Source organism: Apus apus, chromosome Z (assembly GCF_020740795.1).
Source record: "Apus apus isolate bApuApu2 chromosome Z, bApuApu2.pri.cur, whole genome shotgun sequence".
Taxonomy (NCBI): domain Eukaryota; kingdom Metazoa; phylum Chordata; class Aves; order Apodiformes; family Apodidae; genus Apus; species Apus apus.
In genome coordinates, this window is record NC_067312.1 from 63,934,714 (window position 1) to 64,006,802 (window position 72,089).

At 40.4% G+C, this 72,089-nt stretch overlaps 2 protein-coding genes across 6 annotated transcripts in view; one reads left to right on the forward strand and one right to left on the reverse strand.

Annotated features, from left to right (window-relative positions):
• Positions 1-6,416: 6,416 nt before the first annotated feature.
• On the forward strand, positions 6,417-50,275 carry GRAMD2B (GRAM domain containing 2B). 5 transcript variants are annotated; one of them, XM_051643483.1, is made up of 15 exons: positions 6,565-6,607; positions 7,841-7,887; positions 28,191-28,313; positions 30,348-30,435; positions 30,748-30,814; positions 31,746-31,849; positions 36,062-36,157; positions 37,141-37,212; positions 37,334-37,414; positions 38,106-38,217; positions 39,847-39,969; positions 40,140-40,227; positions 40,698-40,799; positions 42,307-42,400; positions 46,583-50,275. In XM_051643483.1, exons 4-15 carry the CDS (start codon positions 30,382-30,384, stop codon positions 46,622-46,624), a joined length of 1,035 nt encoding a protein of 344 aa, XP_051499443.1. In that variant the 5' UTR covers positions 6,565-6,607; positions 7,841-7,887; positions 28,191-28,313; positions 30,348-30,381; the 3' UTR covers positions 46,625-50,275. The 5 variants fall into 5 exon arrangements, 4 of the variants coding, with proteins under 4 accessions (XP_051499440.1, XP_051499443.1, XP_051499441.1 ...); XM_051643480.1 differs by lacking the exon at positions 7,841-7,887 and having other exon boundaries at positions 6,417-6,607; XM_051643481.1 differs by lacking the exons at positions 6,565-6,607; positions 7,841-7,887 and adding an exon at positions 13,084-13,194.
• Positions 50,276-66,361: 16,086 nt separating this feature from the next.
• The window catches only part of ALDH7A1 (aldehyde dehydrogenase 7 family member A1), a 16,549-nt gene continuing 10,821 nt past the window's right edge, over positions 66,362-72,089 (reverse strand). Inside the window, exons 11-18 of the mRNA XM_051643478.1 lie at positions 71,535-71,629; positions 70,688-70,772; positions 70,289-70,395; positions 69,415-69,531; positions 68,894-68,991; positions 68,656-68,729; positions 67,639-67,714; positions 66,362-66,883 (exon numbers count right to left, since the gene is read on the reverse strand). Coding sequence (XP_051499438.1) covers positions 66,829-66,883; positions 67,639-67,714; positions 68,656-68,729; positions 68,894-68,991; positions 69,415-69,531; positions 70,289-70,395; positions 70,688-70,772; positions 71,535-71,629 — 707 coding nt within the window. The 3' untranslated portion in view covers positions 66,362-66,828. The remainder of the gene's footprint in view (positions 66,884-67,638; positions 67,715-68,655; positions 68,730-68,893; positions 68,992-69,414; positions 69,532-70,288; positions 70,396-70,687; positions 70,773-71,534; positions 71,630-72,089) is intronic.

Sequence of the window (72,089 nt, forward strand, 5' to 3'; positions counted from 1 at the left end):
CTTGGTTATATATCATGAGATATTGCCATTTCTCATTCTTAGCAACATTTCACTGTAGTCCTGACTGTTACCACAGAGAAGTCTGAAAATATAAAATCATAGAGTGTCTTGGGTTGAAAGGGACCTCTAAAGGTCATCTAGGCTAACCCCCTTACAATAAGAAGGGATATCTCACACTACAACAGATTCCTCAGAGCTCCATCAAGCCTGATTCTGAACGTCTCCAGGAATGGGGCCCCCACCACTTCTCTAGGCAACCTGTTCCAGTGATCCACCACCGTCACATTAAAGAACTTTTTCCTAGTCTCCAACCTAAATCTACCCTCTTTTAGCTTTAAACCATTACCCTTTACATGCCCTAATGAACAGGTCTTCCCCAGCCTTCTTACAGGCTCCTTTCAGGTACTGGAAGGTCACTATGAGTTACTCCCAGAGTCTTCTTCAGACTGAACAACCCCAGCTCCCTCAGCCTGTCTTCATAAGAGAGGTGCTCCAGCCCTTGGATCATTTTCATTGTCCTCCTCTGGACACGCTCCAACACACTTCTTCTTGTGCTGGGGGCTCCAAACTCAACAAATTCAAATACATAAATAAGACATGTTGGGTTTGTTAATTTGTCACGTTTTATATCACTTGGACTGAGTACTGCAAGCCTCTAGACCTGACTTCAAAAATGAGAAATACAACCATTTACAAAGCTGAAGTATTATACCTTTTTTAACTATATTCTGCAAACATCAATAAGGCAAAGAATGGGCCATTCACTCAAAAAAATTAGCACCTTGTAAAACCAGATGCTGGTAGACTATTTGCTTCCCATGCCTACATTCGCTTGTTTACTGCCACAGAGTCTACACTCTCATTCTCACCCAAGCCACTCAGGGCAGTCATTATTAATAGCAGGAGTCCTCCAATTAACAAGAAGATGTATTTTTTGTTGCTATTAACAAACCCAAATCTCTCACTCACACAAGGTAACAAACTGAGACACTTTTTATATTTCTTTATCAGCCTCTGGTGCTCAAGCACTAAAGCGGTATGTACACGAAATTTTTATAGACTTTAGAGTTTCCTACTGTTAAAAGAATCTTCCAAGTTAGAGCTGCCTTTCATAACTCCTACCACACGAGACTTTCTTTTCCACTCCAGTGGCTTTCTTCCAAGTTCACTAGGTGTGTGTTTTAAAGAACTCATTCCTGACTCGAAGTAAAGACTCCCCAACATAGGTAAGCCCAGATACTCCAAGTGACTAAGTCTCATATAAGTGGCTCCAGAAGCTGAGCATAAGGTTGCTCCAGGGCAGGAAAGTGAGCATTCCATAGACTGGAGTTAGCACAATTGCATCTACTGAGACCATCATACCACAGAGCAAAAAGGACATAATTTTAAGGACACTTTCATACAAGACTACTGAAGAGAAAAACAGTTACTAGCCTTCACAAGTACAGACAAAACACCATTCAGTTAATTCTTGTATATGTCTAGGTGTCATTCTTCTATGCTACATTTTCATCTACCTATCTCACTTTAACTGCACCAGAGCAGTTAAAGTTTTTTGCCTCCTTGCTCCATAAATGTGTTTGTGATTCTACCAGTTCTTGTTTCATCCAGCATTCAGAGCAGCACAGGAGCCACAGCAGTCCTAGGTATCTGCCTGTAGCATCCCACATATCCAATAAAGTACTGGTGTAAAATTAAGCAGAAAAAGGCACAACTCAAAACTCACTGCATACAAACTGAGGGTATCTCACTGGTGCAGATTAAGCATAGAGTGGAACAGATCAAACACAAGTTCAAAGAAAAACCAAGGAGTCTAAGATTAGAAAGAGGCACAGAACACGGCAACCTAGATATAACTTACCTAAAAATGTCCATAAAAATTGTACAGCTAACTAGATCTGAACTGTATTTCATTCTGGATTTATCTGTGGAAAGGCACACTTTTCAAATGTATAATTCTAAGTAAAAACTACTCACTTTTGCACTGGTTTGGTAGAGGCAGCAAAAAAGAAAACAAAACTGGAGGCATTCCTAACCATGAAGGACACTGCTCTGAATCAGAGCAGCTGCTTCTTAACATACCACAGAAAACAAAAATTATGGCAAACCTATAAAGCAAGAACTCTGAGCCTTAGGCTACTAGTTAAATGTTGTTTCCCTCAGCCCCACGCCCCCACCCCCAATTATTCTAAGGTTCATAACAGACTATGCACATTCTTACTCCCATTTACAGACCTGTAAATTCTGAAACTCTGAACACACTCATGAAACACCCACTCATCTATTCCCCTGCTCTTTATTGTAAAATCTATAAGGTTTTGTGGTAGCACTCCAGCCAAGTTATAAAATCTAAGACTGTACACAAAAACATTCGCTACCATCTCAGTATGACATCCTGCCACAGGTACAACAGCTAATTTTTTGCTGAATTGGTTAATTCTTGAATGCTAATAAAACTGAATGTTTCTTCAGAATATATTTCCAGCCATCTCTTCACCTTTTTTGTTTAACTACATCTCCCTTTATCATAACTGCAATTTGTAAGCTTTATGCAGTTTCTTAGCAGTTACCTGTCACAAGACACAAAGGCTTTCCTAGGATAAGTGAAAGCTGTCACTCTGAATATCTGTAATTCATCACTTTTCTTCTATCTGATGACACAAAATAATTTCATAAAGACACAGAGACTTAAAATAGGTGTAACACAATTGGCATCACTAATATAGTTCCCAGCATCTCTTTCATAAGAAACACTTCAGGAATTGAGAAAGCAAAAATAAACTTTTCCTGGAGTAACTCACACTAAAAAAAAATTCACAGCAGTCATGAGGATAACAGAAGAAAATTACAAATTTTCAGGACAAATTCTAGCATTCCAGTGATGGTCACTGCAGACTAAGAACATAATTTTATGAGGTTCAAGGACACCAACAACTATATTTTTTTTTCCCCTTTGGTCGCCTATCAGAAATAATTGCAACAGTGCTAGACTCCACAAGATATAGTCTAGCAGGTAAGTGATAACAGAGTGTCAGTGACAAAGGTCAGAACTAGAGGGCATAGTTTGATAATTGATAAAAATAAGACTTCACTTGGCCAAATATGCATATGGAGTTGAAGAAAAGTAGATTACAGGAAAAGAAACAAGAAACAAAGGGGAAAAGCTGTTTTCATTATATGAGACAGCAAGAGACAGTCAAAAATGTATTCAAGCTTACAAGCCAGTGAGCCAGCTATCTCTTCAGACCATGAAGAACAATTCTCCGGGGAGAAGTTCCTGTACAGCAGATAGCCACATCATCAGGTGTATCAACTTCTCCCCACACCTGATCCATTGCATCAGAGAGAGACTAGATATTGGTGTCTGTTAACTAGTGCTAAGAGATCTGAAGCAACAGCTAAGAAAAGTAAGTACTTATCTGCCACATGCCTCTATAGTTGAAATTGTGGTATCTAAAGCTTCCTTGGAGAATTTTATGGATACCAGGAATCAGAGAGACAGGGACTGATTGATTGCTTTAAAAATTTGCATGGTGATTATAAACTTTTGCATATTCTTGCATCAAAATGAGGCAATCCTGAAGTAGATCATACAGTTTAGACCCCCTTCCAATAAAAACAGCATGAAATGAAGTCGGATCTTTTATAAAGGCACTATCAAATCAGCCCTCTTGGGCTCCTAACTGTGCAAACTACCATCTCCTTTTCCTGTGCCACAACTATTTCCAAAACATCTCAAGATCACAGTTGTGCAGGGGAACTAAAAATCAATAGGTAAAAAGCAGCTTGCCTGAGCCTGATAATAAGGAAAGATGCATCCCTTGGGCATATAATGCCATCACTGAAACCACTGAACCTCTCTGCTTCCACCACAAATGCACCTGTCAGGCCTGCTCCTCTTCCCTCCATCAATCTGGTCAGTTACAGATGCAGCACTCAAGAAAGGTAAGCTCTCTGAATAAACAGCAGCAGTAAGAGGCTCAGGGCACTCTCACACAAGCTTGTTTTGCTTCAAATGGCCGTACAAAAAACACCAGTGTCACTGCACTGACGTTCATGTGGTGGACTTGGCAGTGTTAGGTTTACAGTTGGGTTTGATCATCTTAAAGGTCTTTTCCCACCTAATTGATTCTATGCTTCTATGTAGTCAGGCCTCAGCTAATCCTAAACTAGCTCAGTAATACCAGATGTGTAGCCACAAGAGAATTTAACTCACCAGCTAAGTACCTGACCAGGTGTGGGAAAACTGTTCTTTTCTTCCCCACATAAGTCTAAACAAAATGCCTTTTAAGCCAGCGAAGGCCTCTCCCGATTATCCCCAGCTAATGAACTAAAATAGACTTGCTTCTCAAGGACAACTGCTTGCAACACCAGGTTAGTACAGCAGTAGCATGGGAAGCCTAGAAGCCCTTCAGCACAGGCATGTGACATGGTCATGTATTTGCAGGCTGAAAAGCACAGACTTACCATGTGGTAGTGCATGATGGAATATCATAATTTAGAGGGAGGCACAGCACTCTGTAAGCGAAATTAGCTGTTTTGTGGACAACAGCAAAGATGCATAAACTTGAAGGAAGGAATCATGTTATGGTTGCTCCCTGCTAAAAAAGTTCCTGCAATTATCCGTTCGGGGAGGAATTAAATTGCCCTCTCTCTGTACTTGCTCTTTATAATACAGAAGGTACATAGCTGCCACTCTGACTTTTCATGATGGGTTTTCATTACATTTTACTGTACAAATAGATCGTTTTCAAAGATAAATATTTCATATTAATGATTTACGAGCTTGCCATGTCACTTAAGTTTCCTAATCAGTTTTAAGGTTGTTTGTTCCTTTAAAAAGAATGAAGACATACAATCCTAAGCGGATAGATGTGAACAACACAACAGAGCCAAGGCCAATCCTCCTTGTGAGTAGAGGAAGAAAATAGCTTCTGTTTACTGTATTTGTTGACGGTTATATCACTTGTTTCATGGAGAAGGAATAAAGTACAGAGAGTGTGCCTAGCTAGCCAGCCCTGTGTTTCTATTCTATGATCACACAGGATCAAACAGAATCAAGAGTAACAAAAAGGCCAAGATACCAATAAAGCAAAGATGTGTAGCATAGCTACTGAAGGAGATTTAACTCAGGTAAATACAAGTCCAACTCAATTATTTCCAAGCAGCTTAAATACTCCTCCTAAATATAAGTGTTCAATTTTTTCCACTTCATGGTGCATATCTAAGATCTCAAATAGTGTGTATTTCATTCCTTTTCTGCCCTTTTTCTTTCAGGACTTCTCACATTTATTTGGAATTTTCAGTTTCAAAGAAATTGCTGTTTCATCTATTTTTTCTTCTTAGCTACTGTGTTAATCCTCTATTTTAACAGCTACAGATTTCAGTACAGTTTGCTAAATACTAATCACAAAATAAATTTTATATTTAAAAAAGCAAAGACCAGGTATTTGGTCATTCAAATAAATCAGAAACCAAGGGGAAAACAAAAAAAAAAAAACATAACATATTAAGAAAGACATCACAGTTTGACTGGATGTCTTTGAGCTTACAAGTAAAACCTGGGAACAGTCCAAAATGCATTTGTATTGTTTCACAATCTATTTATAGATGCTAAGAATAGAGAGAGCTACATTCCACATGTTTGTTCAGTCTCATAGACAAAACCTTATTACCATGCAGGCCCTAAATTAAGTTTAACAGAATTTCTGGAGACCTTAGGGTGATAATTAGGTACTGTAAGAGGACTTGAAATCTAAAGAAACATCATTTATCATTTCTTAGACTAATGTAATCATTATAGTAATCTTTAACAAACAGAAAACTGTGTAAGTTTGTAGTTAATGTTTGCCAATTCCTATGGAAAAAATGGTTAGGCAAACTGGTTTTGTTCAGCTGGGCTTTGGTACATTGAGAGATAAAAGATTACCTGTATTTAAGCTGAAATTACTTGACTTACAGCAGCTACATGCACGCATGTGCACCAGTTTGTCATTGGAGAAGTGCAATGTAGTAATTTTGACATGTCAGGATGGGTGGATAAAGTCACTTTTGAAAGATAAGTTATATTATGTAATGAATGGCAGGTAGACAATTTACAAAGTAGAATTTATGGCAGAACATGTCACAGGTTTTGGTATAAACCTGCAATGAAACATCATTTGAATTAGAGTTCTTGTTCTACATTCTTTCGTTCTCTTAATTCATCAAAACAAGTTATTGCTATTAACAATGACTTTCCAAAGACACAGTGCACCTTGATTTCCTTATTTTCATTTCCAAGTAAACCTACAAAGTGTTGCAGATAAAAAAGAAAACCACCTTATGATGTCACGTCAATATGTTACTCATTAACTGATTTGAAAAACTAGCCTGAGCTGGAGTCATATTAAGCCCACACTTCCTAGAGCAGTGAAAGGCTGTGCATTTGAAGGATCACTCTGGAACTGAACTTCACTAACTCTGCAGTTAACTCCATTAAAACAATGAGAAAAAGGAATTCTTTAGAGGACTCAGTTTTTAATTTTGAAAGTCAGAACAGCTTCCGAAAATCAAGCAATGGCACCCCAGTCAGCCCTACAGAGAGTGTCGGATCAGTGTTTGTAAGGTAAATACCAATGTGTTTGAGTGTCCTGTATGTACTCAGTGCTGGGGGGGAGCAACACAGCAGGGTAGTGGGACAAACAGAGCAGTAAAAATAGCCTGAAGAGGAAGCTTAATATGAGAAGGCAATGCATGCAGAAATGATAATATCACTAGTGTTACTGTAAAAGTTACACAACTGTAAAAGAGGACAGGAGGGTGTTCTCTCTTTCCTTATCTATTACACAGAAGAAAGGCTTTGAATGTGCATAGCACATCTTAAGATGACCTCTGCAAGGTCATCCAATAATATCTATGATATTTGAGTCCGTCTCCATATAAAATAAAACTAAGCTTTGTTAAAACAGGGAATTTAACAAAATCTTTTTATGAGTGCATACAGGAAACTTAATGTCTATTAAATTATGCTTCAGAAGAAATGCTACCATAATCACAAGGAGTATTGATGGCAGTTGAATGCTTGCATGAACAGTGTAAAAGGGTTTGTTGACAGAACAACCACAAGCCATTTTTAAGGTGAAATCTGTTTTCTTACTTCGGGAGGGTGGACTTCTTGAGATTGTGGACTGTGGTGGAATTCAATGTAATGAAGAGTTATGGATAAATCATGCACACTTAAGCATAGATTAATGAAGGAATGCAGCCTCAGAGGGTTACTGGCACTTACCATTTACCCTTTACACCTATTGCAAGAGAGAGACAAGTACACATCAGTAGTATTTATATCAAAAAACTATGAAAAAAACTAGCTTTAAAAAGCTATTCATAGGAGCTTTAAATATTTATTAGTTCTTAACTAATCTGAAAATTATTTACCAAGAATTCTCCTTAGTATCTGCTCAGTGTCCAGCCACCCTGAAGTGATTTGAGGAAATACATTCTTTGTGTGACTGAATTGTGTTTCTTTGTAGCTGCAAACAAATTCTTTATATGGGGTGACAGCTCGTATCACTAATTGGGTCATAAGTATAAATAAGTCTGCTGGCCTCATTTTTCCTCTTTTAAAATGTTATGCGGGTTTTTTAATATTATATGTGCATACTGTCCTTGTTCTAATTCAAATGTCAAAGAGATAAATGTCCAATAGTTTGAACAGAGATTAAGGAATCACAAATTTTATGTTTTAATTAGAGCTCTCAAAGGCTCTTATCTAGAAGTAATCACTTACAGTCTGTTTTTTTAAAACAACATCCACATATGTTTTTGTATGCCTGTCTTGATCTCATTTTCCAATTAGGCATGGGAGAGAAGTACATAGAGTGGTACATGGAGGATTCAATACAAGTAGGTGATGTTTAACAGCTTATAACTTCGGCAACAGAAAGTTTGCCCTCTTCTCTCTGTCCAGCCAAGAGCACTGGGCAGACAGTCTTACCTACTTCTTTATTTAACACTAGATAACCAGTACACAAAAAGAAGTATCATATATGCTCGAAAAGCAATGTGATCAGCCCTTACAAAGAACAGAGTCCTCTGCCTCAGATTTCTCAATAATCAATCTGCCTGCCAAGTAGCAAGAGACAGGGCAGGCCTTCTAGAAATCCACTTTACCAAGTTGATTATGCAGCCCTACCATGAAACTATTCCTTTATTAGTAGCAATGATGGAATAGCAGGCTGCAAATACTAGACAATCTAGTAAGACAAATGCATGATTGCACTCAATGAGCTAAAAGCTGGACCAAGCTCTCACCAAACTTGCTTTCCATGTGTTTATCACACCCACAATAGCCTTATCCAAAAAGAGCCACATGAAAAATAAATGAAAATGCTTTTCAGAAAAAGAAATGCAGGCTCTGCATTTTTAAGTACTATTTTCAATACAGTCCTACTTAGAGCATATTTCCCACATATTAAGACCTATGCACAAAGAAAATGTATTATATTCATGATTGCTCTTATTTATCCTACTTAATAATGCCTGAGGACAAAAACTGTCTATATGGCTAAGTTTTATTTACCTTTGTTTTCACCTCCCTGTAATTGGCTTCATGTGGATGAGCACAAACTTGCCAGAGTCCAGGGGGTTATTAACATTTCAGACAGGAGAAGTGAGTTTATCCCCATGGCAGCATGTTTTTCCTTATGCAGGGTGGAACTGATTTCAGAAGCAAATTAAGACTCTGGAGCCATAGCTGAGGTGTTAGTCATGCCTTACAGATGAGAGATTTGTAGTCATAAAAGTATTGGCCACATGTATATGCAGCATTTTATCAGCACAAATGTATAGAGCTTCCTAACACTAGAACAAAACATTTTCCAGTAGTCCATATCAAAATGTTGGCAAAAACAAGAGATCCCAACCTCTGCTTTGGAGCTTATCCCTATAATGTGAATCAACACCCTACACCCAGATCTCATACACTTTAGAAAAATTTCAAGCCTGTGGTTTTCACTAATCTTCAGAATTACCCTGAAAAAAATATATTTACTATAAGAGAATTAGATTTTTAAGCAAATTATTAAGCAATTTAGACCAGGACTACTGACCACCTGCTCTGTGAATGCCACACTGCTATGTATGTTAACATCAACCCTAGCAATAATCAGATGTGGTTGTATGTCAAATAAAATATTAAAAAGTGAAGATTGATCATTTGCCAGTAGCACTGATATTAGATAAAAAATACATTTTTTAAAAAGGCAGGAAAAAAAGTACAGTATGGAGAGGTATGCAAACTCATGGGAATGGAAGTCAAAAGGGTCCTTGGTTCTAATCCTGGCTTGGCAGCTCATTTCATGCATTACATTGCATAAATCAATTAAATACAATACTTGTGCTTTCTATCCGTGATCTGGTATTAATATTTCTCTATATTTTGCATATAGCAAAATGACAGAAAAAAACTGTTACAACTTGTTACATACTGTGAAGATTGTTCTGTGCAGCTGGGTTTTTGTTTGGACACAAGAAAGGAGCCATGAATTCAGGTTTTCTCTCTGAAGATTTTTTGATGGAAATGTGAACTTATTTAAAGGAAATTCACTTCTGCATTGAAATTATATCCCTCGGAAACATTCAATGCAATGTTCTAAGCCTGAGGCTTAGTTCAGATTAATACAAGCACGCATGTTAAAAGAGACAAGCACATACCCACCATCTCCCAAAAGGTTTATTGTCTTCACAGCTCAGTTATGAGCACCCAAAACACTAGCTGCCAGTTTACTGCTCAAAGGCTTGCACCTGCGTTTAGGCATTCACCCTGTGAGGCCTTGTTATGCAAGACATGTCTACATTGTTGCTTTCCTCAAGTAATATAGCTTCTAGTTCTAAATAAGACAAAGCAGTAAGTCTATCCAGCTCAGTAGAATAGCTTATTATTCACAACCCCATCTGATGTAAAGACTGTTAGAAAACTGATACCATGATTCATGCTTTCACATTATCTGGTGTCCCTCACTTTAACCTTCCCTCCACAGAATACGAGCAATCCTTTACTAAGCTCCTGGAAGGTCTGGGCACTGCTTTTTTTGGTGGAAGATTCAATTTATCTCCAAAGAAGTTGTGCTAACTTTCACTTTCTTACATACTTAACATACTATACTGCTGCTCTTCAGACACTGCTAGATGAGTAACGGCTTCTCTCAACAAAATTATCACCATATTTAGATATATCATGAATATCTGGATGCATGCATGCATATCTGATTCAAAGAGGTATCCACGTATATTTCTTTTTGATACACAGATCCAACATTTACGTACATGCATGCATATTATTCATCAGATGCACATAATCTGTTTGATGTCTTAAACATAGTGGAGCACTTGGATTGAAATTTTTGTCCATGTAATCCGTATACAGAGATGTCACACTTGGATGTCACCCAGGACTTCCTTTGTACCTCTATGCAGAGGACGACAAATCAAGCTAAGCTGATCCACCAGGATAGAACAAGCTATATTTGTATTTATCGCTTCCTGCCTAGCTGGCAGATATATTAAAAGAAGATTATATATGCAGAAAAATTGGTATCACTGCCATGGGATTTGGTACAGTCCAGATTTTCACATAACAGTGGGTCTCTGTTGGTGGCAGCTTGGTCTTCACATACTTCCCTTACTGTATCTGTACACATGAGCAATTGTAACTGTGCAGTAAAAGGTCTTTTATGCTTTTTTTGCATAAATGACTTGCCACAGCATATAAAATTAAAAGCATAATATTTTCGAGCACATTCCATCCACTTATGCAGCCATATATAAGACACTCTTCATTCATATTACTGAGAATCCTGGCATTCAGGAATTTAATCACTCAGGAGCATGTCCTCTTACTCTGGAATTGCTGCAACATACAATTCGACAGAGCATGGAAAGAGAGTTTATTTTCCAAATTCTCAAAAAAACACAAGCTATAATAATTGGTTATTACTTCCACTGTCACTTAGAGATAATAATAAAACACACTAAAGAGGCATGTATGGAAAATTTGCCAGAACTAAGATACCATGTTATGGAACAAAGTATTTTAGTGTCTAGGCTGCAGGCATCCCTTTATTTTGAAGGCCAGTTTCTTCTACAGTACATACCTTGACTACTGAAAACAGAGACTGAGCTCCCAGAACCAAGCAGCTCCTTTCCAGTTCTTGCACCACCGTGGCAGAAGCAGGAACCTCTGGAGATGAGTGAACAAAACAGTCAGTAATAACATGTGGCTGAATCTGCCAGAGACTGAAAATCTAAACACTGAAAAAGCAGCTGATTCTGTTTGTTCAAATATCTTAAAGTCAGACTTTCTCACATTCTTGTTCTGCTGTAGTGGGCAGAGCTACATGAGTTACCCAACCACAAGTCTGCCTTCAGCCTCAAAATTAGGACCAAAACACCAACTTCCTAGTGCAATGGAAGGCCTCCAAAAAAGGGGCAAAAGGGTAGGCAGTTGCTTTTTTTATTGATTCCAGACATACCGTGCATGCTGATACGAGAACAATCCCCAGGGAATCCAAAACCTCACCCTGATTCCCGAACCCCAGCAAAGTGTGCTGGGTCCAAACAGATGCAGGCTGCCAACCCTACCCTCCCAACTCTTTCAGTTTCAGCTCTACTAACCGCCCAGACAGCTGCGATGGGCCTGTTTTGTTATCCCTTGGATAACAAAGTTTGCATCTGGCATATGGGGTGGGAGAGGCTCTGCAATGCAGTGCTAAACCTGATGAGGGGCTTCACAGCAGAGCAGAAGGCAGCAAAGTCTCACAGGTGCAGGACCTAACATTTCTGAAGAACCTTTCTTGCAATTTACATCTCACATATTTTAATCTGAAATGTACATAAACACTCATCTCCTATCCTGATGTCCTCTAACAGAGGCCAATCGCCTGTATGCATTCTCTCCTCACCAACTGTGAACAGTCCCACAGTTAGGAAGAAAGCTTATTACATTTTGTTATTAATTTTATTAATATATTCTAACATATTAAATAATTAAAATAGACATTTTTCTAGAGGTGTTACTTTGAACTCTCATCCAAAGGTTGGCATTCTTAAGATTTAGATTCTTTGGACAATTACAGCCGCAGCCTCCGTCTTTCCTTCGCGAAAATATTAGTTCACCAAACTGAACCACAACTCGGGTATTAACCAGGTAATGAAAAAAATTCTTCATACACACCTCGACAGTCTGTGTCTGCCACGCAAAACGAGCTGTGCCGAATGCTGCCGTGTAACAACATTTCTGAGGGGACAACCGCGCGGACAGCCCCGCTCTCACAGGCCGGGGCAGGGCTCGGCTGGCTGCTCTTCGCACACCACCGGGCCGTGCCCTGGGCAGACGGGCAGCCTGGGCTGCTGGCGAAGGGGAAGAAACAAAAAACCACCTGAGGCAGTCACGGATGGAAATACCAGCTAATCACCACCGAAGTTCATGTTAGTACAGCTGCCTGGAGGCCCAGCGCCAGTGTTTGGCCTACCGCCTGCTTCAGAGAGACAGCAGGGAAACGCCGACACGAGCAGCTGCGGGAGGCCGCTCCGGCGGGTCCTGTCCCAGGCTGGCCCGGGCAGCCCCGCGGCCCGGCTGCCCTCACCTCGCGGCCCCGGCCCCCGACAACATCGCTCTTCAGACCGTGACACAGCATCTCCTGCCCCCCAGAACAGAACATTACGGACACCTTTTGTTCGAGGCAGCGGGAGGCGGCGTCTCACGCCACAACTCCCCGACTGAATAATTTAAGGCGCGTAACAGACCGGCCAGGCGGGGAGCGCAGGCTCCCGGCGCTAGAGCCGGGGCCGCGTTAGTCACTGCGCGGGACCGACCTCCCCGCCGCAACCCGCGGCATCTGCCACCCCCGTAACGGACCGGCGGAACCGGTTTGTAACAGCTTCCCGCCGCCAACCCGCGCTCCGGCTCCCGCCAGCCCAGGCCGGCAGCGGCGGGGCCGGCCCCGGGGCGGGGCGGCAGGGCCGGGGCGGGGCGGCCCGCAGCGAGGCGCGCCACCGGTTGCCTGTCGTGCGGCAGCGGCGGGCGGTGCCGGGCCGGGCCGGGCCGGGCCGAGCCGGGCCGATGGTTCTCATGACGGAGCAGCAGTGCGATGCGGAGGAGCAGAAGGATACGCGGGCCGCCGGCAGGCGGGAAAACAGGGGCGCCTTGCGGCTGTGAGTACTGCCCGAGGCGGGGGGCGGCTGCGAGCCCGCCCGCCTGCCGGGACCCCGCGCAGTCCTGTGGGCACCGCGGCTCCTGCCCGAGCCGCCCCACACGGGAAGGGCGGCCGCGGTGAGTTACTCGACGAAGTCCCGGCGGTGGCCGGGCCCTGTCAGGCGGCGGCGGGGGAAGCTCCCAGGGCGACGGGCTCGGCGAGGATTTCGCTGCTCTGGGCCTTGGATGGGGCTTGAAGTTCGTAGGGAAGGCTAGCCAAGGCGTCTCCGCGTACAGGCTGAAGTTGTAAGCACGAACATCTCCCCTCAGCCGAGATAGGCGCTCTGCAGGAGGCTGCTCCGAGCACCGCGTTGATCTCTCGTGTCGCACTTCCAGAGGCAAGGCGCACAAATGTTGCTTCTACTGATTTCGTGCAACAGCATGGAAATCCTGCTCTGCCGTTGCACAGGAATCCAGTAGCTGTGCTTTATCGCTTACTGTGCTGTGCATGTGCTTCAGTGAGAAGCTGTGATCCTCTTCTCTGGCTGCCAGGAAAACACAGAACTTTATTGAAAGTTCACAAACTTTGGTGCAGGCAAGATGCAGTGAAATAGGAGTTCCGTCTGACTTCTGTCCTAGGCAGAGAGGGAACAAGCCTCTCTGCCAAAGCCGTGGGCACTTGCCTGCCTTGGCGTGGTTCCCCACCATGCTTCTTGCCTGGCTTGGCCATACCAATATGCAGCCTCCGTCTGCTTTTAACTTGAGAGGTACTGTAAAAATTGACCAGGTGAGGAGACTGGAAATGCTTACTATTTGGGGGGAGGAAGAGGAGGACTTGCCACCTGATAAAGGCTGTTTAGGCTAACTGATGGAAGGGAGAGAGAGAGAAGGGCTTCTGGTTCCATGAGCGGCAGAAGTCCCTGAGTTCGTCTGAGGCCACTAGAGCTTCCCAGCCTCTGATGGTGGCTGAGAGTGTCAAGGGTTAAAGTCTGTATCTTCGGCAGTGGTCTTTGGCTTCCTGTGGAGGTCTCAAGTTGTTTGGGTGCTTGTATGCCATGGTAATAACCTTCACATGAAAGTCTTGGAATCGAGCAGCTGCCCAGTTCCATAGTGGGCTGCCAATTCATGTGGGACTTGGCAGTCCAAGGGTTCTCTTTAAGAAGTTAAGCATCTGTGAAAGAAGAACCTAAAATATACGGGGCTTTCTCCTCAAAAGAAAAGAAAAACATTTTCTGCTATGCTGTGATTCCCCTCCCTGAAGAACTTTCCATTGCAAAGGTTTAACCTTAAACAGCATCCAGGAGAAAGGAGAACAGGTTATCAGCAACTAGCTCTTTCTGTGGAAAGGAACTCACAAGGTCTGGGGAGTCATTTTTTCCCAAGTGTTCTATCCCTGATTGCTAAGTGGGTATATTCCCAAGGTATGTATCACAGTGAAATCTGTTGCCAGAAATAGCTTGCTTGTTAGGGAGCACTGGGATTCAGAATGTCTTCTAAGTGTCCTTTATCCTGTATGGTGTAGTCACATCAGTGACTTCACACTACAAATGAGACATAATTCCCCGACCTTCTCTAGAGCCTTCTAACTTCAAGCCTTGGGTCCTGTTCCCCTGCGCAGAGGTATGCGAATGAACTTAATGAAGTTCTTCAGGTACGCAAGATCCATATCTGATTTTTCCCTTCAGAATGGGACTACAAGCCCTAGACAGTGTATGGAAAGCTTGATGTCAGAGACATTGTTTATGCGCCAACTAGCTGACCTTCTGTTTTGTCCCCAGGTGTTTAATCTTTCAGGCTGAATCGGGTAAAGTTGTAAAAGTGAGGTCAGTCTTAACCAGTGCAATAAATTGAGAAGTCTCACTCACTGTGACTCTCCATTTTTTAGCTGTCATTTGTTGCTGTTCAGGAGAAGGTCGGTGTCATGCAGCAGAAACCTAGGCAGTCTGTTATGCTACAAGCTACAGTGTTCAGTACTAGTCTGAGCAGCAGGAGGGTGAAAGAAGTGCTTTCTCTTAAACTAGAATAATTGTTTAAGCTTTTGTTGGCTGGAAACAAAGTTTGAATTTATTTACCAATCCTATTTGATTGGTAGCTCAATCATTCTGAGAAATCATTGTGTTAATTTAACTGTGAGTTAAGTACAGAAACCAAGTAACTTAGGTTTAACTAGCACGAAGCTACAGGGGGTATTGTGCAGCTGAAGAAGAAGAACAGAATATTGGTTTTGATTCTGTTAGAAGGGGACTTGCTAAAAGTTACATCACTGATGATTTATTTTTAGAAAATTTTGTAAATGAATTTGTGTGATTATGGTGGAGTTTCATTCCCTTCCTGTACTTCCAGGGAGCAATATGCAACCAGCAGAACTCATGCTTACCACTACTTGAAAAAATCCTAACAAGAGTTAGAGAGGCTCAGGGAATATTTTTATGTGTTCCAAAGCTCAGGGGAGAAAGATTTATGCTAGTATTGTAATCCGTTTTTCCTGGAGAGATGCTTAAAACATTCAGCTTAGAGTTGGACTGCGTAGCTCAGTGTGTTTCTGCTGCTGCTGTAAAGGTGTCACTGGGGAATAAGTGCCTCTGAAGGATTGAAGTTGTAGAAGTTTTGGGGTTTCTTTTGTTGCATTGTTTTTTTTTTTTAATTATTTCAATATTAGATCTGAGAAGATTATACTTGCCTGCCAGCAATTCAATAAACTTTATACAGAAAGAGTTAATTACGGTTCATACAGATTTATAAAATGGGGTTCTCTGGCATGTTTAGCAATAGTTATATATTTGCAAAGTTTGCAGTAGATCTCTTCTCTGTGGGTTGTACAACCCCAGATATAATATTCTGTGGAAGATGGGCTCTGTTATGCAGACCCAAATGAGTGATGTGCCAGAAGTTGGTCAGTGTGAGGAGTTCCTCCCAAGCAAATTGAAAATTCATGGACAGAAAATACATTTGAGTGGTGTCCACTGACCCGTAACATCCTGATACTGCCTTAGAACAAAAATAAATTAACCCTTGCATTGTATTTAGAGGATATTTATATTTTTTACTTGGAAGTGGAGTGTGTTATGTTTGTGGTGGCACTGGACCTGCCTCAAACCTGTCAGCCCCGCTACTGAGACAGCTGGTGGAACAGTTGTTCTATTGCTGAAAACAGCGTCACACATGAAGGAGAAATGGCAGAGGTGTGCTAGCAAGCAGTTCATGTTCCATGTAGGCATTCTTCTGCTTTCACACACATTTGCTACTGTTGAAGTCAGTATACCATTTTCAGGTTTCTACAGGTAGTATTTAGCCTAGTACTATTCAATCTGTCTATCTTAGAGCAACGGGTTGAGCTACCTTACCGTAAGACACCAGTAACATTAAGTGGCACATTCTGTCCCCTTACAGTTACGGCATAAGATAATGTCCAGTTACTGAATGTAACCTAAAGAAATGAGGAGGCTGGAACTTAAGACTCCAAAGGATATGGAAAGCTTTAGATTTGAATATTTTTTTTAGCAAAAATACGTTGCAGATACTGGAGAAGATACACTACTGAAAGCAGTGGAAAATGCTTGCAGGCAAATTATGTAATTCTGGGGAAAAGAGGGAATGTAATTTTTATGGTTTATTTGTCTGACGTATGTGGTGCCATAACAGGTGTTTCCTAATAACTGTTTATCAGCTGGTAAGTTAAAAGGCAAATCAATTGACTGACCTTTGCATGATCACAACTCACTGACCTTTTTTCCTAAACTCTTACTTGAGAGAAATACAAAATGCAGATAAAAAAGGAGATATTATTACAAAATGAAAGTTTGATTTCAGCTTTGATCCAGATTAACTCCTTTGCAGCAGGCAATCTTCTACTGATCTTTTTGTGAATGAAAAAAGATGTACGTATGTGCCTGTACTTTCAGTGTTTGAAGATAACACTAACTCATACTGACTATCATATTTTTTAATTCTTCACTGGTAGATCTTCCTTATTTTTATAGAGGAAGTTATAATGCTTGATCTGAAAAAAAGGATAGGCTTGCAAAGTGAAATGTTTAAATTTGAGGTGTGACACAAAACAGGTTTACAATCCTGGATTACCTGCCTTTGTTCATGATGATGTTTTTTAATTGTTTCTATTTTTTTCTGTCATTCTTACTTTATTCACTGTATACACATGCTTAAATTACAAAAGCAGCTTTTAAAAAATAATTGTGCCATGTACAAACAGACACCATGAATCTGGGCATCCTTTTCTTTGTACAAAAGCGCCTCATTGGCTTACCTGAAATATTTCCACTGCGCTGCCTTTTAGTGGTTATACACAGTCTGTGAGAAACGCTTGTTAGGAAACATAATACTACAGATAAGCTTTGGGCAGCAGGATTTTTTGCTGGCATTTGACAGGTGATGCATAGACATAATATCAAAGTATTGTCTTCTTACCACCATCTCCATAAATGTGGCAGTCATGTGGTTAGAAATTATGTGCTTATCTAATGATATCGCTGCTGCAACTAATGATCTTCATGCCCTGCACGTAGCTGTTGCCAAGCCCATATATATCCTTTCCAGTTAACCTTATTATACATGGGTTACTTTTATGCCAAAGAGATCTTGTGTTTGGTCCACCAGTCTTTACAGACTTCTTTTGTAGTACTTACATTAACTAAAATTCATGGGTAGCTGACTAGACCAGCTAGGCAAAAGTTAGCAAAAGTGTCCTCAAATATTGTCATCACAGAGCAAGTAATTTCTCTACAGATAATAGGAATACATCAGGACAAGCTGTCTTCTTCGTTTCTCTGCTTTTACTTGAAAAGAAAGTTCTTGCTTTATCTAGAAGATCTCTGAGCTGCCCACAGCACAGAGATACTCTATTTTCCTGCCAGAAAGCTGTAAACAAATACTGAAAATAGCCATTTTTCCCTATGTCAGTGAGAGATTCCAGGAGGACATGGGCAACTGCTCCCTTCTCAGCCTACTGTATAGTGCCCTGGTCTTCTCTTTGTAAAATGTCATAGTGTGCTGTCTCACACTGGGGTGATTGTTACTGTAATGGAGTTAAGTACTGGGAGGTGGAACACCTGTGTAAAATGGAGAACCAGGCATTGAAGGGTATGTACAAGGACAACACAGTTGCCTCTTCTTGGTTCCTTGGTAAATGAGCTTCAGTGCTGTACTGAAGTATTCACTCCCTGTAACTAAACTTATACCTGGCACTGACTGGCTTTTGCCTTCATCCTTGAAAAGTAGCACACTGAGGTGAGGTAGGTTAATAAGATTCCAGAAATAGTGGCAGGAAATAGTGTACAGGTTGCAGAGAGGCAGCAGAGAAAGTCAGCAGGGTGGAGAATGTAGAGGCAAACGTTCTCTGTGGATAGATGGGGGAAGCATTCTAGTTAGTTACCATGAAATAACCATTCCTGACATCCCCCGCAAAACCAACCATACCTGGGCACGTCCTCTACAAGCACCACATTCCTTTGGGTGCTTCAGCAGCTAGGCCTCCGAGAATCTTAGTTCAGGCTGTTAATGAAAGACAGGCAGACCACTTAGGTAAAATCATAGAATCGTAGAATGGTTTAGGTTGGAAGGAATCTTGAAGATCATGTAGTTCCAACTGCCCTGCATGTACAGGGACACCGCCCACTATACCAGGTAGCTCAAGGTCCTGTCCAGCCTGTCTTTAAACTCTTCCAGGGCACCCACGACTTTCCTAGGGAACCTGTTCCAATGTCTGACCATCCTCATAGTGAAGAATTTCTTCTTAATGTCTAACCTAAACCTACCTTCTTCCAGTGTAAAGTCATTCCCCCTTTTCCTAGTGCTACAAGCCCTTGTAAAAAGTCCCTCCCAGCTTTCCTGTATGCCCTTCAGGTACAGGAAGGGCTCTATGAGGTGTCCTGGGAGCTTCCTCTTCTCCAGGCTGAAAAACTGCAACTCTTTCAGCCCGTCTTCACAGGAGAGGTGCTCCAGCCCTGTGATCATCTTCATGGCACTCCTCTGGACTCCATCCATCAGCTCCATGTCCTTATGTGGGGGCTCCAGAAATTGACACAGTAGTCGTAATGGATGGTAATTTTGTAGCTGTCGTTTATGCTACACTAGTTCAAGAAGAGCCATTCAGGTTTGTTCAACCCTTTTCTGGAAGGAAAGTTATAGTACAGAAGTCCAGTAAATAACAGAATTATATATATGTCCATTTGGTTTACTGAAATTTTCCAATACATGTAGCTAAGCTATGGGCAACATCGGATAGAGTGGGTGTTGCCATAGAGGACAGTATGTGGACGGTGGAAAGGGTTGTACTGAAGAAAGAGACTTACAGAGCATTCAGACTTAGTGTTCAGATGGCACAGAAAATAAAAAGTCCAGCTGGCTCTAGCAGTGATCTGGCCAACCAAGTGTCATCTGATTCTAATAAGAATATCTTTTTCCAAGACTGAAAGAAAAATGGCTCCTTATATATAGTGTCACAGTCAAAAGCTCTGTTGAGATTCATGTCAGTTAGACCCATTGTTGGAAGGCATTATTTCCTATAGTGAGATAATAGCTTGTGGATTAGATTATCTGCATTGTTCTGGTCTTTTCCATGAAAATGTAGGCAGATATGTAAGAAAAAAATGTAGTTTGCAAAAATAATTATGGGAAATTCAGCATTGCCAGACCCTTGGTGAACCGTGAGCCTCCAACAGTGATTTCACTTTGATCCACTTCTATCCATTATCAAAGGTGTGATGAAATGGGGTGGATGGAGACACTTAGATGCTCATTTTCATCTCTGTTAGTGTTTTGCATTAGGCCTTGTTGTGTACTGTTCTTGTTGGGGAACCTACAAAAAACGTATTCTGGCATCGCTTGAAATACCTACTTTAGATTTTTTCTGCTTGACTAGTATTGCGTTTTAAACAGAGAAATTTCATTTTTAATTGTGAACTATCTGTTAATGCCAGTTGTCAAAGGAACTGCTCCGTGAGCAAACCCAAGCATTGTTCTCTTTGTGTATGTTCTGTCACAACAAGGCCAAGTGCAAGGTCCTGCACCTGGGTCAGCACAACCCCAGGCACAAACACATGCTGGGGGAAGAATGACTAGAGAGCAATACTGAGGAGAAGGACTTGGGAGTGGTAGTAGATGAGAAGCTCGACATGAGCCACCAGTGTGCACTGGAGCCCAGAGAGCCAGTTGTGTCCTGGGCTGCATTGAAAGAAGTGTGGCCAGGGAGGAACACTGTGTACAGCTCTGGAACCCTCAGCACAGGAAGGATACAGACCTGTTGGAGCGTGTCCAGGGAAGGGCCATGATGATCCAAGCGCTGCAACACCTCTGCTATGAAGACAGAGTGAGAGAGCTGGGGCTATTCAGCCTGGAGAGGGCTCCAGGGAGACCTTATAGCAGCCTTCCAGTACCTGAAGGAGCTACAGGAAAGCGAAGGAGGCAGTTTTCACCAGAAGGGGCAGTGATTGGACAAAGGGTTTTAAACTGAAAGAGGGTAGATTTATGTTAGACATCAGGAAGAAATTCTTCACCATGAGGGTGGTAAGGTACTGGAATAGGTTGCCTAGAGAAGTTGTTGATTCCCCCTCCTTGGAGGTGTTCAAGGCCAGATTGGATGAGGCTTTGTGCAGTGTTCTAGTGGGAGGTGCCCCTGCTCATAGCAGGGAAGTTGGAACCTGATGATCTTTAAGGTCCCTTCCAAACTTAACCATTCTGTAATTCTAACGAAAATATTCCTCCCCCATCAACAAAGTGTTGATTAAAATGCCTTATCTCCTTTGTTATGGTTTCTGCATTAATAGCTGTTGTAAATATAATTTTTGGTGTCTGCTTTTTTTTTCCTTGTTTTTCTAATCATAGTTCAGTCTGATGTAGCTACTTATTTTTTTTCAAAAACACAATTAGTGCTGGAAAACTGGCAGCTAAGTCTTGTGTCATGTGGAGGCATGTTACTCTGGAGTTTGTCCTCCAAATAATGGAAATGTAGCTTCAAGTAATAAGGCCAAACCTTTATGCTTGTGGTCTGGTGATCAGGCCTCATTTGTAAAGATGCTTCTGTTGTTCCAGAGAGAGACCTGCATTGTTTCTGCCTGAGTTACAGAGCAGATCTAATTGAAAGATGCTTCTGAGGTGTTACTGGACACATGGATTCTGTATAGATACAGTATTCATCAGTTTTATTGAATGTGGTATAAAACAATTGAGACATGACACTTAGTTGCCTTTGCCCTCTTCTGCAGCCTGAACAAGTTGTAGTTGAGGATTTATTTCTTTTCACCTTATCCTGTTTCTTGTGGAAGCTGAAGACAAAAATGTGGTCTTGTGTAAGGCTGCACCATCCCTCTTCAGTAGAAATTGTGATCTTTTTTTTTTTTTTGTTCTCTGTTAGATGATAAGGTAGGCTAGAGCTGAGAGGTAGGAACACATCCCCTGTAAAATTACCAGTGAGTTGGAGAATGAAAAGAATACATCCTCGAGTCCAAAATACATGTGAGTGTGTCCCCTGAGGTCTTTTGCATCATGTTTTTTTCAGCAGTGTGTCTGAGAAGATTTGAGTCGTGCTGGATTTGCTCATGCCTATGTTCAGACTAGTAGTTGTTGGTCACCCTGCTGAGACTCCCATGAAAACTGCATCATAGCAATCTTGTGGGTTTGAGTGAAGATAGATACAAGAGGGCATTTGCTTGATTTTTGAAGTGGATATCTGAAATGGAAACTCTTGAAAAGACAAGAGAGCTAAATGGCTTATGTTCCAGCATTAACTTAAAAAAATACCTTGTTATAGTGTCTCATGTTTCAGAGCATGGGGAATTCTCCTCTGTTGTTTTTTGTTTGTTTTTTTTCTATGGAACTTGATAGCAGTCTGGTTTTGATTAGACACGGAATAGAGCCAGTTAATAATAGATGGTATTTAGAGTAGAGAATTTACATACTCGTTGATGACGTCTGCAGTGTCACAGTGATCTTGCTGATGTCCAAGTGGTAAAGTAGTGTGGAACTTGAGCTGGTTATTAAATGAAATGTCTATTCAGCTGCGGAAAAAAACTGACTTACTTCGTCCAACAGCATTGGAGGGGTTTCTGTTCAGTATTAACTCAAAAATTTCATTCACTCTTTCAATAAATATGTAGCAACATAGACATGAAACTACTCACACATGAGTAATTGTGTTCTGAGAGATAGCTGTGAAATACAACACAGTAAATATTTCTGAACTTAATTACCTTAACATATTTTAAATATATATATATTATTTTTTCAAGTGTTTAGAAATTGCGTTGATTCTTCTTTTAATGCTAGCTGACATCAAGATTTCACCTGTGCCTGCAAACCTGTTGCATCCTAAAAATGCTCAGAGAAGGACATGGTGCATATGAATGTGTGTCCATCCTTATGCATATGATATTCAGTTAGTGTACAGCTGTACATTTTGCTCCAATTTGTGCTGTGTTTGACTTTGATCACATGAAAAGAGAATAGCCTGTTCCTTGAGCAACCTGAGGTAGTTAAATCTCAGTCTGGTTCATACCTATTCATATTAACGAACTGACTCTCTCATGAGGTTTTCACGTCTCTTCTCTTTCATTAAAGCCTTGCAGCTCTCCAAATTTGGTATAAATACATCTGCTAGCTGTCATATAACATACATAAGAAATGCTGTACTTCAAAATCAGTTGCTTTACTTTCTTCACTTTTCAGCCTTAAGTTCAGGCTGTTGTACTAAATGTATGGAATTACACAAGTACAAAATGCTTATGTTATGGCTATCATCAACCTCTGTTATAGCAGCTGTTAAGCAGCTCTCTGCTCCTTTGTGATTACGGTACCTGTAGCTCATTTTCTGCCTGTTTCAACAGTTTTGGAATATTGATGGCAGTCAATATTTGGCTTTCCATTTGCACAGTAGAAGTGATACTTGGTCATAGCATTATTCAGAGGCATGGTTTTTTAGGTGTATTTTCTTCCGTACACAGTGCCATGTGCCACAGAACACTAGAGCATGGCTGTAGAGCTACTGGAGGCATTTTGCCTCTAAATGACAAGATTTTGTAGAAACAGACAACAAATAAATCATTGACTTGGGCACTATTCTTAGTTTATCCAGTACAGAGGCCTCTCTAATCTGCTATGAAGAGGACAGCAGAAGATTTTACAATGGAAAAGGTATTTTCTTCAGTCCAGGGCTGGAATAATTCTATTATGTAAGCTATGAATACAAGCTTGTCAGAAGATAAAACACTCTGACTTCTGCTCACACATCCAAAAAAGGTTTATTCAGACTGGTGTGGCATAGAAGAGATGTTTAGTGGAATGATGGGACATACCTTCTGAAATAAGATGTGAGACTTAAGACTTTAGGCCTCTGGCCTGCAACATGTTCAGCAGGGTGTCCTTTCATGCATTAGCACATTTCATCCTACCCAGTTGCAGTCATCTCTGCTTGAAGTATGTTGCTGGTATGTCTTCTGGATGCTGTCTAGATAAATCTCTTTATCCTGCTCTCTCTCCTCTGCTTTTAAGCCTGCCAGAGTCTGTCATCTTGATTTGAGATCCTGAAATGTTTTGCTTCTGTCCCTTTGGCTTTTAATTTCTGTAAGAATAACCAGTTCCTTTATCAGAATAAACTTGTGTATGGGAGTAAGAATAGCTTAAATAACACTACCTCTTAGTATTTTGGCCTTTCACACTACTGCATTTCCTTTGTCAAATGCTTTTGTTCTGCCAACAACTAACAAGTAAATCCAAAGGCTACCCAAAATCAATGATGTAATTTTATTTGTGACAGATATTTCCCTATACAGTGTACCAAGCATGGCTGTGGACAGTAGGGGAGGAATTATTCCACACTCTTTCAGTTGATCATTTGCAATTTCTCACCAGTCCAACTGCTATTGCAAGATTAATCTTTTTTGTTTAAAAGAGACAAAGTGGGATAACAGGGCTTCTAAAGCAACACGATGATCCAATATGTGTCCTCCATCTACAGAGGCACCTTTGCAGCAGTGTTGACTGCAAATCAGCCCAAGGGTAATACTGATTTGCCTGCAGTTTTGCAAACGAGCTTGTAGCTAACATCTCTGGTTATTCAAGACGCCTTTTTCCTCCTATATGACTGATGTGCATTTTTCAGCTGAGGGACTGGTTTGTCGCAAGTTGCTGTAGGTTTGAACTTTTTAGATCTGTTATTTTACAGACTGAGTAGTGTAGGTGCCTGTTGGGGTGGATCACAGGAAACTTTGTGGAAAAGTTTGTGTGGCTGTGGGGCGTCAAATACCATAACCACTGTACAGTTCTGGAGTTTTTTATATGTAAGAGATATGCCTGAGAAGTGTTCATGTCTGATAAGATTATATTGGGGTTGTTAAAGACAGTGGTTGTTCTTTAGGCTTGCTTTCCAAACTGGCCTTTTACCACGTCTCTTTCTCATTATTTCTGTTCAGCGCTTCTTATTCACACCAGATTCAAAGGGAACAGGGAAAAAGTTTATATTTTAGATTACGGGTTTTAATTTTTTTTCCCCTTCAAAAATCCTTGTTAATGCAACAACTTAATTTTCACAGGAAGTCTGAATTTTTCAGGTTGTGGAGAAGATTAGTGCCAAACAACAAAACCTTTTGAAGTTCAGAAAACTTTCTGCAGTACGAGGAACTTGACACACCTGTCCATCAGAAAGTTTTTGTTAGCAGAAACTATTCAAATCAGAAGAGATTAAGTTCCTTTGACTTTTAAAATACATTGATTAATAATGTACCTTTGAACACTTCATTAGAATGAAACTTAGTCTGTTGCCTTGATTAGTGTATAGCACTTTCCCTTTTCTGTTATTTAATCTTAAAATATTCCATTCAGTTGTTACTGCATATCTAAAAAAGGAAAAGAAACATTTATTGCAAAAAGTTTAGTTAGAGTGCTTTGCAACTGTTTATTTTAACTTGCTTAGATACAAGATATGATCCCATGGTAAGCCGAAGCCATGTCTTTGAAAATACTCCCTATGACAACAATTCTTTATTTGGAAACTTGAGACAACTTTTTCCTTTTTATCTTTTAGCTGTTATTTTACATAGGCTTAGTAGTACCAAATACTCAATATATGTTCTATTTGAAAAAATATTTATATTCGTATCAGAAAAATCCTGCTGTCACAAAGTTTACATGCTTTGCCCTGATATTTCTAAATACAGTTCATTTATATGCAACTATTGCTAACAGTTGTAGTGAGCATCACTTTCTTTCTTAAGTGCACTTGATCTAATTTTTTTTTCATGGATTGCTGACTTTTGTGGTCTCTTTATAAAGCATTTAGGAATCCTGACTCTCATGCAAATGTAAGGAGTGCTTTAATTTGCTTGTGACCCTATGAACAATATTGTACTAGTTTTAGGTCATAACTGTGATCTTTTTTCATCTCCAGAAGTTCAGCTAAGATTTTTCTGATATTTTAAAGACACCTACTAGGAACTTAGCTGCTGTTCAGACCTCTAGTTATCAGAAGTGTAAGGACAAATCCTTACCTAGTTTTTCATTATGTGAAGGGGGAATATGGGAGGTAGATAAATGAAAGACATAGCAGGACAGTATCAGCTAGTAAGAGTACCCCAAATTGCTACAGCCAGTGTTACATTGTTACACAGGTGAGTCTCCTCACTCCTGAGGTGTTTTGAGGTAAACACTGCCTTTGTGTGGATTCTTCCCATTCTTAGCTGCAGAAGAGGATCCTGGAGGAGTGACCGAACTGGCATGGGGTAGCTCAGCATTTCCACGGACAACATTCAGCAGGGTTAGCATGTTGAGATGCCCTAGCTCTCCATCATCTGAAAACAGCTAGAGGGAATGAGTTCAGAGAGTAGAGGTTCAGGAATAGTAGTGATTAATAGGGAAGACAGACAGGTTTACAGGTTTAACTGCAAAGTTGGGGTTAATTTGTAAGTGAGGGAAAAAGGAGTATGAATGGTAAGTAACTAAAGTGTTCAGAGCAACAAAACATCTAACCATGCTGGCAGGTGTGAGTGAACATCAAAACCTGTGCTATAGATATTTTTGAAACAAATCTGTGGTACGGAAGTGCAAGTGTGATGCAGGGTGCTTTGGTCAGTCAATAGCATTGTTGTGTTTGGCCAGAAAGCTGGCCAAGGCAATGATGGGCACCAGACAGGCTCCAGGCTCAAGCAATGACATCTTAAAAACTGCTCTGTCATGTAGTCTTATTCACTTGGGAGCTTCCATGCTGCTCTGCTCTTTTGAAATTCAGCTGTAGTTGAACCTGACAATTTTGCCATGCCTTGTTCCTCATCCTGCTCACGTCTGGTGTTTTCTGGCCTCCCTTGAAACCTGGGAGCTTGAGGGATAGAAAAATAACAGGGACTAAGACATTTGCAGGATTTGCAGACTTCTGGAATATAAGGTCCCCTGTGCTTTTGGGAAGCACCTTGGATTCGCAGTTCTCTCTACATAAAATCTCAAAGCACATAAAACTGCTTATTTGGTTTTTTTAAGCAAAGGTTCCACTTAAACCTCTTAAATTGCTCATTTAATCTTAGTTTATGTTGGCCAAAAATAAAAGCTGGTGCTTTGTAGTCAGGCAGGGCTGGTCCAAGAGGGAAATAATTTGTTTTTTTCTCATTGAATTTGTTAGTGCTGTAACCCTTTAAAACATACACAAGGTGTGACAGGAAGTGACAATTCAGTGCTCCTGTGGTCGGGATTTCTAAGGTCTCAGGAAAGATTAGATAAGGGAATAGTTGCTATATGCAAACATATAAGACTCCTTAAGAACAAGTCCCAGCACCAGTAAGAGAAAACTCCGTGGCTTTCATCCTGTGACATAAGCTCTAGTTTATCTTCTACACAGGATACCACCTCATTAGATCTCACTTAAGATGTGAAGTGTATCTTCTGATCTAACTCACCAAAGTGTAATCAAAGCCATAGATGTTTTTATTCCCCTCCTAAAAGAAAATGGAGATTAAATTAGTCTGAGAACCTCTGTCACCAAAGCTTTTGTCTTGGTAGGAAAATAAACTCTTTATTGTCCCCTTCCCATGACAACAGTGGCTGTGTCATTGCTATGAAATTGCAGAAATTAAACCTTATTATGGAAAGCTTCTGTAAATGGGGTCATTCAGGCCAGGCATTAAATTAGTGGGCAATACAGTTTAGCTTTCTTTAGTAATAATAGCATCCTGCAGTTTTTCTGAAGCTTTAGTCTTCCAAAGGAGGGTGAGTGTGTGTAATTGTCATGTTGTATTTTAAATTTGTGTCATTGTTCATATCCTGCTGTTAATGACAGCTTTTTTTCTCTAAATTTTCTGAGTTAGCATTTTATTAGAAAATAATGAAAAGAGAAGCCAGGGAAAGGCTTGGACTGCACGTCTTAGCTCGCAGGTTCTAGTTCCTTAAGATGTATTTCTGAGGCAATGGTATGTGCTGTGCAAGGGCAAAGCACTGTGGTGGTAATACTGCTTTTGTAAAATAAACCAAACACTTCTAATACTTTGAGAAAACCCTTTATTGTGAAAAATCTGCAGGTAGACTCTTGATAGAAGTAAGTGAATTACAATATAAGACCCAGATTCCTCTTTGCCACATCAACTCACAAATAATCTGCTAAGCACTAGGTACTGTAATGCAGGATGTTTTTCTCCCAGCTTGCCAATCAAGTTAATTTCTGTTAGTCATTTAGTCTGAGTAGTGAACGTGGAATGCATTTTTCCTAAATGAGACATTCTCTTTGGAACTGAAACAAGAGCTACAAATTTTATGAGTGCTGAAATATCCATGGCAGTGTTTCAGTTTTCCTTTCTTCATTACTGAAATTCCACTATGGCAGCTCAGAATACTGTTCAGATGTATATTGCTGTCAAGTCAATAGGTGAAGACTTTTCAGGACCTTAGTATAAAAGATACATTGTAATTTTGCTCTTTAATATATGCTATATTGTCAACATGTTGCAGAGGCATTTGACATTGTTATGAATCCTGCAATAAACATTTCTATATCTGTTTTATTTTTATTTATTTATTTTTCACTCTGCAGTTCAGATGGAGAAAACGGAACAGACGAAAAAAGAAAGGTGGGAAAATTACCTACTGTGTTGCCGCAAACCCTGGCCAGTGAAGTGGAATATTTTGATGACCGGAAAAAAGTGGACATTGCTAGGTAATGACAGAAATGCTGTCAGTTTTCTTCTAGTTAGGTAATCAGAATTGTTACAGCCCACTCAAGAAGCTGTACTGAGTGGCAAGCTTTATCAGACATCCCAGTTGTGGGTTAGCTTGCACACTATGCAAATCAACAGGAATCAGCCACATTCCAGGAGCTGCTCTGTTACCAAACACAAGTAGTCACAATAGTGGGAATTTAGACTTTGGGCTGGCTTTAATTCCATGTTCTAGGAAAAAATATATTACACTGTTTGGTATCAGTGCTAGTTTCATCCCTTTCACAGTCAACTTGACAGGCAGTCTAACTGAGCTGCAGTTTGAGTTCTAGGCTGTTCCCAGAACACTTCCCTGCTGCAATATTGATTATCCATGGTAAAGCTGTGACAAAAGGGGGTTTTTTTGTACTTTATGCTGTGTATTGCATCAGATTATTGTAATGACTGCAAAACAGTCATTCTTTCTCTGTCAGAGAACAGGAATGCATTTTAAACTCTTCAAAGAAAAGAAAATTAAATAATACTAAAATCTCCTTTGAAGGACAATACAAATTTTGCACTCCTTTCACTTTGTCAACAGAGCAGCCAGTACACAAGTTAGCAGTCAACCTGACAATTTTTGGTAACAAGGCAGATATTTAAAAAACATCACTTAATTTCCTGAAGCATCTTTGAGGAGAAGATATTTGAAGAAATATTTATTACTCTTTTTTATTTTGCAAGCTCTCCTTCCAGTCTTACCTTTCATATTCAATGTAATTGACTGTATGTTGGTAGGATGCTGACTTTTCTTTAAAGTTTACTATTCGTTTCAGTTTGTCCTGTACTTTACATAGGCTCACAAATACATGTACACATGTATTTTAGAGGGTTTTTTCTGTGGGGGACCACCTGAGATATGCAGCCAGTGCACTTGCTATCTTAATCGGACCTGTAGAGTCTCTTTCCTAAATCCAGCTTTATCTCCATTACACTTCGGAGTTCTCTTCCTTTCACACTTACAGTTTTACTGGACAACTCAAGTTTAGGAAAGTAAAGAAGACTTATTATGCAGGATAAGGTGCAGTAAATGGAAATCCTCTTTCCCCGTTAAGTCTTCAGCAAAACATGTTCTTCAGGTCATTCAGCGTAGGAGTTGTGTGTTGTATTTTTCATTCTGTTCTTCAGTCTGCAACTGAGAGCCACTAAAAAGAGCTACCTTATTTTTACAGCCTGTTTTTTTTCCCTGCTAAATAGCTCTTGGAGATAATGTTCTTCTCTTCCTGATTTATGAAACACTGTTACCTCACCTCTGTTTTTGTATTTCTGAACAGTCCATGCCATTATTTTCTTCTGCATGAGCAAAGTAAGCTTACTTTCCCAGCCATCTGCAGAGACTTTCCTCTATCCTTTTTCTACTCTAAAGTTGTTGGGTTTTGGGTTGGTTTTCTTTTTCCAATATGACTGGCTTGAGCTGTACAGCTTCCTTTACAACTGGCACTCCCAATTCCCTTTTGTCTCCTCTTAAGATTGCTGGCTGTCTTAATAATTTCATTGCATTACACTACACAGTTCATAGCCACTCTATGTTTTTTTCTCTTATTGTACTTTGAAAATGATCTTACATTTTGTACTACAAGTTCATGGTTTTCAGTACACCACCTTGTGCTCACAGCTACTAAATTTTACTTTATCCTGCATTAGTAAATAAAGTGCTTTGAGTTAATATGTCACATGTTGCCCAGAAACAACTGAAGATGGAGCTAAGCACTGTTATAATGCATTAAGTTGCAAAAATGTCTTAAACTTTTATATTATTTATTTATTAAATCTCATAATTTAAAATATTCCTTTAATTTAAAGTTAAAGGAAGAGCTTCGGTGAAGGCTGGCATGGTTTAAGAATAAGATATACTCCTCTTTATTGCTGCATATTCCTTGATTAATCAGATAACAGTTATTAAAGGATTAATGTTTCCTAGAAAAGCACATCATGTTCATAAATTACCAAGACTGAAACCAAGATTATATGGAATGTTTTTTTTTAATCTTCAGAACAAAGAGCAGCACAGATAGTCCACTCCTGACAATGGATATCAAGAGTGACTCCAAGATTGAAAGGAAAAAACGTGCCTCAAATCAGGTAGGACAGAGGATGGACTTGTTTGTTTATATATATTAAGAGTAAATATGCAACTACCATGAGAGCCCCTGTGTTTAGCAATATTACAGTTCGTGGTTGTATAAGGACTTAGATGCCTTTTTCGTCTGTGTGTTAGAATCTGGGTGAAGCAGGAAATAGAATTAATAATCACATAAAAAAATAAGAATTTATTGTATGACAGTTGGGCAAAATGAGAGGGTATTGGGAATGCAGGAAGCAGAATGGGTCACTTGATGGTAAAAATATCTAATAAGGGATGTGTCTCCGGGTGTGGGGCTTTTTGTTTTTTAGCTGAAGGCAAATGCACACTTTCATAAGCTGTTTCTAGATGTTCCCATTGATGAGCCACTGAAACAAAGTAAGTATTAACCCCCTTGTCATTGCTGGCTGTAGATCTGAGACGATGTTGTTACCCACCAACTTTGGTGATGTACAAGAGGGAGCACCTAAATTTTAAAAACCTTAAACTGCAGCTAGGTAGAGCTGCAAGGCCTTCATCTGCATGCAGTGGGTGTTCTTGTTGTAATCTTGCAAAAGTTAAATCTTCAATTGTGGTGCATCTTTGGGAATTGTAACCCACTTTGCACTTCTTAGCAGAGTACCCTAATGCAACTTTTTTTTTGGTACTGAAGCTTCCTTACTAAAGGCACTTCTTAATCGAGACAGCAGTGGTTATGAGACTAGCCTGAGATTTTGCTGTTGATGATGCTTTAAGATTTAAAAAGACTGGTAGGAGAAAGACTTAAAATGTTTAAAGATTCTGCTCTTCCCTGTGGCAGTTATAACAAGTGAAGTTGACATAGACATACATTAACGTTTCTTGAAAGGAATACAAGGAAGGCAGTTCATGCGTGAGAAATGGTTTGCTCAATGGCTGTGAAGTAAAAGCAGTGTTACTTTACATACCAGACAACTGCTGTAGAGCTAAAGGCTTAAATCTAAAACCTTTCACTAAGCTTTTTACATGTTCACTATATAGCTACGTGAAAGCTAGTAAAAAAGTCTATAGGAAGCTAGGTGGTAGTTTCTCCAAAAGTATTCTTGGCTTCTGGATGCCTTTTGCATGTTATGCATTTTAGTGTTTGCCCTTGAGATGTTCTGAGTCTAAACTTAGGCCTGTGAAATCTTCTGAGCTTGTCAGTATTAAACTTACTGAACATTTCAAAGTTTGTCACTGTTTATCAAAAGGTATAATCCTAAACATATTATGGCTTTGAAAAGGCCAAACTTATGACAGTTGGCTTGGGTTGTGGTTACCTTAAAGATTATAGAGTATCTGTTTGTTTCAGGTTTTACCTGTGCTCTGCAGAAAGAGATTCTGTATCAAGGAAAGTTATTCCTTTCTGAAAATTGGATTTGCTTTCATTCCAAGGTTTTTGGTAAAGACACTAAGGTTAGTAAAATATGTATCAGGACAGTAAGTAATGCTATCCTTTAACAATTAATTCATCACCAGAAGTTCCGGTTATTATGCAAGGCAAGAATACTAATAATATGTCTAAGTATTACTGAATACAAGCACCATTCAGAAGAGATGCCTGAAAGTCATTTTGTAACTGGAGCACTATGATTATTAAAGATGAAGTCTCTCTCCTAAGGATTTCCTGTCTGAAAAAAAACAGACTAAAGGAAAGGATTAGACATGCACCAGTGAGGGCATTGCCAAGCCCAGCAGCACAAACTGTACAAAGTGTCTCTCTTGGGATAAGTGTAGGAAACAGGAGGAGGAGGAAGGAAGGCTGAAAAGGACTTAGAAGACTGTAGTTGGGCAACTGGAGGGAAGGATCAAGCATATTAAGACGAAGAAGAACCAAAACTGGCTTCTAAGTTGAGTAGCAAAGATCTTTGAGGGATTCTTCTAGCACTTCTGCGTTGTCACGATCCGGTATTTGGATACGTGGCAATTTTTTACGATCTTGCCAGGACAAAACAAAGATAACACAACATCGGGTGCACAAAGAGGCACCGGGGCTGGTGTGTGGTCTTACAAGAGATCGGGCAGAACCACCTTGCTTTCCAACACTCCTCACTGCAGTGGGAGGCTGGTGCGGCTGGATTCTGCCTCCCCTCTCCTGGGATAAGCTACACGGCAGCTGCTCCCTTTGTTGTCCAGCAGGACCTGAGAAGAAGTTTAAAGGTGATCCCAAATGGTGAAATTAAGACACAAACGAGGTCAGATGTCACACACACAACAAACTTTTATTAGAGTAACACAACAAAGTCCCTAGCGTGGATAGGACAGGGAGGAAAACAGAGACAGAAAAGAAAGGAGAAAGCAGAGATACAGAGGACAGCAAGAGAGAGCATAGTTACCACCACGGTCCAGCGATGTCATCAGTGGGGAAGTGGTTCCTGGTGGGGAAGTGCTTCCCTGCACCCATGGTGTCCCAGATTTTTATAGAGTTCTTACCCACTGCACCCCCACTTTTCTCCCTGAATAAGTGAGAAAAGCCTTCTGTCTTCTCTGTGCTCCTCCGAGATAGGAGGGGGGTAGGTATAGCCCAGGTCTATGCCCTGCAGATACTCTTTGTTTGGCTAATTGATGAGATGAGCCAAAGCAAAAGAGGAGGTTGAGACCACTGGCACCACAGGATTAGTTTATTGCAGTGAAGGTTCGGTCCCAGGAATTGGCTTGAGACCAGTGGCGTGAGACCGGCACTCTTTGTCTTGTCCTGCTACGTCGGTGGTTTTCATGAGATATGAAGGCCTGGTTATCACTGGATATTCTGCTCCCAGCGCCAGCTGTAGAGCTCCTTTGTCTCCAATCTCAGCATGTCCCACACTAAACTCCCCAGTTTTCAGGTACACATCACAGGAGGGGAAACAAAAGGTTGGGTGGGTTGCTGAGACATCTCTTTAGTCCATCAACAAATGTTGTTTAACTCTCAGATCAGAAAGCAGATATCCAGAGTGCCTAAGTCCATTGCTTATCTCTTGGATTGTTTGAGACAAGCACTATACATCCTGAATGCCACATGCGTAAACAGAGAACAGGGAAAGAAAAAACAGTTTGCTAGGTTTTTACTTGTGAGCTAGTATGGAACAGCAGTGGGACATGAACGGTTGGGAAGATCCTAGTTTACAAGATAAAAATTTACTCTTTCTTGGTTCATATAGCACCCACCTGAGGGGGCCCCTGTGGTAAATGATACACATATGGATAAAAACAAAGCCATGTCTTCCAAAAAGATTTGTGTCTAGTTCTGTTGAGTTGGAGGTTTTGGTGTGGTTTTCTTCCAGCTGTCTTGCTTTACCTCTGCATCACACACTTAAAACTTTGTTTAGTCACATAAAGCAGGCACAAGTTTTTAGGAATACCATCAACAAAAAAAACAGGAAAATTTAGGATATAATGAAAAATAATGTCATGGGAGGGGAAGGAGGAAATCCATCTTGACAAGAAGAGGAACCTTTTTAGTAGTCAGATACACTAACAAAACTTCCAAGAGAAGAAGTCTCCATTGCTGAGAACTTACAATACAATTTAAACTCAGTGGTAAATTGTTTTATTGTGAGAAATAGCAAGTATACTAGTAAATTTTTCAGTGTTAATTCTTTTATCTATAGAAATTTTTTTATTGAGAGCCATGCAAGTCAGGAGATTTGAATCTGTGGTGTAAACACTGTGCATGTTCAAAAGCAAAAGATTGATTCTGCAGGATTAATAGTCTTTGAAAAACATCACTGTCTTTCCAGGTAGTTATATTTTGAATATATATTGCCATTGAATCTTTCCTGGAGTTAAGCATTATCTTCTGCATTTTAGTTGCTTTCCAGAGTGCCTGCAGGTAGACCGTGTTTCCTAAAATAATTATCATTCCACGTAGAAATAAAGTAGTTTGCAGTGACTTTATCATTTTAATCTAATGCTGGGGTAACGGTGCAGTAAACCTGTACTTAATCCCACTTAAGTACACTTTAGTCTTGATTACAGTAATGTTATCCATCAAAATAGCATGCAGTCGAATGCCATTAACATCTCTGATTTAAGGTTCTTTGAGGTGAACTGAACCAATTAGAAGACTTCTAAGCTGTTTGGTTTTTTTATCATTACTGTTAGCAGGATTTCTTCTGGAAAATCTTACGGTTTTATTTTGGTTTGGTTGTTTGTTTGTTTTTTAAATGATGCAGATTCTGATCTGATTATTCTAGGGTTCTGGTGTTTTCCATCAAATACACATGGAAGGTGTTCCCTTCTCCCTGCTCCCAGAAAAAGCTGTTTCAAAAACCATTGCAAAATCTTTGTGGAATGTTACAATATCCAGTGTAAGAAGAAAAGGAATAGTGGAGGACCTGTTTAATTACCCGATGTGGCTTCTGAAGCAGGACAAAAAGAGCTGACATGTTCAAATCAATAGAACAAATGATGACCAGATTCACATAGTCTTAGACCAGACATGGGACAAAGAATAATTAAAATTATATGCTTTGGGTTGGACTGGGTTGTGTTTTTTCAGATAGCACACTTTTTTAACAAAACTGCTGACACAAGAGCATGTCTCTAGCCCATAGATGGCAAGCAGATACTCAACTAGCCATGCATAAACAGTGACTGGCAATCTTGCACCCAAACTAATGCACAGAAATATATTTTTTGTTAGCTGGAGCAATTTTTATGTTTCCCAGCTTTGTGTTGCTATTCAAAAAAAAAGTTAACAAGGTTTTCTGAAACTCTGCACAGAGTAACTTCATGCTCCTTCTGCACTGACATGGTTTTAATTCAGTGCTATGATCACTTGTTGAACAATCTTTGAACACTTTTGATCTTGCTTCCAAATTCCTCAGGTACTTGTGGCAGTGTGTGCCAATGAAATTTTTAGCAGAAGCTGCATCCTAAATGTGTGTATCTGGGATTGTTATATTTGCCTAACTCGCTAAGCTCTAAGCTTTTCAACTGAAACTCAAACTAGGTATTCCATCCTATGTAGTGTGGGGTTTACAATAAGAGCCCATAAAGAATATCTGAAGTGAAGGACTCTGAAACTTAACAGGCATGAAGCTGATGGAGTTGGATGTAAACACAAAGCAGGAAGGAAAATAGAGAACTTTTCGATTTATATGTGGACAGTCTGGATATCACACACAGGAATCAGTTTAAGTCAGTGTGTGTATGTATTGGATGTTTCAGCATCACTGAAGGATGAGCTGTTTACTCAGCTGCTTACTGCAAGCTAAAGGATCTGTAAGTGGTGAGAATACCTTTATGTTCATTCTTCAACAAGCCTCCCTGTCTCATGTGTTCTGATATGTTTTGTTTCTAAACAAAGAAGCCTAGCTTTAAAAGTGGTTTGTTCTGCAGATCTACAAGAAACTAAGCCAGTAGTCTTGGAAGAGGCAGAACAGATCAGGTCAGGATGACATGAACAAGAGCCTGGATTGGCATTTGATAGAAATAGAAGTAAAAATAGTTAAAACATAGTAATAATGTAGAACTGTACCTGTTCCATGTGAAATATTAGTAATTTGGGACACAGCAGAGAAATCTTGAAGTGAAGAGTGTTGAAGGTCTGGCTTATCACAGTTGGTGGGCTGGCTCGTTGTGAAAGAGCATGCAGATTTGTATATGTGTATTACGACTCTTAACACTACATTTATCTTGTTTCAGATAAGTATACCTGTGCTCTCAGTGACACTTCTGAAGAAAACCAAAACTGCCCTTCTTGTGCCAAATGCTCTGATCATAGCAACAGTCACAGACAGGGTAAGCAGAGGTAGAGGACAAAGGTATTGCACTCTGTCTGCTTTCTTTTTATTTTTCTACTGTTTTTTTCTTCCCTCCCTACTTACTGGCCGTGATATTAGGGATTCCTGAAAGTGCGAAGTGTCTGTTTAAACAACTATAAGAATTTGTTGCATCTCAGGTTTTATACTTGGGACCTTGGATTATCTAGTTTCTTAGGTTATGACTCTAGCTTCTTCTGCCTCTTCTCTTGGGTCAGGCAAGGACCATTTTTATTCCACCTACTAACTCGCTGTCTTTTTTCTTTGCAGTAAATAAAGCTATGTAGAACTTGGTGAGAAAATAAGAAATGGATTTGCCACATGCTATCTGTTATCTATCATTCCCTATTCTCCAAGACTGCTGAGTAGTGACTGGGGCAACTGAAACAGTTGGGTTGGGAAGTGCATGCACAGAGGGTTACTTGCCTTGTTGGCAGCTCTGATGGTATTCTTTAATTTACTTGGGTCTCTTACCTGACCAGCAATACCTTAGATGCACAAAATACAGTTGTTTAAGGTTGTTTAAGGTGATACTCAGGAATAGTAATTGCATCATTCGGTAGAAAATATTATTATCCTAAGGGTGCCATTAGAACCAGCCCATTTTTATTGCACAAATATTACGTGAATGCAGGAGACTGCACAAAAAAGGAGTTATGGTTTGGGTTTTTTGTAAAAAGGTAGGTGAAACATAGTATTGAAAGTATTTTTTTAAAAAGGAACAGATCTCAACTATGCTTCCTGCAGCAGAACATAATCACTTTTATGTGCCTGTTCCGTGTTTCTTATGATTAACTTCATGAGGGTCATGGGCTTGAGAGGAATTGAGATTTCTTCCTGCTATATGAAAGTTCTTGAAAATAGTTACTTGATCAGCAAAACCATGTGTCAGTTTTCTTCAAATAAAAGGAAGCTTATACTGTAATCCTTTTCTCAAACAGTTTTGGAACTCTTATTTTTCAGTACATGTTTGTCTCCTTACTCTCCAGAGATACCACCTACAAGCTATTAAAATCTATCTGTAGACATCTTGAGGTAAGTACTAGTGGGAGTGAAGTTGGTGTGTAGCTTTGTGTTCGTTATTACTGCTTTCCTGCTTTTAAATGCTAGGTGGTTTCTGAGTGTGTTCCTTGTTAACACTGCTGCTTTTTTTCAGGATACAGGCATGGGCAACAGTCCAAATCCCTCTTCTGCAGAAAACAGTTTCAGGGCTGATCGTCCTACAAGTCTGCCCTTGGTAACTGGCTTAGATGTTTGTTCTTTTGTTGCATGGCACCTTTAATGCAAGTACTACTTAAAATGTCTGAAGAAAGGAAACTGAAGGAAATCATACCTGTTTCCAAAACTTCTGTTGAGTTTTTTAAAGTAGGAATGATGGATGTGGGTGTAATTTGATATGATCACATTCAGTGTATATACGTGCATATGCTTTGGATATATTCCAAGGTCTCTATGTTCTATATATATATCTCTCTTTAGCAGTCAGGTTTCACAGTGCTCTGTACTGGCTTAAAATTGTTTCTGCCTCTGCCATGAGCAGTTTTTAAAGTGTTTTTAGTTATAATCCTTCCTCTGGAAGCAGTTCAGACATCTGAAAGAGCTGTGTAGCCACATATAACGACCAGAGAATAATTCTAGTAACGTCTGTCCTGGACTTCTCCATGTGTCTAACTTCACAGTCTCTTTCTTTTGCACACAGACTTAGTCTCTTCACTTAAATGAAGGCAGAGGATGCAGCTTGAATTCTGGTGATCATATGGGGCTTATTTTATTAACTTGATCTCTACATCTTGATATCTGAGGTTGTTGCTAGTTAAACGATTTTAAATCTGTAATTATTAGTTCAGTTTCTAGAGGGAAGTCAGGAAATACTGTTGTTTAGATTTAGAACATGGCTGAGCTTTCTTGTGACTCTTTCTACCCATTAGGATTTCAATGAAGACTATTCTGATCTGGATGGAATAGTGCAGCAGCGGAGACAAGAGATGGAAGAGTCCAGCAGCACAGGTTCACAGACCCCAGAGCTAGAATGCTTCCAAGGTGAGTGGGATCGTTTGGCCTCAAGAAAAAGAGAGAATGGCTTAGCTCTTAGATTTGCTTTTGTAATCCCCTTCTGATGTGAAATCTACATTACCCACAGTCCTGGAGAACTACATGGTTTTTAAGGTCTTCCTCAAAGCCACAATAGTTGTGCCTCCATTATTAGAACTCTTATAACTTATTATAATTCAGGCAGTGACTTGTTCAGCAGCGAATCTGATTTGTCACTACTGCCTACTTCTGCTTATCAATATCTGTTCCTCATATCCCCAGTCAGCTATGCTAGCAGAGGTACAATGTAGGAGGTGTTCTTCCTTTAAAAAAAAATAAACACCAGTATTTTAAAGTAGTTGAACTCACAGTGTAACTTTTTCTAACCTATCCAGGTAATGTTCGGTACCAGAGTGGGTTTTGGTCACCAAAAAAGTTACTTCAACATGCGTTCTTGTGGTTTTGTTATTAAACTTGCTTTTTATTCTTTGTGGTTATTAAGACACTTGAAGATACTGTCCAAAGATGTTTTTTAATTATCAGTATGGTTTGTAGTCTCATATGCCTTAAGTTGTTTGCTTTGTTAGCAGAAATTATGTGTAGAAACTCACTGTATATTAAGTTCATAAGTACAGCAGAACTTATTTTATGTAGCACATGCTGAATGTTATTAGCAAGACCTAGAGTATTACTCTGCTGTACAATTAATATATAGTAACAGATAATGCATTTTTATGCATAATTTTACTCCATGTCCCATCTTGACTATAAATAATTTATATAGGAAACTTTTACCATTAGTTTTAAATGTAATAGTATTATTTTAATAGCAATTTGCTGTCATGCTAGTTTTTATTAACTCATCTTTTTTTCTGTGTGTCATTTGTTCAGTACTATGGTTTGAAGCTCTTTGTGTTCATCAGTCTTTGTTATTTACTGTGTATTTTTAATTGTTTGGTGATGCTTGTGGAGCAGTAACTAAATTGTGGTGTCATCACTTGCCAAATGAACGTTTCTGAATAATAATTTAACTTGCTGTCTTACTTCCTTACAGCTATTACTTTAAACCTTTCCATTTTCATTTTCTACAATTAAAAAAAAAACAATACCCAGTTAAGAACCACCCTGAAAAAACGAGTTCAGGGCTGCAGGGGAATACATTTGTCTCATGTGATTCTGTTTCTTGGACATTAATAAAGCAGTCCAGGGTGTGCAAGTAAAGCATGAACAAAACTGAGTGTGAATGGATTTTTCTGTCCCAGCTCTTTCAAGACATCGTCTGCATCTAAAAACCAAGGGAGCTATAATCTCCTTTTTAAAGTAACAATCCAGTATCTCCATTTGATGTTGCTATTAAAGTAATTTAGAATAATTACTGTAGCATCTGGAGCCCTTTTGAGAGATTATTTTTGTGTCTATAAAATCATCTGACTGGAAATTGAGTGGTAACCTTCCAAGTTTGCACGTGTTGCCATCTTTACTGTTTTAAGGCAACTAAACCAACTGCTGCTTTCTATGCAAGTCCAGAAATGCACCTTTTAAAAACCTCCACTTCCCCTATTCCTTGACTGTCTTAAGCTGCCAAGAGCTTCCTTTAACTCTGCATTTCAGCTTTATTAAAAATCTTGCTTTTGACAGATTACCATGTCGTTGAGACAGAGACTCACTTGAAAGTTTCCAAGGCTGAGTCAAAGTCTGTCCGTTCAGATACACACAGTCAGCGCGGACCTGACGGAAAAGCCCAAAATAGTCCTCGAAATGGTAAGGAGTCAAGAGAAGATCTTCAGCTGGAGTTTGTGGAGATAAGTTTATATAGTATTAGTGCACATAATGTGTCCCTCTGTTTATACTATTTGTTGCATGCTTCAGACCACCATTTGTGTGCTGTGGTCTGCTTTGATCAAAGTAACACTTGGTTCTTTTTCTCTCAGGCTATTCTGAAGCCTTCAGGTTCCTACACAAAGTGAAGTCACAGAAGCTCTTATCTCTGAACCATGTACTTATATTTTATGCAATTCTGTAAGTTAGCACTAAATACCTGGATTATCAAAATACTCAAATATATTTATGCTTACATAGATTAATATAATCTAAGTGTCACTTGAAAAAAAATATTATTGGGATTTGTGGCCTTTGTACTTTTCAGAAGTAGAAATGCTGGAGCAGGCTTACTTAACAGGACCTTCACTTTTAAAAGGAAAGGGTTGTTTGATTCAGGTAATGTCAAAAGAGTTTAACATGTTCATTTTACATGTCACTTAGTGAAGTCATGCTCAAGAATGAGATATTAGTAATAGTCTGAATGCCACTGGTAGGTATTCCGGAGGTGTTTCTTAGAATGTTACCTTTATTATTATTCAACATTTAGAAGTAATGATTTAAATGGCTTTTAACATTGAATTTATCAGGAACCTCTAAAGTTGCCTTACTATATATTACTACTGCTATTACTATTACAATGTTATGTACCGTATTTTTCTCTTTTACAGTGTTTGTGTATTAATATTTTCTACCTTCTACATGAGATATAAAATCAGTGTCCTGGAGGAACGTCTTATTTCCATCACGTCCTTTGATTCACATATCAAGGAGTAAGATACACTCTGTAAAATTGGGCGTTTTAAAGTCTTTTTCCAGTATTTGTCATGCTCATCCATTTTCTTCAGATACCACTGTGATGCTGTAGTGCCCTTGCAATGTTTTAGTGTCCTGTAGTTCTTGTGTCTCCACTAACCTCATCACCTCATGTCACAGCTTTTTGTAAGACTTTTAGTACCAATGTGATACATCATCGTGTACTACTGCCTTGAGAGTGTTTCGGATATCTGTGAGTAACTTACGCGTAAACTGCTGAAGTAAGAAGTTTCTTTCCAGAGCAGTGATTTTGTGGAAAAGGTGTATCTTCTGTCTTCAGTCTTTGATTAGCCTACAATGACAGAAGGTACTTTGTAATTATTGCACTAATACACCTGACTTGGTTATTTCCTAAAGCTTTGGCCTGCCTGTATCCTTTTTAGGAACCGGTGTCTTGTCTTGCTAAAATAAAATTATTAAAAAAAAAAAAAAAAATCCAAACACACCAAGGGAAGGTTCTTTGTACAGGGGAAGGTGCCATATTTCCATTCTCAGGTGACTTAACGAATGTCATCTGCCCCTGCATATGTCTTTTTTTTTTTTAATATCTGTGTTGCATGTGTAGGGAATACACAAGCGTCAAATGGAGAGGCAGTGCAGGGTCATACACTACAGCAGTGTGCCACTGTAAATTCTGTCAGCTTCCTGTTCCTCTGTTAGGACAGAAGGCAGTTAACTGTACACCACAGAAAATACTAGTCAGTTTATTCAGCATTCAATTTTGCATCAACTCTTCTCCCGTTCTTATAACTGTATTTTTTTCTGAGGTGCTCAGAAAAACACAGCTTAAAAAGTAATTCATAAATCTCACTGCAAAATTTGCAGCCACATGCTGCTTAAGATCCAACTGCTCTCAGCTGTCTTCTGTGGAAAACAGTAGGATTTGTATGTGTATGTCAGAAAACAGAGCTAGGTTCAATTAAAAATGAATATGCAGGAAATGGTTCTTTACTTCAAACAAGCTTGCATATGTATTTTAGCAATAATGCAAGGAGAGGAGTAAACCTACCTCTAGTAGTAGCCACTGTCAAAAGCCATTTTCCCAATTTTGGCATGTTTTTATAAGCAGGACAATGTGTCCTGCTTCTGAGGTGCTCTTGCACAGGAAAGTGCTGTTTTCTGTTGCTCTGATCACAAGCAGGATAAGATACAGGGCGGTCTAATGTGCACTTCTGCAGTGTCAAGGGGTTGTTTTTTTTATTTCCTGCAAGTCACAGTACATAGAACTCAGAAAACTTTGCAACTTATTTCCAGTGGAAATAGCTGCAAAGTTTTCCATCTAAACTTCTGGAGAATGAGATCACAGAGAGAACATAGTCAATAGTGCAGAAGTGACCTAGGCCTTGATTTCTGTAAACAAGTACAGTTCACAATGTTGCCATTGTATTGCCATTGACATATGTATCTTAATTCAGTTTTCCTCTTTCATTTCTGTCACACTTACCTTTTTGTTCTGTTTGACAGACATCCAGTGCACCAAGGTTTGGGATCTCATCTGCAAATTAATGCTGATGCCCTTTGTGATGAGTTAGCTGCTAATCTTATAAAATTGGAAAAGGTAACTTCCTATGATATAATGCAAATGCTGAAACACTAATCAGGTTCTTGCTGAATTTCTATCCTCTGTTACTTTGAAAAGTGCCGAATTACTGGAGCTACTTTACTTTATGCTACCTTTGCTGCTGAAGCAAAGTGCAGCCAAGTCATACTTCTTGCCTGGCTTGGCCATACCAATACGCAGCCTCCGTCTGCTTTTAACTTGAGAGGTACTGTAAAAATTGACCAGGTGAGGAGACTGGAAATGCTTACTATTTGGGGGGAGGAAGAGGAAGCCTTGCCACCTGATAAAGGCTGTTTAGGCTAACTGATGGAAGGCAGAGAGAGAGAAGGGCTTCTGGTTCCATGAGCGGCAGAAGTCCCTGAGTTCGTCTGAGGCCACTAGAGCTTCCCAGCCTCTGATGGTGGCTGAGAGTGTCAAGGGTTAAAGTCTGTATCTTCGGCAGTGGTCTTTGGCTTCCTGTGGAGGTCTCAAGTTGTTTGGGTGCTTGTATGCCATGGTAATAACCTTCACATGAAAGTCTTGGAATCGAGCAGCTGCCCAGTTCCATAGTGGGCTGCCAATTCATGTGGGACTTGGCAGTCCAAGGATTCTCTTTAAGAAGTTAAGCATCTGTGAAAGAAGAACCTAAAATATACGGGGCTTTCTCCTCAAAAGAAAAGAAAAACATTTTCTGCTACGGTGTGATTCCCCTCCCTGAAGCACTTTCCATTGCAAAGGTTTAACCTTAAACAGCATCCAGGAGAAAGGAGAAGAGGTTATCAGCAACTAGCTCTTTCTGTGGAAAGGAACTCACAAGGTCTGGGGAGTCATTTTTTCCCAAGTGTTCTATCCCTGATTGCTAAGCAGGTATATTCCCAAGGTGTGTATCACAGTGAAATCTGTTGCCAGAAATAGCTTGCTTGTTAGGGAGCACTGGGATTCAGAATGTCTTCTAAGTGTCCTTTATCCTGTATGGTGTAGTCACATCAGTGACTTCATACTACAAATGAGACAATTCTTCTACAACTTTACCTGATTCAGCGCTGAAAGATCAAACACCTTCAGTTTTCTTTTCTTTGTGTGTGTTCATCAAGGCTAAGGATTCTGAACTTTACCTTTGTTACTATATGATGAAATTTTCTGTCTGGGGCTTTTGTTTGAGTTTGGGGGTTTTTTTGATTAAGAAAAACAATGCTGTTTTTCATATATAGTCAGCCTTGTCATATGCCATGACTGCAATCTGCCTGTTTCACCAGTGTGTAATTCCCTGTACCTAATCTTTTAACATTCTCTCCTCACCAATTACATGCATTTGCTGGCTTAAATTGGAAACCTATTTAAAACAATAGCAGGTATGCAGCCCTAATTTTCACTGTAGATGTTGTGGTGAGCTAACCTTGGACAATAGTCAGATGTCCACCCGGCCACTCCTCACTTTCAACTTCCCAGCAGGGCGGGACAAGAAAGCTTGTGAGTCAATAAAAAGGCACAAAGATTGCTTACCAGTTACCATTGCAGGCAAAACAGATTTGACTTGGGGAAAATTAATTTAATATAGTCCCAGGTAAAATAGATTTGGGTACTGAGAAACAAGGGCAGATACTAGAACACCTTTCTTTCCCGCTGTCCCAGGCTCCATTTCACTGCTTTGCTCTTGAATCCTCTCCCCACTCCCTGCCCCCCAAGTGGGACTGTTGAGGGGTTACATAGTAGTTTAATTTCTGCTGCTGATTTATTCCCCCACTTTCCCCCTGCTGCAGTCTGGGGTCCTCCAGGGATTCCAGTTATTTAGGAAATAACAGCCTGGTCTGGCATGGGCTCTCCACAGGTTGCAGTGTGAACATCTTGTCTGCGATAGAGCTCTTCCTTCTCAGATTTTGGTGTTCTTTCTGCTGTTTCTCACTGTCTTACTCTCCTCCACTCTTTGCTGTTTTCCCCTTTCTTAAATACACCTTGCCAGAGGCTCCACCATCTTGAGTGAGGGGCTCAGTTGTGCCCTGTGGTGGGTCCACTGGAAGCTGCTGGAACAGCTGCGCCCAGCATGGGGCAGCCCCTGGCTTCTTCCCACAGCAGGAGCCCCTGCATCCCTCCCTGCCCCACCCCTCCCCCCAAACCTTGACAGCTGCACCCAGTACAGGAGTACGAAATGTTGTGTGTTGGGAATACATACACTGGCCAAGCATGAAAAAAGTGTTAGTGGAGCGAAAACAAAAGTTACTTGAATTCCTGTGTGTTTAAGTCACATGGGATATTTTTGCCTCTGTTTCTAAAACTGAGTGCATGCTAAAGTCTTTCAGCACCTATTTTTCCCAAACCAAGCTTCTCAAATAGCATAAAGCTAATACTATATGATATTACTGTTTACCTGTGTGGCGTAAGTTTTACAAAGACTGCCAAAGAAAATAGACTTGTCCCCCCATGTCTCCACCCCCTTGGCTGTGAAAGTCTAGAGTAATGCGACTATAACCCCTCCAATATGCTCTGGATAATAACAATATGAATACAAGGATAAAATGCTGACCAGATGATTACCAGATACAATCTTTAGCCAAATTAGGTCATTTAAGAGGTTGCTGCTCTCTAGCTGCCTGGGACAGGCAAGGAAAATGGTTCTTTGGAGACCTTTGCTGCATTTCAGTGGGAAGTCAGCCAGCCAGGCCTTTACAACAGGGCTAGGCACTTTACCACTCAATTATGTAGTCTTTGCTGGGAAATGCCATAAAAGGCAGCTCAATGGTCAGATCATTCATCTGTTCCCAGAGAAATAACCTTCTGTCCTGAATTAAGAGTCTTAAGTCATGTATTTTTTTCAGCTAGTGTCTACAGGATTAGACCCTGTTCTTGTACTGCAAAACTAGTAGAAATCTAATAGCTCTATGTTCTCTGAGAAAAGTTAGTGCAATTGCTTAGCTGTTTAAAAAGCCTTAGTGAAAAATCCTAGTACTTGGCTGCAGCTGGCTTCAGCAGCAAAGGTAGCATAAAAGCTCCAGTATAACTTATTGTCTCTCCCCTCACTTCCTGTTTGACCACAGGAATTATCTAGGTTAAAAACTAAAATTACTCTCCAGTTAAAAAATGTTCAGTGCAAGAGTATGTTGCAATGACTTTTGCAGTATGACCTTGTGATTTTTACAAGCTCTAGTTCATACTTGGAGTCAAGAAATTACAGCAGGTTAGAACAGTTTTTCTTTGGCATTTAAGTATGTTTAACGAGTTGTACCGTATCTATCAGAGGATAAAGCATTAAACTGGGGGAGAGAATGGTCTCATATTACTCATGCCCTTACTCTAGCATAACTTGTGAAAAGGAATTTGTGTATGTGTTAAGTTACTCTTATAAAATGAGGTGCTTCTTACTGTTTTCCTTTCCCCAAAGTGGCCCTCTTGAAAATGGTGTGCATCTGGGCTATAAATCATGAGGTAGGACTAAGAAGTTATGTCCTTGAACAGGACATACAATGGGTCCTCAAAGTCTGAAAGCAGCTGTGACTAAACCTGCTATACCCAGTGACTGCTGCTTACTAAGATACAGAGAACACACGCCATGGAAGGTGACCCACTATATTCCCTGCTTTCTGCTTTTAAGGACCAGGAGATGAAAGGTGGATAAACAGGCTGTGTAAAAGAGGTCTCTGCAAATCGTCCTTAAGGACATGATTGACCTGCATTGCCTTCAGTGTGTAACTACAGGACAACCCACAATCAATACTCTAAATCTGGCAAGTAGGACTAATGCTGAAAACACCTGGTTTTGCTGTACAGACTTCATAGTCAGCTTTGTAGCTGAAGGTGTTACAAAACTATTTGAATTATCCACTTAAGCCTAAAAGCTGCAAGTTTTAAGTCTGAGGCTTTTATTTGTTCAAAGTTCAAAATAATGTGGTTTCTTGTCCCTTTCTTTCTAGCTCTAGTTTTTTTTGTCTTACTTTCTCATACCTAATAAGGGAGAGAACGTATGCAAGGAAATTGCCGGAGATACACATAACACAGAACTAGGTGTGCTGCTGGCTGATTGTATCCATGTGTTTCCTTTGACTCTAGTGCAGAAAGCATTTAATAAGAATACCACTGGTATGAATAGTTGTGGCAGAATTAACAGGCACACAGATAGTATATTGGACACTATGTCTTGAATTTGTATCTTTTTAAATACAGCATAACACTTCCTGCCTCCCAATTATTTTTCTCTCTTTTTCTAAGATACAGAGCAACTTACAAAAACTACTTGAAGATATTGAATGAAACATCAGTGTTCTTGGACTACTTCAGACCTCATTCTTCTCTCTTGACAAGCAGTTCCAAAGGAGCTCTGCTGGCCAGAGTCCAAGCTTCTTTATTTTCAGTCCAAGCCAAGCTTAAACTACTGTAAAGCTCATGTCATAATGCAGAAAGTCATTTTATTCTTGAGCATTTATCTATATGATTTGAAAGCGTACATGTTTTGATCTACATGTATCTATATGTTTTGAAAATAAGGGGATTTTGCCTTCTCTGTTGTGTGTGAATTAATGGATTTTATAGCTTGCTTGATTCTAGACTTGCTTACACCAGTGCAGACACGGTGCAACTCCTTTTACCTCAGCATTTGCTTTCTGTCTATTGTCATTGAAGTGTAAGTGAGAAGAATTTCAGTCATGACTCAAGTGCTGAAGTCCTGTGTGAATGAACTGGTACCTGTCTTGGCTATGGTTATGGATTGGTGCTGTACTCTTCATTTTTACTTATTTGTGCCCTGGCATCCCAAAGATCAGAAAACAGACACCTCTGCATTTGGTTATGTCAAGTTACGAATGTTCAAGGTGTGCTTGGTTCTCAGGTGCTGCAAATAAGCTGAATTCCACTGTCTGTGGCATGGCATCACCACTGAGTGTAACGTCTGCTTCTACTGGGCATTCAGTTTCCATACAAGTCAAGCTTCAAATATATATGGACTTGCCAACGTACAGTCAAGTTGCTTATGAGTAGCAGTATGGGTGTGACATACCTGCACAACCTAGAACTACTAGGTTTTTTTGTCCACTCACATGGTCTCTGTCCATTAAGTTAATCAGTGTGAAGACTCTGAGTCAGCTTTCACTGGAGTTGTGTGGCCTTTTGGTCAGATAAACAAGCGCAATTTTTGTTCCAGATGATGGAAATCTAATTTTTATATGTGGCTCCAGGAACCAGGTATTTCCACATAATAGGAACTGGCAAGTTAACGATGCACCAATACAATCAGTAGAGTGAATGAAAAAGTGAACACCTGCTTTGTTATATCATACTATTTTTTTCACAGTGCCTAAGATAGGACAACTGGGGATTTTAGCTTTCTCATTTCTGATTAGTTTTTAAGAAGCAATATTTAGGATATAATAACTAGTATCTGTAACAGTATTGTTTATAATATGCTATGCATTTTATAACCATTTCTGTGAAATGTACCTACTTTATTTAAACAAAGTTTTTTAAAACAAGTGACTCAGTGTTATAACTCAGATTAACCCAGATCCATCCATCATTTTTAGTCAGCCGTGTGACTCGTGATCTGAGTAGGCTTGTACCTCATAGTACAAAGTTTGTGCAAAGTCCAGTACCCAACAGAAAGGTTTAAGAACTGCATCTTGATGATGTGCTTCATCTTACTCAGCTGTACTTGAGGTCTTCCTGGACTGCAACAGTGGGAGCTGATAGTTTTCTCAGTTATTTCCTCTTTGAAGAATATCAGATGGCTGTTGCAATGTTGTGAGTGCCATACATGCTTTCTAGTGGGCCTGCCTCGCTCAAGTTTCCATGTGAGCATGGTCTGTCAGAAATCTGTGATTCGACTGCTCTCCCCTTTGCAACATCTGCCTTTCTTCCCTCAGCTACCATGAAGAGGATGTCTGGAAAATATCCTACTTTTCAGAATTCAGTGCACAGTTGCATGTTGTGTAATACTGCAGTTACTTGTACTCCCAGTACAAACTGGGAGACAGAGCACCAGCAAGACTGTGGGGCAGAAGTTCAGAAGCGTGAGTGTTTTCAATCCTGCCATTCAGTGTTGTGATTGAAGAGGAGGGGTTTACCCCAGTCCTGTTCGGAGAGCATGGGGTAGATAACAGCAGCAGTGATGAGCAAGAAAAAAGTGCTACCTGCGAGGGTGGGAGTCAAGCAGATTAAGTGGGCTTCTCCTCCCAGCACCTGTGGTAGGTAGTGCAGTCAAAGGCCACAAGGAGGGCTTTTGTTGCTTGGCAATGGTGTGAAGTGCTAGTTTGGAGAAGTAAGTGGGAAAGATATGTGATTTCACGGGAGTCAGGAATCTACATAAAAAGTTATCACACAGTGTTAGTAATGGTCACATTTGGGTTTCTTTGGGTTTCTTTTTCAAATTTTGTCTGTCATCCCTCACAGCTGGAGCACAGCTAGGTTCCACCAGCCATGAAGGACCTACTAGTAGTACAAAGTTCCAGCAAGATGCTTTGAAACTGCATATGTATGGAAGGCAACAGAGGCACATCACTAATGTTTTCTTTAGCTGTAGTTAGTGACCCAATTATTTTTTCTTAACAGTCTTAGCCCAAACTTTTTTAGTTCATGTGAGTGCTTATTCTAAGGGAACAGCACGTGTTCTGTTTCTTACATCAAGCCAGCTGCTTGCTTTTCCTCCTCAAAAAATTAATTTTGAGGAGACTCCCAAGTTACATTGGTGGCAATGGGTAGGACATTCTGCTGATGTCCAGCAAGTGAAGTCCTTACACACTGGTCTGGAGACACTGAAATTTTTCTACACCTCACTGCTGTCAACATGTACCAAATGCCTAATTGTCATTGGGCAGGCAGGGGGCAGGAAACATGGAATTATTTTATAGGTATCATTTTCTGGTGTTTGACAGTTTATATGTCTTTAGGCTGCCATCATGAAGAAGAATCCTTTCTCTCCCATATCCCCAGTTTTTACTTTCTTGTGCATTTCCACAGATGGCAGAATGGAGAAGAAAAAAGTAGTGTGGGTTTGGAGAGGCTGTTTGGGTTCAGGGGTTGTTGAACTGGTTTCTGCCAGATTAGTTTTTTGAACTGGTTTCTACCAGATTAGTTTTCTGAACTGGCTTGGGCTGAGAGATTATCAAGTTTATGACACTGTTGATGTGACGGATACAGCTAGTACTCGAAGGGTAAGTATTATAAAACCCCCTCTGAGCAGAACATGAAAGGTATTCCTATTAACATTTGCAGAAAAGATGAACAGTTTTGTGTGTGTTTGATTTGAATACTATCACTACTTTCACGCAGGTGTGTAGAAATGCTCTCCACTTCCTGGTATGTCTGCACTTTCATGTCTAAGTTTCCAGCTCATAGTCAGCTGACAAACACCAAATCTCCAGGGTAGTGCAATCCAGACCTTCGCAGGTGGTTGCTCTACTGGTTCAGTTGCAGCTACTAGTGAGGTGTTATCACAAGAATGTAAGAGATTCTGCATTTACAGAGCAGGTGTGACGTGCAATAAAGATCATGACAAAGCTATTTAAAGGCTATTTAAACAGGAAACTGAGCAAACAATTTCTTTTGTGCTCAGTGTGTGTGCTTCTGTAAACAGCAGAAGAATAATGTATTTTCAAAGGGTTTTGCCAACACCTGCTTTCACTTTGCCTGGTGAGACTATCCAAGTCTGTCATACAAATTTGCTCAAGTGGGAAAACTGACTAATCTCATTTGGCATGTCCAGGTTTATGGTTTGAACCCTGTGGAGATTTCTGCAAAACATGATTCCATGTAATGACACTTTACAGAAGGAATGGATTCTTTTGCTTTCTTGGATTATAAAATCAGTGTAATACAGTTTCATAATTTTAGAGCTTCAAGATAGCCTGTTGTTCAGCAAAGAGCGACAAAAAATATATGCCAATAAATTTAGTTTCATTTTCTCTTAAGTTATTCCATGTTTATCAGTAGCCTTCCTGGATTTTAACAAAAACAAAACAAAGCAAACAAAAAAAAAAGCCAAATGTTTTGAGGTTTTTTCTTTTTTTCTTCTGTACTTGGTACCATCTCCATTGTAATTTACAAGCAAGTGGTCAGGCTGCAGCATCTTAGCTAGCAGACCAAGCAGGAATTCAGGATAATCATGTTAGTGAAACCTTCCCCAGGCTTGTCTAGTACAGACAGTATAAGAATATTCCAGCTATCCCTTATTGGAAGTTACAAATGGTTTGCATTAATCACTTTACCTTTTTCCCACAATGGGCAGCATGTTTAGAAAAAAATCTTCCTTCTCCTGGAAGGCCCAAACACCTTTCCAAGAGTGTCGCTGTTGGTGGCAGGAGTAACCACCCTGAAGCTGGATAACTTTACCAAGCAGACAGCTGTCCCTAAAAGCTTGGGAATTAGTTCCTTGATAGAAATCATTGCCCTCCATATACATTTCATACTGACTGGGCTTGCTATCTGCTAGCATTTATGAACTCAGTCTTGGTAGCTCTTCCCCCTCCCATTTTTTTATTTTGTCCATTGTGTGTGGAGCCTGTGCCAATGCATTATTTTGTGTTTGTCATCTTGCCTTGCCAATTTTTGTACTAAGTCCTTTTGGATACTGCTTGAAAGCTCATTATGTTCTTAAAGTTGATATATTTTCCCAGTCTTTCCCTAACAAACAGCAATCTCCTGTCGTGATGCATGCTGGTGTAGTAACCACATCCTATTCTGGAGGTGTGATGTTCTCTGTTAGGCCTCACAACAAGGATTTATTAGTCTTCGGCAATGCAGGTCTTTGTACAAAAAAGGCCTCTTCATGGGCTGTTCTCACTTAATGGTATTCATAACGTAATTTTCCACAAGGTAATTTTCCACTGACTAGGCTTTTTAGCAGTGCTTAGCAGAGATTAAAGAAAAATCATTCTAATGTGCTGTGAAGTACAAAAATAAAAAACAGCTCTTCACTCTATCTACAGGTAGATAAGGGCTCCTTCAAAGAAGAAAAGGTAATGAGTAACTTAATTATAACCTTTCATGCTGGATGTAGCACTAAGGGCAAAACATAGCTCTGAATCCTTCCTGCACTTGCAGCTTGCTGTCATGGCAATGTGCACAGTGGCCACATTCTGGAGCAGAGGCAAGGTGAGAAGAAAGACATGTTGTACTAACAGCTGTTTCCACAATGTACGTAATGAACCATGAACCTTCTCACAGCTGAACCGTGAAAAATTAATGCTTTGTGATGCTGGCTTTTGAAACTAGCATGACAACGTGTCCTTTTGTGCTTTCCCCAAAACAGTTCTAAGCAATGCCACTAACAGCACACAAAGAAACAAACAAAACCCCACATTAAAAAACAAACAAACAAAAAAAAAAAAAACCAAAACAAAAAAAAAAAAAAAAAAACAAAAAAAAAAAAAAAACAAAAACAAAAAACAAAAAAAAAAAAAAAAAAAAAAAAAAAACAAAAAAAAAAAACAACAACAAAAAAAACCCTACACTGGCTGATTTGGAATGGTCAGCCTCCTAAAGGCTCTGATCAACACTAATGGCTATAAGGAGGATGCTTGTTGAGTGGAAAGATTGAAACTTCTTGACACTGGGAACACACCTCCCGCACTTCTCTTCCAAGTCATTTCATACATTGCTGGTCCTGAAATCATGCTTTGACCACCACAGTAACTGCTCCCATTAAAGCAATTTGTGGTTTGGAGTCTAACTGAACTAATGAAAGCACAAGAGTTGGATTGGATTAGAACTGAAGAAGTGAGGGTGCTTAGAGCTGGCTATTGAGAGGTCCCATACTCGGTTACTGCCTTGTTCTGCTTATAGCCCATCCTTTGCCTCCATTTCCCTGCTTGTGCTACCAGATGGAACCCAGATCCAAAAGCTGATCTGCTAAATAATAACCCATCCAAAAATAGTTAACTTTCCACCAGATACATGAAGACAAGTCTGTAAGACAGCCCAGAATCAAAGACAGGCCTTTTGAGCGATGCCTGAAATAATATTTTAGACATTTTGCTGACAATACTATTTTTTCCCTGTATTGTTTTCTGTTATTCTATTCCATATGAAGTTAAACAACAGTGGAAACTGCAAGGATATTCTGAAGCAATTTCTGTCTACACCTGCCCTGTACCTCTGTGGTTCCCAAAGGAGCTGCAGGCACAGATGAATGAGACAGACCAAATGTGTTATCAGCGATAACTTAAGCTTCCATGCAATTCTCTTTGCACTGTAATCATCAGAGAATACTCTGTAACACATTACAATGGAGGAATATCAAAGAATAATGTATTTGTCCTATTATTATTGTTTGGTTTTTTGTTTCTGCTCCCTGAGGAAGACGAGTTACTTAGTACAATCAGGCCTGTATTACTGTTTCCAACCACCACAAATCAGATTTTTTTTAAGTTGTAACAGCCCTTAATACTAAAGTTGGAAGCATGTCTGTCACAGCATGTATGCCTCAGGATAAGAAAGACTGTAAATTAAGTGCAATATTAATTTTTCTTCTGCAAAAGCAAGGTTATAAGTTGATAAACTTCAGAATTGAATTTTTTTCCTTCCTTGTTTTGAATAGTGAAATTAGTCTCCAGCCACACAAAATTTAATCAGCAAATAAGTTTACACAAGGCTAACAACCACAGCCTGAGACTGCATTCTTATCAATCATGCTGAGATGGAAAGTGCAACTTTTAAGTGCCCCCAAAGTTTTGCCATCATTGCAGAGTAATGAGGATGTGTGATTTGAGCAAATGAAACATCAATCATTCATGAACAGAAATGAAGTATTGGTGTTTCATAGATTCATAGAATCATAGAATCATTCAGGTTGGAAAAGACCCTTGGGATCACCAAGTCCAACCATCATCCCTACTCTACAAAGTTCTCCCCTAAACCAGATCCACCAACACCACATCCAAACCACCCTTAAACACATCCAGGGTTGGTGACTCAACCACCTCCCTGGGCAGCCTATTCCAGTGTCTAACCACTCTTTCTGTGAAAAAATCTTTCCTCGTGTTCAGTCTAAACCTCTCCTGTTGCAGCTTGAAGCCATTCCCTCTTGTTCTGTCCCAAATTAGCTGTGAGAAGAGACCAGCACCAACCACTCTGACCTTTCAGGTAGTTGTAGAGCCTGATGAGGTCTCCCCTCAGCCTCCTCTTCCTCAAACTAAACATTCCCAACTCTTGAGAGTTCTTAATAAGATTTATTCTCTAGGCCCTTCACCAGCTTCATTGCCCTTCTCTGTACTCACTCCAGCACCTCGATATCTCTCTGGAATTGAGGTGCCCAAAACTGGACACAAGACTCCAGGTGTGGCCTCACCAGTGCTGAGTACAGGGGGACAATCACCTCTCTACTTCTGCTGGTCACACTATTTCCAAGACAAGCCAGGGTGCCATTGGCTTTCTTGGCCACCTGGGCACACTGCTGGCTCATATTCAGCCGCTTGGCAATTAGAACCCCCAGGTCCTTTTCTGCCAGACACTTTCCAGCCACACTTCCCCAAGCCTGGAGCGTTGCCTGGGGCTGTTGTGGCCCAAGTGCAGGACCCAGCACTTGGCCTTGTTGAAGCCCAGACCATTAACATTAACCTCATGATCCAATCTATCCAAGTCTCTCTGTAGAGCCTCCCTATCCTCATGTAGATCAACACTCTCACCCAGCTTGGTGTCATCTGCAAACTTACTGATTATACACTCTACATCCTTATCAAGATCATCAATAAAGACGTTAAACAGAAAAGGTCCCAACACTGAGCCCTGAGGAACACCACTTGTGACTGGCCCCAGCTGGATTTGACTCCACTGACCACCACTCTTTGGGTCCAGCTGTCCAGCCAGTGTTTGATCCAACAGAGCATGTGCTCATCCAGGCCATGAGCAGCCAGGTTTTTTATGAGAGTTCTATGGGGAACCGTTTGGAGGTCCAGATAGTCAATATCCACAGCCTTTCCCTCGTCCAATAGTAGGGTCATCATATCATAGAATGAGATCAGGTTTATCAGGCAGGACCTGCCTTTCATAAACCTGTGCTGACTGGGCCTGATTCCCTGGTTGTCCTCTATATGTCTTCTAATAACACTCAATATGATCTGCTCCAGGACTTTCCCTGGTACCAAGGTCAGACTGACTGCATCCTCCTTTCTGCCTTTCTTATAGATGGGTGTTACATTTGCTACCCTCCGGTCCATTGGGACCTCCCCAGTTATCCAGGACTTCAGGTAAATCATGGGAAGTGGCTTGGCATCACAACTGCCAACTCTTTCAGCATCCTTGAATGTAGCCTATCCGGTCCCACAGACTTGTGTGTGTCTAAGTGGTGTAGAAGGTCTCTGACCACTTCCTCTTTAATTGTGATGACCTCATTCTGCATCCCCTCCCTGTCTCCTAGCTCATGTGGCTGTATATCCATGCAACAGCTAGTTCCACTGCTAAAGACTGAGGCAAAGTAGGTGTTGAGCACCACAGCCTTTTCCTCATCCTTTGTTACTAAGACTCCCTTTACATCCAATAAAGGATGGAGATTTTCCGTAATCCTCCTTTTGCTGTTCATTAACTTATAGAAACATTTTTTATTATCCCTGACAGCTGTGGCTAGTTTGATCTCTGGCTGTGCTTTGGCTCTCCTAATTTTCACCCTGCACAGGTTCACTTCATCTGTATAGACTTAAGGAGTGACCTGTCCCCTCTTCCAAAGGTCACAGACTCTCCTTTTGTTCTTAAGGTCCAGCCAAAGGTCCCTATTTAGCCAGGCTGGTCTCCTACCCCACTTACTGGTTTTTCAGCACAAAGGGACATTCTGCTCCTGTGCCTTTAAAACTTCTTTCTTGAAGTATGTCCAGCCTTCTTGGACTCCTTTATCCTTCAAGGCAGCCTCCCAAGGGACTTAGTCAACCAGTCTTCTGAGCAGGTCAAAGTTTGCCCTCTGGCAGTCTGAGGTGGCAGTTTTACTAACCCCTCTCCTTGTTTCTCCAAGGATCAAAAACTCAGTCATCTCATGATCACTGTGCCCTAGACAGCCTCCAGCTTTTACTCCTTCCACAAGATCTTCCTTGTTCACCTGAAGCAGGTCCAGGAGGGCACCTTCCCTGGTTGGCTCACTTATCAGCTGTGTGACGAAGTTATCTTCCACACATTCCAGGAACCTGTTGAATGTTCCCTCTCTGCTGTGTCGTATTCCCAGCAGATGTCTGGGAGGTTAAAGTCCCTTACAAGAACAACAGCAAGTGACTGGGAGATTTCTCCCAACTGCTTATAGAAAGCTTCATCCACCTCACTGCTTTGGTTGGGAGGTCTGTATCAGACTCCCACAGCGATATCAGCTTTATTGGCCCTTAACCTAATCCAAACACTCTCAACCTCATCATGACTATACTGGATTTCCAAGCTCTCATAGCATTCTCTAACATACAGGGCCACTCCGTGCCCTCTCCTTCCCTTTGTATCCCTCCTGAAGAGCTTGTGGCCATCGATTGTGGCAGTCCAGTCATGTGATGCATCCCACCACGTTTCTGTGACAGCCATTATGTCACAGTTTTCTGGTGTATCATGGCTTCAAGCTCCCCCTGTTTGTTGCTCATACTGCGTGCACTGTTACAGATGCACTTCAGATGAGCCAATGATTCCAACACCTTTTTTCCACTGTGGGCCCCATTTCCTACCAGACCCTTCTCAGGTGCTTCCATGATTTCTAAACATCTATCCTTTCTCTCAAATTAAATGACAGAGTGAAAATCCTCCCTAGTCAACCAGCCTTCAGCCCTAGCATGTTTCTCTTGGGCTTGTTCCTAAAAGGCCCAGTTATCTCCCCCTTCATATCTAGCTTAAAGCTGTAGTTTAAAGTTTCTTCCAATGTAATAGTTCTCTTCTCTGTCATCAGTATAGAACAAATGTAGGCAATCTTTTTAAGACAGTAGATAGAAAACCTTCCCCAACAAAATGTAAATACTAGCAGCTGAGATTATTAAATCAAGTTATAATCAAGAAATTTTGCAAAGGACAAAAGAGTATGTACTGTGACAGACTTAATTTTTCCTCCCAGGGCATTTCCCCACTGCTTAGCATCACGTGAAATTGTATAACGTCTATGATAACGTAATTAAGTGTGAATTGCTGCAGTGGATGAGTGTGTGTTGGCTTAAAGCTCTGAGCAAACAGTGGCTTTGGGCTGCAGGTACTGACAGCCTTTTCTTAGCAGTGCAAGTGACAGCACCCATGAAGTAGCTCTGTGCAAGTTGCTGCCAAGCAAGTCTCAACATCAGGTTTTTTAAGGGAAAAAAAAAAAACACAAAAACAACTCAGTAATTTTTCCTCCAAAATCTTGTAGGCTTGTTGACGGCACAGTTCAGGAAGTACAGATCAGCCAAACAAAAACCAAACAAATATATCCTTTCAGACCTCTATTGTAAACTCTGGTTCTTCTTGTTTCCCTAAGCTACCTGCCATTGGTGGGTTTCTCTCCCAGGGCTATTTGATGAGGACAGGAAGTTGCTCACCTGGGATTTTACTGGCAAGAACAAGTCATCACCCAGGCCACGGGCATGCAGGGCTTCCTGAATAACCTATGCTGCCTGTCTTTCCTCCACCTCTCACCTTTTTGAGGGAGCAATCAAAACACTTGTGGCCAGCTATGTTATTATTATTGTTATTATCATTTTTATTATTATTATTAATTCTTATTGCACCACTTGTAAGGTTGAGTGGCTGCTGTTTTCCTGAGGTAAAAAAAATGAGTGTAATGAAATGAGCATTGCCTGATCCTTAAGGGTTTGTCATACAGCTACCCAAGTCACTTCAGACACAAGCACAATTCCTTCTCTACCATTAAGATTTAAGTGAGGCAAACTGTGACAGTTGTCCAAGCTGCCAATTGTTGCCGTTGTGAAAGACCAGTACTGCTACTACCCCACCATCACCCCCCCTTCCTGGTCATGTGCTGCTGCTTCCCGTCCCCACCATCACCCCCCTTCCTGGTCATGTGCTGCTGCTTCCCGTCCCCACCAGTATGCCTGCAGTGCCACCAGTATCCCTAATTTGCTTCCAGGAAAATCAGCTGGGATTATTTTGTGCAAGGCCTGGAATGCAGGGGTATACTGCATCACCTTTTTTGCATCACCTCTGCTAAACAGATTGGAACATCTGAGTGACCAGTTTGGCAGAGGAAGGATGAGCTGGACATGATGAGTATCCAGGGTAAAAACACATTTTCCTCCTGTGACAGATGTGGAAGATGCTGGTTTGGATGTTTAATTCCCTTTCTGCCTGTATTTAAGAGAGAGCTTGGATAGAACCACCATAGAAACTCATATGGTTCCCTGGTCATAAAAGAAAATAGTTGCAACCAGATTTTGTGAGGTTCTCTGGCCTGGCTCAAAGACAATCTACAGAACCAGGTAGCCAAACACTGTGAGACAGGAGGTGGGTCACTGCCAGACAGTTTGATGGGCCACAGAGGAAACAGCAGTGTCATGGAGGGCAGGCAGCATGAGTCCTGTGCGGAAACCACCAGGATGAGGCAGCAGTTTAACCAAGGTTCTGTTCAGCTTCTAATTCAATGCACAAGCCAAAATCCTCTTTTGGAGCACTCTGGCCACAGCTGTGTGAAGGAAGTTGTTCTCATATGGAAATCTCTGTGCTTTTACCTTGCAGTCACTGCCGTAGGTAACTGCTGAGCAATAATTTCACTGGGAATCTTGGGAGGAGACCTCTCTCAGTCTGAGACGCTCACGCACTGCTGTGAGTGTGCACTGATTGCTCTTACTCTCAGAAATGCTGCAGTCAGGCCTTCAAGTTTGTGCTTCTTATAGCATAAGGCCTTTGTTTGGTAGCTCTGACCCCCAGCACCCAGCCCTGCAAATGGACAACTGGGAGATTGTGGGCAGAGGTCTTGGCTGCCCCCAGCCCTGCCCTGGCTCCAAGGGTGCAGCCCTCTACAGAGGGGCAGCTCAGCCTGCAGAAGGGGCAGAAAGCTCTATTCATAGCTCAGACAAGTAGAGCAGCAGAACAGTGTATTGCAGAAAAATACCCCTTCTCACACCTCTCTTCTGGGGAAGTGCTGTGGAGGAAACTGAAGCTGAACAGTGAGTTGCAACAGACATCAGGGAGAACTTGATTTGTGCTTTGGCTGTGCTCTCTGTCTTCATCCTGTCTTGGTGGAAGAAAGCAAAAATTAACACCTCAAGTCTTAACTAAGTGGCCTTGTAGAGACAGATCCGAATTCTGTGCTCCCAGCAAATAGAATTCTGGAATAATTATACAGAATTATGCAGAGTGCAAATGGAAACAGTGCTAGACTGGAATAATAAGAAGAGCATGAATATGTTCTGTTCTGCTCTGTTGATTTACAACGATAACAAAGGTTGACTACTTTCATCTCAGTGCTGAGGAATGAGAAACTACAGAAGGATGAATGAGATTAAAAATTAAAGCAAATGCAAAGTCATGGAGATGCTATGGAAAATACATATTAGTCTGTGAGTATTTAGGGGAAAATAACTGTTTAAACTTGGGTCTTATCCACTGAAATTCTATGCCAGAAGTCATTTTAGTCTCTGGTAGGGAAATAATGAAAGACCATTATTACCTGATATTTTATTTCACACTGTAAAACAAGTTTTCTTAGCAGCTTAAATACAAAATTCCAAAAATTATTTCTGATTTCCTGAGGACCATTTTAAGCCAAGCACATAATTTACACTTTGCAAACCCAGAAGGCTTTGAAATACCAATGTCTTAACCCAGTTTCAAAAAAGCCCCACAGAAACAAGATAACACTCTGAGAAATGACAAACTTCTCACTTGCAGTAATTAGGAAATTTGTGATTTGAAGAACTAATAAAAAGACTTGTGCAACGTATGCTTCATATTTACTATTCCTGCAGGAACAACACAACACAGAATAACACCAGCTAAGTGTCAGCAAGGATTAGCATTTCTATGAACCTTCAGTATTTATTGTTCAGAAAGAAGGTGGCAGTGAACAGCCAGAACAGTAAGTGGTTCAATCAGGATGCAAGACAGAGCACTTAGGCAAATATTGGCTGGCAGATTCAAAATACATGGATTAGTACATCAGAGCTGCTTTTAAAAAACACCTAACAAAGAGATTGGTATGGGTTTTTTTTAATTACTTTTTTACACAAGACATTGTAATTGTCCCAATGACTTGGGGACAATTCTTACAGTAAAGAAAGCATCAAGAGAAACACAGCCATCAAAACATGAATGTTTCTTCTGTTCCCAGACACTTTCCTATGTGTGGTTGGTTTTGGTTTTTTTCCTTAATTACAATAGATAGTTTTGACAGCTTGTGCTACTGTCATATCCATGCTCCAATCAATGAACTCTTAAAATATTTGGAAGTTTAAGATTATATTGTTACATGGTAAATATATCTGTGCTTCATTTGCCCTAATTGCAGCCTAATGTGTTAGCTTAAACTACCTCTGGCTCCTGTCCCTGTTCTTGTCTTTCAGTAATTCTCTTATCCTTTTGTTTCATTATACAATATTCAAAAACATGCTATTTCAGTCTATCCTGTTTTGTGCACTCTGCACACCTCCCATTTGCAAGTGTCCAACCTTCTTCTCCAGTCTCCCAATGTAATACCCAGCATCTAAAAGCCTGGTACTGGATCTTCTCTCTCCTCTGCAATGCTGCCTGTATCTTTCAGCCTGTCTCCACAACCTCCTTTGCTGGTGGTTTTGCATTCCTCAGCCTCACTTCCAAAGCCCTTCCTTTTCCTGCAACCAGTGACCAATGAGCCTGCTTTCCTGCAGGTTCTCATGCACAGCTATGGTGCTTGTCAAACTTTGAAGGCAGTCAGTTCAGCATTAAACTGCCAGGGGAAGGGTCAGGGGAATAAATCAGTAACACAGCTAACAAAATTATACAGAAAGGAAATCAATGAGCAGGACAGGGTTACAGCAGCCAGTGTTTGTTAGGCCTGATTTGGTACAGCAATGGTTGATTCACCATTTTTAGATTTCCTACCTTGTGCTCCATCCCTGATTTTTCTCTTATTGCTATATGTTTGTCTCCTTTGCTGTCAGTCCATGATCCTACATACTCTCTCTTTCAGCTAAGATCCTCACATCATTTTTTTCAACCTATGAAGATTTAATACCATAGCAAAGCTTAGCAGGATAGTTTGACTTTTACTGTATCATCACATATCACCATAACCTTGCTCTGCTATATGTTCTGCCTTAAACCAAGACCATAAATCAAGTATGGGTCAAATTGAGAGGGGAAGGGATGTCTTTGCTCTTTATGGGGCAAACAGACATTCCTCGTTTCCCAGACACATAATTATGAGCATATACAGTCGTAAGTGAATACAATCACAGGTGAGCTATAAAGAGGTTTATATTCTGGGATTATATGAGCATCCTGCATACTTCTGGTGATAAATATGTAAAAATATAAAAAAATCAGCAACTGTGGTAAAACATGTAGTTAAAAGAAATACAACTCAAAGAGGAGGTATGTGCTGCACTTCTTAGATACTTTTAGAATCATAGAATATGCTGGGTTGGAAGGGACCCATCAGGATTACCGAGTCCAACTCCTGTCCCTATGTAGGGCACCCCAAGTATCACACCATGTGCTTGAGAGCATCATCCAAATGCTTCTTGAACTCAGGCATGGTGCTGTGACCCCTTCCCTGGGGAGCTTGTTCCAGTTCTTGACTGCCCTCTGGATGAAAAACCTTTTTTTGATACCTAACCTAAACCTCCCCTGATTCAGCTTCCTGCCATTTCCCTGAGACCTATCATTGGTCACAGGAGTGAAGAGATCAGAACCTTCTTTCCCTTGTGAGGAAGCCACCGACTGCAATGAGGTCACCCCTCAGCCTCCTCTTCTCCAAGCTGAATAATCCAAGTCACCTCAGCCACTCCTCATAAGTCATCCCATCCAGGCCTTTCACCATCCTCATCGCCGTCCTTTGGACTCTCTCCTATAGCCTGATGTCCTTTTTATATTGTGATGCCCAAACCCGCATGCACTGCTCAAGGCAAGGCGGCACCAGTGCAGAATAGCTTTTGAAGTAAAGCTGCCAAAGGCAGTGTTGTGTATCTGTATAGGTCAGTCTATATTACAGGCCAAGAAGTCAGTAGCCTCTTAAAATCTAAAAAAGACAATAAGCACATAGTAATAGTTTGGGGATTAAATAAAAGCCTCAGGAGCAAGAGAGATGGTATTTATTCTCTGTTGTTCCTCAGTCTCTCATTGTTAAACTTGCATGCTGTCATGTCATACCTGCATAACCCTTCCCTGAATAAGTCAACAGACAATGCTAAGTAACTTCACTACCACATCTAAGTGCACGTCTGTGGGACACCTGTAGGGATAGCTCCAGGGAAATGTGAAACACAGTTACCACTAACTTCCCACTTTCCAGACTGTAAAGCAATGAAAGGATGTGCCTTCCTCTTAAGTTCAGAGATCTAGCTTGCACTGTTTGCTCCCTTTAACTCGCCCTTGAAACCAGGTTGCAGAAAAACTGGGCTGTAATGCTGGACAACAGTAACATACCAGGTAAGTGAGCATTAAACAGGTTGCTCTTCCCTGGAGTGCCCGCATGAAACACTATTGTTGTTATCCTTTGGCTTTTGGAGTTAATGTTTTACATAACAATTGCACTAATCAACTGAGGCGTTTGCAGTGCATTTACCAGCTCAGAAGCAGTGTTCCCAGATGCTCTGAAATACAAAAGACACTCGGAGAAAGAGGCTTGTGTCTCACAGGTCTGGGCGGCGAGGGGCTGCTCCGCACAGGAGGGATGGCTGCTGTGCCGCCCTCCGGCACGCGGTAGCCTGACCAACAGCGACACCGGGAGGGACATTTAACAGAACAGACTGTGAGCAAGTATGTGCCTTTGTACCAGGTACCCACAAGCAACCCTGCTCTGAACTCAGGGCTGGATGTGACACTCCGCACTGCAAAAAGCCCTGCAGTGACGGCTCAAGTTTGCACACACCTGAACACACCTGATTCATTACTTTTCAAACACGAAGCATGTATCAAATGACAGTGTGTTTTGCTGACCAAGGAACAGAAATTTCAGAATGCTGAACATGAGGCATTTAAAAAGACCAGGTCTGATGGGGCTTTGAGCAACCTGATCTAGTGGGAGATGTCCCTGCCCATGGAATTGGGGTTGGAGCCTAGATTAACTTTAATGTCCCTCCCAATTCAAACTATTCTATGATTTTGTAAGGACTTGTCAAGCCATTTTTCTTACTCAATAATTTAATTCTATGTGATTAAGACATTTTACCCATATATAAGCCTTAAAATATTTTGTCCTCTTCCACACTGGTGCAGCACCAATACAGCAAAGAGCTCTTCTGTGATTCACACTTTATTTTTTTTTATCATAGAATCACAGAATATTAGGGGTTGGAAGGGACCTCCAAAGATCATAGAGTCCAATCCCCCTGTCAGAGCATGGACAAAAACCAGGGCAGATCACTCAGAAAGGCAACTAGACAGGTTTCGAAACTCTCCAGAGGAGACTCCACAACCTCTCTGAAGAGCCTGTTCCAGTGCTCTGTAACCCTCACAGTAAAGAAGTTCTTCCTCATGTCGAGGTGGAACTTCCAGTGCTTGAGTTTGAATCCATTGCCCCTCATCCTATCACAGGACACAAGTGAAAAGAGCTTGTCCCTGCCTTCTTGACACCCAGTCCTCATGTATGTATAGACATTCATTAGATTCCCCCTTAGTCTTCTTCTCTCTAGACTGAAAAGCCTTAGGTTTCTCAGCCTTTCCTCGTAAGGCAGTTGTTCCAGTCCCTTAATCATCCTTGTAGCCTCTGTTGGACTGTCTCAAGTAGGTCCCTGTCCCTCTTGAACTGGGGAGCCCAGAACTGGACACAACACTCCAAGTGAGGTCTCATCAGGGCTGAGTAGAGGGGCAGGAGAACCTCCCTTGATCTGCTGGACACACTTATCCTAATGCACCCCAAGATGCCATTGGCCTTCTTGGCCACAAGGGCACATTGTTGTCCCATGGATAATTTGTTGTCTACCAGGGCTCCAAGGTCCATCTTCATGGAGCTGTTCTCTAGCAGATCACCTCCTAGCCTTCCCAGGTGCAAGACTCTGCATTTGCTCTTGAGGAACCTCATTAGGTTCCTGTTTCCCCAGCTCTCCAATCTGTCCAAATCTCGCTGAATAGCTGCACAGCCTTCAGATGAATCAGCCAATCATAAATATATATATTTCCTGATGAGATTAATGCAGAGACTTGAATGGATTAGTACAGACTAATGAGTATCGAATGCAGCAACTATATACATAGTATCTCATACAGAAACATAGGCAGCTGGAGTTCTGGCAGCCTTGTGGTTTTGAACCCATCCAGAAACAGCACATATAACTGAATGATGGAAATACCACAAAGAAACAACACGATACCTTATTAATAGGTTGGTCTTTTGAGTACTAATAGTACTCAAAAGGAAGCTAACAGTGAGCAATTCCTCAGTGGTTTTAAGTTCAGCACTGCAAGGTATTTGCAAAAACCTCAAGTTGAGATCTACTACTGGCAAGCAGCATTCCTAGTTCCTGAAAACAGCTCCCATGCCAGCTCTATTAGAAACCATGACAGTAAAATGGAAGAGTAGCAGGCTGCAACTCACAGCCTGCAGGTTTGATTTTTCACTGTTCATTAAAAAAAACAATTGCATCTTTCTTCAGTTAAAAATAATATGGCATGAAGAAGGGAAGTTAATTGCAAGACAGTTCCCATCAAGGTCATTTCACAGTAAGCAACACTGTGCTAACAAATGAATTATTGATCATGTGTCATTTAACACTTGTTATTCACTGGTGTTACACACTCAATGGTAATTAAGTTTATGCAACAGTGGAAGCTGCTGATAAGAGTTTGTATTAAAACTGCAAATTGCACTACACTGCATGTGCCAGTAGCTCAAGCCCCATTTTACAAATCCTCAAATTGCTTTCCTTTGAGTGAGACAATGCAATGACAGCTAATGCAGCTTACAAACTCTCAAGTGGACTTCCAAATTAAAACAGAAATAGAAAAACAGGGTGCTTACAGTACCTTTAAACCTCCTTAGTTTAATACTTTGATCATAAGCATAACTGCTTACAGGCACGTAAATCCTTGCCAGAACCTATTACAATCTGCAGCTGTCTTAAAAGACATTCTACCCAGAGCCCAGCTCATTGGAAGTAATTCAGCTAGTCAGGTCAGGTAGGATGCTTCAACATTAGGTAACTAAATAAATAGAAGGGTGGAAAGAAGCAAGTTGCAAAAATCGTCTAAGGAATTTAAAACTGTCTGGGAAGCAGATGAAGCATTATGATTACTTGCTGTAATACCATCCTAGCAGCCCCACAATAATGCAGATAACACCATCTTTTGAATACAAATTCATATACTTGGCAAAAGTCAGGATGAATTAATAATCTGCTAACAGAGAGAGCCTGTTATTGACTACATAAAGTGGATCGAATGCACTTACTCATAATACACAGTGGCATACACAAGTATTTCAAGCAGTCCTCTGCATGACTGCTCAAAAGTTTGTGTTGAAGATTGTTATACATAAAAATACCAAGTAAATATTTAAAAAACAGTTTAGCATGCTTGCTGAGTCACCCTCTTGATTACATTCCTACATTTTTTCCATTCATACTAATTTTGAGATAATTATTTGAAGCCCACTCAAACATCAGGCTCACCATCCCAGTTTTGTTCCTTTCTATGGCCAGAGTTCAAATACTTAAAGCCAGAAGGCATAGTCAACCTTATTCCTGCATATGAACCAGTAGTTGTAAAATTATTTTATCCAGAGTAAAAAGGTCTTTATTTTTAGAAAAAGAGGTGTGATATAATGAGGCTACGTAAAAACTATCAATAAGCAGCAAACAGGGGAAAGGGAAGTTCTTTAACTTAGTTTTTATTGTTCATAGTTTCATAGTGACATTGAGTGCCACAGAACAGTGTTGACACATACAGTTTCTAATAAATTGTTCTATTTTCAGAATAATTGAACTTGAAAATTCAATTGTTTCTTTGCCCTCCATCTGCTAATGATTTACCTGTATGCTTACGGGATTTCAGTTTTTTCTGTGTGCAAATACACAGCATTCTTTCATCAAATCTGTTTTCCAGTTAAATTGGCAAGCCCAAAGTCCTACAGAAGCGAGTTCACCTGGTTTGAAGAGACTCAGGAGGAAAAAACCTTGGCCGCCTACTGGCTGTAGGAAGTGAAAACACTTTCTGTAATACAGATGCAAAATCTGAAACACTACATGTATTTTAAAATGAGATATTAAAGTGAAAGAAAACCAGCTAGCATTGTGGCATGTTAGGCCTTTAGCACAATTTGGCTGACATTGCTATCTTAAGGTCTGTCAAAGTAAATACTGCATCATAGTGCTAAAATCTGAGCCCGAAACAAACAGTTCTGCCATGTTCAGAGATTGTGGAAATTTGGTACATAAGAGTGAGAGGAAAAGAAAAATCTCATCCCCAAATGGTGCACTAAAAACCTCAGAAGTTACTCTGTGGAAGGCTATGATGAGCCTAGCAGCACCATGCCTTTTCTCATCTTATAGTCTCAGCAAGGCATCTCCTAAATGAGTTTCTGATGGCTGCAGTCTTCAGTGGTCATGAGAAGCCCCCACCTACAGTGAAACACATGCAATTCACTCGGCAAATTCCCTCTGGAAAAGTATTCCCTCCTGGCTGCCTCTCCAGCTCTTCAGCTGTCTTCATTGCAGGGTGTCACAAGGGCTATGAAAACCTGAATTGGCTGTGACTCCTTCCAGCATTAACTGGAGGTTTCAAGAGACTGCAGTAGCCCTTGATCTCACTCCTTATCTCCCAATACACCAGTGAAGTCATCTTTCTGAAAGAGAGGCAGGAAAACTAAAGGGGTCCTTTCAGCCCAGTGATAATTCCCTCAGCTAGCAGCTCAGTGTCTCAAAATGGACAATCAACTGAATATCCCTGTGCCAAAACAACAAAGAAAAAAAACAACCTAGAAGGCCAGGGTTCTCACAAAATGTATTTTTATTTATGCATTGAAAAATAACCCTGTACTGCCCACTTTCCCCCATCCACCTCCCATAGCACCAGGTATCTGCAGGAAATGCAGCATGTAGTTTGAAGTATAAACCTACTAGCTGGAAATACCAGTGAATAGTGGGGAGGCAGGGAATACAGGCAGTGTGGGTTTTGAAATACAGGGATAAGGCAACATAAGATTATTCAGGCCACCTGAATCCACACTGGCTACTTTCAGTCACCTTCCTCCCGCAGACCACATACTTCTCATCATAAAACTGAAGTAGTAATTTCATACATTAAAAGTGAAGCAATTTTAGAGTAGCTGATTTTTTTTGACAGAATTAGTATCCTTAATGTAGATAAGTGTAGGTAACTAATTTTCTTCACCACAAGGCTTAAAAGGTGCTTGGTTCTGAAATGCTAGGAGAGTTCATAGCACATTCATAAGGCTGTTACTGAAACTTGATTCCTTGAGCCAAAGGTAAATCCTTGCTGTAGTTGATTGTACTGGAAGAGAAACAAGTATTTAGAGACCAAATTTGATCACAAAGACAGATCATTTACTACATAAAAGGCTCCTGGCTTCTGTCATATGTCTTCTGTAAGCACTTTTCCTATCTGAATTAACTAACTGACTTTACTCTGGTTTTCAATACAGTAACTATGTAGGTGGGAGGCCATATTCCCACACTCTCTTCCTTGATAGATCAAGGGGAAAGTAAAGTATCATTCCCTATTTAATTTCTTATTAGGAGGAAGTTCATACAGAAAAATCAAGATGGGATTTTTCAAATTCTTAATCCTCTGGATAGAAACCAAAGTGAGAATGGGTAAATGCTAGGGAGGCCAGCAGAGGGTGGAAATGGTCAACCACTGCAGCCTGTCAGTAGGGTTACAGAGAAATAATCAACATGTAGCTAGATCACCCAGCACTGGCAAAGGTGGCCCTCTCACTGTGGTTGCCCCTTCAAGTATTTCCTGACAAGTTTCTCTAATTTCATTCTTAGCTGAGTTTAAAATATTCCTTTAAGTCTTCCTTTAGAGGAACAGTGAGTACAGAAAAGTCCACCTCTAGACCCTTCAAATCATCTTCTACTAGGAACACAGATGTAAATGCATGACGAAAAGTCAATTACATTCATACATGGTTATCTCACATTCAGCAAGAATAACTTTCTGTAATCAGGGATTTACATGTTTTGAACTTTTGCCAAGTTTATCTGTAATTCACATTTATTTTGAATCTTAAAAGATTGTCTCACCAAGTAGACCGTCTCATATAAAGCTTCCATGAATCACTTCCAGATTCTCTTCCCCCACCAGTGTGCTTTTCACCACCTGTAGGAAAATGGTTATAAATAAAATCTTTTAAAGTTTTTTTTTGGAACATGGGAATCTGGACTAACACCAGGAGGTAAGACATTTTATAAAAACTCATGGGAAAAACTATTTCTGTGCCCCTGCTCTGTATCTGAAATAATTACCAGAACACCATCACATACAACTCACATAGCTATCTCTCTCCTCATGCTTGATCCAAAAAAACATCTGCCTGGAGTTGAAAGTCTCACCATGCTGGCACCCCAGGACCTTGTTTTAAAGACACTGTTTTAGTGTGAAACAAGAGTACAAGCATGTGCTGCTTCCTGTACTGTTTAAATTGTAAGGTTAGTATTCCTTCTTCCCTCTCCCCACTTCCTTCAGAACAAACAAAAAAGAGAACAAAAGCTCAAAATGTATTTAAAGACTTTCTCAAAAAAATTTTTTATGAGTAATTTTTATACACACATGCAAACATACACAACAAAAAATGCTCAATACTGCTTAATTAAAACTGTCTTAAACAGGTTTCCACTCAGTCACATCTCTAACATTCTCAAGGGAATGAGTTACATTCCCTTGACAGGATGCAGGGAATTATATATGGAGTATTTAAAATACCAAATACAGATAGTTTTAAAACCTGAAATCCAGCTACCTCTAGTCAATTGTTGTGTTCTGCTAAAGCAGTTTAATTCCAGATTAACTTTATGGATTTCTTCAGATTTAGTAATTTAAATGGACTGATTAAAACCTTGAAAAATAAGGAGACCTAAATCACACTAGTTTTACAGTTGCAATGCTTTACATATTCTCTTGCAGAGTCACTAGGAAAAAAAAACTCCCCCCCACTTTAAAAAACAAAACAAAACAAAAACCTGAGGAATAATACCAAGTCTCTAGATCTGGTACTAGAGGATTACATCATCTAAAGGATAAATAAAAAAAGGGTAACATACCAAAAGCACCTCCAATCTCAGCCCCACTTGTTGGGATGTTGACATTCACAATGCCACAGTCAGATCCCTTTGGCCTACAGACAAAGGTAAGACACAATTACTCCTCAGGACCAGGAAAGGTCCCTTGCCTAATAGGTAGGCTGTAAAAATGCTCAGCAAGCACTGTGCATATGTTTACAAAAGACAAGAAAGACTCATCTTATGCTTCAGGAAGTTAGAAAAATAATTAAAATTATACCCAAGCCAGCGGAAAATCCTTCCCAAATCCTTGGTAAAGATACTGCTGGAAAGACCTTGCTTCACTTCATTATTCCAGGCAAAAACCTCCTCTTCCTCCTAAAAGGAGTACGTGTAAATGGTTAAACCATGACCATACAAAACAAAGCAGTTATAGAGAAGCACTGTGAGGAAAAAAGCCAGCATACCACAGCTGTAATACAAATATACTGAATGCCACTTGGCAAACACACATGCATCAAGCCAGGGATAGGATACCTCCACCACTGCACAAAACATGACCTTTTTGAGCAGTAAAAAATCTATTTCTGTACAGACCCTCACCCCCAGTGCTCATCACAGAAAATGCTTAAATGTAGCTACACGGTGGATGCAGCTAGATATCCCACAGTGCAGAACAAGTGTCACCACTCCTTCAAGTGCTGGGACAATTACTTGAACATGACATACATCTGAAATATTTCTCCTGACTCTTCTGTTAGCATCCCTGACACTGGACTAAACTTCCCTTTGCTATTTTACCTTAAATTTCAGGACGTACAATATGGGGGCAAATGTCTCAGTGTGAACAATAGGTGCATTATGAGGAAGGCCAGTCACAATGGTTGGTTCAACATAGTTTCCAGGGCGATTTATAACCTTCAAAATACATAAAAGAAGAAACAAGTAAGTTCAAACATATATCCTGCTTAGTACTAGTGTAGGAAGGGAATCCTTCATGCTCTGATTCCTATAGTTGTGCTTAGCAATTAGAACTAGAAGGTCAGGTCATCTGAGTAGAAAACTTTTACACATTTAAGTAATTAAAATACAGAAGCATAACTTAGTCTACTAATCAGGTGATCCAATCTCAAAGTCTAGCACCTGACGAAAACCACTTCCTTTCTCCCAGGTTTAAGCTGATTAGTAATCTGATTAGGAATTTGAAGGTGTTAGGAATGAAGAAGATGCCACTGAAATACAAGGACCACTAAAACGTTAAGTCCATGAGAATTAAACATCCCATATGACACAGATGTGCAGCCAGCTCTCTTGAATCTTCAGTATTTCCTAAAGTTTGACATTGGGAATCCAGGGACAAAACAGCAATTTTTCTTTGTTATGTGTTTGATATTCACTATTTAACACTGCTGTTTGTATTTTCACTATCCCCTGCAACTAGGAAGTAGTGCAAGGAACAGCCAAAAGCTCTTAGCCATTTCTTGGAGGAGAAAGTAGCTTGCAAGGAGACCCATCTTTCCACTAACAATGGGATTGCAATTAAAATATTCTCAGACTGACCAGCTTAACATCCTGTAATGGCTAACAAGACAAACCTGATAAAATCTTGGCCTAAGCCACTATATAATAATATATTTTTTCCTAGAGCACTAAATGTAGGGAGAATATAAATCACCTTTCCACCATAGACCACAGAGCCACCCTGTTGTTTTGCTTGTTCCACTGCATCAAGGAACATCTTCACTGCTTCTTTGGTATGAAGAGGCCCATACAGAGTATCAGCTAAAAACAAAACATCCAAAGACATACTTTCAGCAAAACTGCGTACTTTTGCAAATACTCTCACCATGACATTTTGGGAGTAATTATTTAATCTGTCCAATATGAGCAGTATTAAGAGTGGATTCTTCATCTCCCTCTCAGAGTTTTTATTCTAACTGAAACCAGCTATCCTCACTCCCCGGTAAACTGCTCAATTTAGATAGCTTTGATCTAAAATCTCTTTGGAATTTGAACAGAAAGAAACAGATAGAAACTTGTCTCCTAAATCCAGGAGCTGGAAATAGGTACTTACAATCCCACGGATCACCGATGCGGACCTGGGCATAGGCTTTAGCAAGCTTCGCCACCACCTCATCATGGATACTTTCATGGAGGAACTAAACAAGACATGATAGGAAGGTTGTCAGACAGCTCAGCCTCTGTGACTATTCCTGAAGTACTACTGCATTTTGAAGAGGACTAACTGAAGTGTGGAGATGGTGTTGCTCATCCTCTGCAAATCTCAAAGTTAAAAATAAACACATGAGCAAGGCCTCCAAACATGAAGATATAAAATTCTTCACCATGAAGATTTAAAAGAATCAAAGAAACGAAAACCTGTTTTAATTATACTCCAAAATCCATACCAATGTCCTCTACAAACTCTTCAATTAAGTGTTTTAGGACAAATGAATATTTACCCAATCAATCCCACTCTGAAAAGACTATGCAGATGCAGGCTGTCATTAGAACACATTATTGAAAATAATTGGTTAAAAATTGATAATAAAGTAAGCAATACTCCCACCCTTGCTTTGCTGAAATCTAAACCCTGCACCAAATTTGTAGTAGGCACAAGCGAAGAAGCTCTGGCAATGAAAACAAAGAAATACAGGAAATACACTAAGTTTTATTCTCCTGAGTTTTAGTACCAGGTACATTTAGAAAGACATACAAAGAAACTCTTTAGAGATAGAAGTGCAGTGGAATGACAAACTACCATCTTACTTTATTGTCATACTGATTTCTTGAAAATATAAAAATGTGTTTCAAAGATTATTTGTTGCTCTCTGTTAGGAATTGTTAGACATTTTCTGAGCTACTTAGGAATTAATTTTAAATTCAGATCTACTCAAACCAGACAATACACATTTACTTACCAGCCTTCTAGCAGTTGTGCACCTCTGACCTGCTGTTCCCACAGCAGCAAACAGAGCAGATGGGATGACCAAGCTCAGATCTGCATCTTCAAACACTTAACAAAAATGAAAACATCAGCATGTTACTGAAGTAAACAGCCACTTTGCAGTACCTGAGACACTGAACAATATAATAAACTGACAGGTTAGTCAAGAAACAGTAGGAATACCTGCACTAGCATAGCACACCAAGACATACAGAAACAACTCAAAACTCCTATTACAGTTATATCTGGAATTAGACAAAAAATGTAGGTCTAAACAAATGACAAGAGCCTTTTGCAAAGAAGCTTGCAAAGAAACCCAGCTCCACTTTAATTCACAAAACTACAAGCAATTTCTTGCTGTTCCATCACCTTGTCCTCTCACTGAGAAGATATCTAGCAGCATAAAGAAGTATCCAGAGCATAAGGCAGCATTAAGAATGGTAAAGCGTACCCAGACACATGCAAAAAAAAAACCTAGCTAAAACACACAAATACATCACAATGTAAAATATAAATTATCTGAACAGAT

Coding starts and splice junctions, on each gene's coding strand:
- GRAMD2B (XM_051643480.1), top strand. CDS start 6,486: ATGAGAAAAAGGAATTCTTTAGAGGACTCAGTTTTTAATTTTGAAAGT. Junction 31,850..36,061: donor TTTTTGGTAAAGACACTAAG/GTTAGTAAAATA, acceptor ATCTTGTTTCAG/ATAAGTATACCTGTGCTCTC. Junction 38,218..39,846: donor AGAGCTAGAATGCTTCCAAG/GTGAGTGGGATC, acceptor TGCTTTTGACAG/ATTACCATGTCGTTGAGACA.